Genomic DNA, 71,208 nt, shown 5'->3' with positions numbered 1-71,208 from the left:
ATTGGAATTGTCTAACACCTGACAACGGGGTTCAGCACAAAGCCATGAAGAAACTCACTGGACTGAAGAAGAGATGAACTGAAGCAACATCCAGATTTACTAAACAGGAAAGCAGAAGAAATGCAGAATTTTATAACGATTGTGAAATACAACACCAGTAATGGCTGGAATTGTCCAACACTTGACAACAAGGAGGTTCAGCACAAAGCCATGAAGAGATGAACTGAAGCAGCATTTAGATTTACTAAACAGGAAAGCAAAGGAAATGCAGAATTTAAAAATGATTGTGAAATACTATACCAGTAATGGTTGGAATTATCCGACACTTGACAACGGGGAGGTTCAGCACTAAGCCATGAAGAAAATCACTGGGACTGAAGAAATGACGAACTGAAGCAACATTCAGAATTACTAAACAAGAAAGAAGAAGAAATGCAGAATTTGAAAGCAATTATGAAATACAGTATCAGTAATGGCTGGAATTGTCCAACACCTGACAATGAGGAGGTTCAGCATGGAGGTTCTATGAAGAAGAGCTGAACTGAAGCAACATTCAGATTTAATAAACAGGAAAGCAAAGGAAATGCAGAATTTGAACAAATGTTTTCTACTTTTTCTTTCAAAGTAGTATCCTAACTTACTGAAGGAAACTCTTAAAGAATCCTAAATGATACCCAAACTTAAAATGTCTCCATTACCTTTTTCTTAATTACAGTTTCTGAGACACAGGATTTAGTAATTCAAGTTCAAGGACAAGGATAGGGAACTTCTTCCAGTAACTCCTGAGGTTGAAAATATGATCTACTTACCATAGCAATTCTGTCCCCCAGTCCATTTCATTAGATCACACATTTGGGTCTCCTCCTTAATTTCACTGCCTTGACACTCATTCCCACAAGGATTTTAGCAAGAACATAATGCTGCCTTACTATTGCAAGAAAGAACCACGAGAAGGCTTTTTTTATATTATTATTATTTTTATCTGGGTCAGAAGAACAACAACAATAGTTACTGGTTTCTTTTTAATAACCTTGATGCCAAAGGGAAAAAAAAAAAACCCCAAATTCAGATATTTGCCTAGTACACACCAACAACTTTTAAGGACAGTTATATATTTCTCCAAAATTATTTTGCTACATGCACTTAAGTGGAGCCTACTTTAGATGTTGGGAATACAAGGTAACCATGAAAACATAATCTCTAAAAGAATAACTTTGCTCCAAAAAGCTTATATTTTTTGTATTGCCTTTATACAGGCAATCACCAGGAGTCTTTTTCTTAAACCTAATTCTAAAAAAAAAAAAAAAAAAAAAATCCCCACCAAAATTCTTCCCCCAAATAACTTCCTCCTCCAAAATAATTATCTGTCAACACCCCCAAGAAAATTCCTCCCAAAACATTTCCCCTCAAAAATTCCCTAAAAAAAAAATTCTTTCCAAAAAAAAAATCCCCCCCAAATGTTTCCTTCTGGTCTTTTCCATCCAGATCTTTTTATCCTCTGAAAGAATTACACACACACAATTTCCTATCCTTTGCCAAAATCATTTCCCTTGCAAAAAAATAATTCTCCTCCAAAGGGCTTACAACACCAAGGTGGTCACTGTTTTTCCCAATTAGTACTGGGCGAACAGTCCTTTTGACTACGGAGCTATTGCTCGGATCTACGTAAGCCCTGTTCTCTGCTAGAACAAACTTACTTTTGTAAGTGCTCCCCCTGAACCTACCCTAGCCGCAGCCCAGCCGCCCTGCCTGCACCCACGCACGGCACAGCCAGTAACCGCGGCCCACGCCACGCATGCTCGCAGGGGCTGCGCACACCACCCACGGTGCTCAAGTTCCCGCCTCTCTTCCCCAGCCCTCACCTTTGGTGCACAGCAGCTCCCAGATCCCGGTCACGCAGGCGTGTGGGCACAGGTGAGCACGACCAGAAGGAACTACATCATTGCAGCACCCCACGCACTTCTCTGTAGGTCATCCACCTCCGCGGAGCTACCCTGCCAAACGAACCACAATGGGGGCTCGGGTTTTTGGTTGCTATCCACAAAGATTCTGGTGCAGCACGAGCTACCTTGCTCACGAGGCCACGTCCTCCCCCACCGCCGCCCCACCTCACACTACTCCCCTCCCTCCCCCCCACCTCCTCCGCGGCGGCGAGCGCTCGGCCCAGCTCGCCTTGGGCACGAAGCACAGCCCTCAAGGCACAGATCGGAAGAGGGCAGGTCGGCCCCGCGCTCTCCCAAACCTGGTCCCGCGGCGCTACCTCCACGCAACGCTGCCCCCGCCGGCACGACGTGGCCCGCGATCACCCCCCTCCCCACGCCGTTCCCCCACGCAGCGCGCCGCACCCGCGCACGTGCCGGCCACCGCGCATGCGCCGCACGCCACGTGGGGCCGCCCGAGTGCACTGCGCATGTGCACACACCTCGCTATTGCAGTACCTTCGTTTCGACACGCGATGGCAGCAGCGAGCCAGCCGGAGAGCGGGGCGCATGCGCATGCGCCCGCTTCCCCCCCCCCCCCCCCCCCCGCAGTGCAGTTCTTTAGGCACAGGAGGGCAGCAGGGCGTGCCGCCCAGCGCAGGGCGCATGCGCGCCGCCTCATCCGCTGCACGGCTCCCTTTTCGACACCCACGAGCTGCTGGTGCGCTTTTCAGACCCTCGAGATGTTTATTTTTTCGGGTTTGCTTTGTTTTCTGTTTCTATTTTTTTAAAACAGTGACCACAGTCTAACAGCTGGTAGTGTTTCAATAATAAGAACCTGTGCTTTGATGCTGATATGTCTGTTTCCACCACTCTTACCTGTACCGAAGCAGGCAGCTTCTTCGAGGGTGGCTACAAGAACGATGTTGCCTTCCAGTCTTAACTTGCTGTTTTTAAGAGCTTCACATGATACGTGCCGGTCTCGGGTAGCTGTCAAAACGGGCCTGCTCCTGCCCCCTTTGCTTGCAGTTCTACTTTCTAGATGCGTGAGAGCCACAGTAAAAGGGTGGGAATGTAGGGCGCGTGTGCAGCTCCTTTACTGCTGCAGTACAACCACCTACGCACGCGTGCCTGCGACCCTTGTCTGTGTGTGCATTAACGACTCAGCGGGACACAAGCGCAGCGGGGCCCAGCCCCACCGGGACGTCTCTCTCCAGCAGGGGTAGGGAGCTGGTTTTGGTTCTACAATATCCAGCTGTTTTCCCGCTCTTCAACCCCGCTCACAGCCCACCTGCCATTTCAGCCACACATTACAGTGTGAAACAAATACTCATGGTTGGGCCATGGTTGAGTAGATAAGGACCTTCAGGAGTTCGTTTGAAAATAACCACCAGTTTTTACGATGCACAGCTGCTGATACTGTCCATTTCACCAACAGCAGCCTCAAGCAAGAAGAACAGGAACAAGAGGCAGAAAGCAACTGCAAGATGGTAGAGGGAGTTCTGCTGGTAGAGTGGGCAGTGTTCATTCTAGGAAAATAAAAGAACATGCATGATTCTCTATCTCACCTGATAAAAGAGAGGGATACACTGCTGAGAACAGGAGTGTACAACTATGGAGACCCTATTGTCAGGGAACTTGAAGGTCAAATCAGAGAGGGGCTTGCAAAAAGGAAAAGCACTAAATGAAAGCACATAGACAAATTCTAAAAAGCCAAAGCCTAAGGTAGACAGAGAAATTTTGTAAATCTGTAGGCAAAATTAATTTCACGTTTACATTTCTAACACAGTAGTAAAATATCAATAGTCATGTTGCTTTGGCATTTGAGAAGGAATCACTCAGGTGTTTTCTGGTCAATCAAAGTAATAGGAAATATAAAGTGGGTTATTTTTTTTCTTCCTCAATAAAGCTATTTATGCATCCTGATTTAAGCTATTTGCGTCCACCTGAAAACCCTTCAAAGTCACTACATAAAATATGATAAGCATTACATTTTATGATTCTTACTAAGTTACGAGAGAGGAGCTCAACCTTATTCTCTTTTCTATTTAAGCTGGGTTCCAGTTCACTTCTTGTGGCCTTAAAGCTATGTATGGTATTATCACACCTCAGGTTGAAAGTGCTAACAGTGTAGTGGAAAGACCGGGTATCATTTTTATCAAATATTAAAAGACTTCCTTTATGGCAAAGAGAAATGTCATGCAGCTACTTCACATCCAGCAGAACAAGCCTGGATGGAGTCTGTGTTCACAGGCTACAGTTTAAGCCAATACTGCAGTGAGTTTTCATCAATATTAACTCAGACTTAGTTTGAAGTGGAAGGCCCAGCCTACTCTTCTGAGGATCCTTCGGGCAATGCAGAGGATGTGTTACTGCAACTGTATACACTGTGCACACTGGTACAACAATAGTTTGGATGGCAATTTTCCTAAATGTAGATGCCTGTGATGCTTGAAATATGCAAGTTTGCTGAGACATCCTCATTTTTCTGGCACCAATTCAACTTTCCCACTGAAAAAGTGGAGTTTAAAACCCCCAAATAAAGGAGAAAAAGCAAGAGATTTTCCCAAGACTGGGATCAGGATCAGGGCTGGGACCAGGGCTGGACTGAGGCCTTTCTGGAGCATCTGGAGATGTCTCACAGAGTTGCCCGTTGCCTCCTTCCACCAGGCCACCGTCTATGGGCACAGTGTTGATCGCTGCTAGGTTGGTTCTTGGCGCTCAGTCCAGGCACTGGGTTCTTTCCCTCTCAGACCTTCCTCGCTCTACATCTCCTGCCGTCCCTCCTGGGACGCAGCTGTTCTCACACGTTTCCTTACAACAGCGCTAGAGCTCTGAGTCACGGTGCCGCTGTTGGTGCAGCCCTTCCCAAGGCTTGCGGCTGCTCCCTGGCTGAAGGGTGTGATCGGAGCCTCTCTGCTCACATGAGGAGCGGGGCATGCGGAGGAAGCACACGGTGGCCAAGCCGCGGGAACACTCACCACAGCCATGGCGGGAGGGAGATCAGCCGCACAGGCCCTGCGCACACAGCGAGCACAGTGGACAGGGAGCTGAGCCTGGCCCCACTGTCCCAGGAGCCCCTCAGCCCAGGGATACCCCATAGGGAGCCTCGGGGAAGGACACAGGTCCCTGTCAGTTGCAGAGTCACAGCGGGACATGGGCACAAGTGCTTGAGCCTTGTGCACGGCTTGCTGTGGGGTACTGAGGGCAGAACCAAAGGAAAGGGGAAAGGATGGAGCAGAGATTGAGGGAGTAACAAGTGTGGGGAAACAGAGGAATGCAAGGCTGAAAGGGGCCATTGCCTGAGAATGGTCTGGTGGTCAGTGCGCTCGTCTGGCCATGCCCTGCATACCCTCCATCCCATCTCCTCAGGAAACTCAGTTTCTAACTATTTCGCTGAGGGAGAGGCTCCCTGTTCATGTGTGCACAGAAGCCTGAGTGCCAGCAGCTGAAATGGCTCCTGGCCACGGGGCTGGTGCCAACCAGGTCAGCGTGTGGGTGCTGGCCAGTACCCAGCTGGACTGACAGGCAGGGAACTCAAGCGACCAGGAAGCCTGGGGTGCGTGCGGGTGACACCCAGGGGCGGTGGCTGCTGGAGGTCCATCCACCTGCGCGGTCTGAGTGGTTGGCCGTGACCCATGCGTACATTTGTGTTGTTCACCTGTATCTGTGTGTGCACTTCTGGGGAGGCCATGCCCGTCCTTGCCCCGGGCGGAGCTGGAGGCGCAGAGCTGCGGCAGCCTGGAGACCCACAAGAGCAGACCTCAGGGAAGTAGGTGGTGAATGCGTCTCTGCGGGAGGTTGGCTACATGCACCCCACACCATGATCTGGTGTAGGAAGGGCTGCTAGGCTGCCCCAGAGATTACCCAGCAAAGAGGAGATTTGTTTGTGCTGCTGGGCAGAGCCGAGCGGCGATGCCTCAGATCGCTGGAGTCATGGATCACCACAGACGCTTTGCCCAGTGCCGTGCTGGGACAAGCAAGGAATGGGCACTTTGGTGAGGTGTTTCCAGCCTAAAAGAAGTGGTGCAGGGGCTGTGCAGGAAGCCCAGGCTGCTGTGCTGGCGAAGATGTTCCAAGGTGTCAGCGTTGCCGAGGCTCGGGCTGCGCATCAAGCTGCAGTATGTGAGCACAGCTCGGTATCTGGCGCGAGGATAAGCCCTTGCAGGTACCACATAGGGCCTGCTGTGGCACCCACGAGTGCTGGTGTGGCCCCTGCCCCCCGATACCTTGCTGCACAGGGAGAGCTGACTGTGCCCCTCCGTAACACTCCAGGACATCAGTGACCCTTCACAGGCGAGTGCTGGATATGCCTGCCGTGGCTCCAAATGCTGCAGAACAGATTTTATATCTTGCTATTTTGGGTGCCTCTCAGTGTTCAAAATAAACAACCCCCTGTCCACAACAGGCACCTGTGTAGCAGCATCCTAAATGACAGGCATTGCTATGCAGACAGATTGGTAAAAAAGTGTCTGCTTCTGTCACCGAAGCTTGGCTTATGTGTGTGGGGGAAAGGTGTCTCATTTACATTGTCTTCTATAGATGATGTACCTTATATAGATATATATATATATATATACCTTTTTTACTTTACAGTTATTACCTTTACTGGTACTGTTTCCTCCCTGTTTTTTAAGGCATTTGATTCTTTAAAGAAGGCTTTTTTTATCCCAGTGCGTTAAGTCCATGTGATGGCTTAATCATGTAGATTTTCTCTGCTTATTTTCTTTCCTTTATGGGTGTTCTGGCTCCCTGATGAAGTTCTTCAAAAACAACATATATGGAGTCTTTTAAAGCAGGAGCTTACAGGTAGCTAGTTTCCTCTAAACTTGCAGCTGTTGCAATCCTAAAGGAGAGCGGCTGTTTGGTACATTTCCATCTCTGTCTCTTGTTGCCTCTGTTAGCCCCCATGTCTTTCACATGTAAATACATAAACCACAGACACTTCACACCAAAGCATTGCATTAATCACTGGCTTTCTTCTACTGCAGTCACTCAGACCACCAGTTCTGGGCATGTTATATTATGTTCTTTAATTGGTAGGTGCAATTTTTTTTGACTTGCTTTCACCATAACCACCTTATTGTTGCGATGCAGGGGATAAGGAAAATACTATGGCTTCTGTGCATTTCTGGCTCTGCAGAACACAGCTGACCTGCTTATACAGAGCAGGCATGTCTCTATGTCCTGATTTATCCCTACAAAGAATCTTTCCCTCTTCTTTCATCCTCATTTAGTTCCCACAGGCCTTCACTATTAAGATTTCAATTCATGGCTGTTGATGTACACTCAAATCCAAATGTTTGTGCTATTCATAATGAAATGCTCATTCAGCTAAATGCTTTGTTGTGTCAGGACTCTTTTGGTCAAGCTGAATAGAAGGCTTGGCCAGGTATTCTATATAGTCCCAGGTCACCTATAGGAATTCACCAGTGCAGGCACCACGTGCAGTAATAAAATTTCCTCTGAAGTATTAACTGTAGTTGACATCCAGAAGGAAAGATCCTACCAGGGGACAGAAGGGGAGCGAAGTGTATCTAAGTCAGAAGATTCCTGTGATCTACCAGTGAAGTGTGGGCTGCACACATCACTCATCATTCTGGATGTTCAATTTTGTCCACTTTCTGGGAGGACTGTGAAGAAATTTGGCGTTGTATTTAGCTCCCATGCCCCATCTCAGCGATGGGTGTCTTAGTTGCAGGGTACTTGCTGCCTCTCAGCCTCCCCGTCCTGGCAGCCTCTGGTTCGCTCCCTGTATGGAACAGCCAGGGCTCAGCCTGCTCCAGCACCCTCATCCAAAGCCATAGAGGCTGGAGAGTGTGCGGATGGGGCAGCGGAGACCAGACAGGCCCGTGCGTGGTCCTAGGCAGAACTATCCCTTGTCCCAGCAGGCAGTGCTCAGCTTGATTTAGCCCAGTGATGTTTCCCGTGTTCTTATAGTATGGGGCAGAGCGATGTCAGACTAATGCCAAAATTTTCTGCCTTTCTGCCCTATAGTTGCCTATGTGTATCTTGACTTTCCTTGCTCTGTTCTTTCAGTATTAGCTCATCATAATAGACCCAGCTGGCTTCCCCAGCATCCCCTGCACATGCACCTTTTCCATATACAAGTAACCCTCTCAGTGCTGTGAAGCCTTTCTTGTCTATATGATTCCTTTACAGCTCTTAAAGTCTCGTTAGATCAAAAGGGGGCACTCGTGCACCACGGTCTCATCTATGAACTACATTAGTTTAATAAATACTCTCACTGCCTGGAATATAAGAGCTCTCTTCAGTTTGCCTTTATCACTGTGTATTTAATCTTCTAGTTTAACATAGTGCCTATGTTAAGAACCCTCCTTCTAAAACAGATAGCAAAGATAGGCTCCTAAGGTGTGTGTCCTTCCTCAAAGCTGCTGTCAAGTCTCCTGCTTGAGGATAAACAAGCATTTTCACCAGTGGTTAAGACACTCTCAGCCTGTCTCATCCCTCCCAACTATTCTTTCTGCTTCCTCCTATCCAGCAAAGTTGGGACACACACAGTGGGGACCATGCAGTGAACTTGATCAAGAAACTCCAAATTAAACTCATACAGGAACAGGGAATATTTTTAACATTGTTCAGTCCCCCATTTAATTCATTGCTCGGACCCACAATCAATTAAATTGCACAAAGCTGAGGAATTAATGTGCTACATCAATGCTGCATTTTTCATTGTGTGTTTTTGTTTTGTTCTCTTTCTTGAAAGTGTTTCCTTTCATCTGCTTAAGCTTCTGCCTGAGCATAAGATCATCCCTTAAGGTCACATCTGTGTGTCTTTATGCTCTGGCAAGCTAGACTTGGGATCAGTAGCCGTGCTAAGCCCAGTCGCTCTCTGCGCCATTATCTGTAGCCGCTCTTTGCCACTGCGTTCACCACACAAAACTTGCTCTTTTAACTTGTGATAACTTGTTAACCATGCGTAACAAATCTCCTGGCTGTGTTTTTGGGTGTGATACTGGCCTGGAGTCCAGGGAGCAGAAGGCTGGCTCTTCAACTGACCCGCATGTGCACAGTGTCCCGAAGCAAGGACGCTCATGTGGGAGAAAGGAAACCTGGTGTCGATTTCAGGAGAAACCTCTTGGAGAGGAGAACAAATGGCAAGTGCAGCTCCAGATCACAGCCTGGGAATCTTGTCTGCTTTTTCTGACTCTTTTCTGCATAATGCCCATCTTTCAGAAGGAAATATAGGGGTAGAGAACCATTCCTTCACCTTTCTTCCACAGAGTCATGGAGTGATGTTCATATATTGCAGAGGGGAGGAGAGATCTGAACTGGCTCTCCCACCTCCTGAGCATCTGCTGCAGTCACCCGACTCCCCCGGAGCAAGCGGAGAACACGGCTGGAGACGAGTTCGGCAGCACGCGTTATGCTGAGAGGACCTTACGGACTGCGACCCTCACATGACTTAGAGAAACACTTTTTGTTCGGACTCAGGCGCTGTATAAGCTCCCCATGCTGCTCTAGCTAGAGTGGGAGCAGGACTTTTCGGCATGTTCTTCCTGCCACACCAGACAAAGCAGGGAGCTTGTTCAGTGGTGGTTCAGCCCATCATCAGGGCTCGGAGCCGCTGGTACAGCTGGGGCAGCCTGAGAGGGCCCCGGCACTCTGCGGGCAGCGCTCACTGGCGATGCACGGGGCAGATGGGGCTGGCTGCATCAGAACTCCTTTCCCATGCTCCACAGCCTCCTCCTGTGAGTCCCTGCCTTCAGGCAGCTTTCACACCCTGTGTCCCTGTGCCCTGCAGGCAACGCACAGGCCCCTGCGCACGCACGGCTGTTGTGTGTGCTACAGTTCTCGCTCATCGTAGACACGCCACACTGGAAAAGCACACATACAAAACCAAACAAAATCACTAAAAAACACTAAGGACCACACTTAAGGGCTTTCACGTGGGTCCAGCGGAGATCCCAGGCTGAGTCGGCTCCTAGGGATGTCTAATCTGCGCTTCTTGGCCTCAAGGCAGAATGCGGCCCCAGAAAGGGGTGTCAGCCACCAGGTTCCCTGTATGGCAGTGTGGGGATGGAGCTGCCCAGGGCCCCTTGGCCTCACCTCGGCCTGCGTTGCTCTCGCTCCGCAACGGCCAGAGCCTGATGCACTGTCCCTGGCAGAGGCAGGTGCTCGGGGGCACACAGGGACAGGCTGAGAAACAATGGGACATGTTAGAATGTTACATACTTTATATAGTTATGTTGTTCAAATAAAATAGCAATGCAATAATGTAACAATTGTGTAATACGTATTGTAATATATAATGTGCTATAATGCATTATATAGTATATTATAATGAATTATAATATCATAGAATCATAGAATCACAGAATGGTTAAGGTTGGAGGGCACCTCTAGAGATGATCTAGTCCAACCCCCCTGCTCCAACAGGGACACCCAGAGCACGTGGCACAGGGTGGCATCCAGGTGGGTTTGAAGATCTCCAGAGAAGGAGACTCCACAGCCTCTCTGGGCAGCCTGTTCCAGGGCTCTGTCACCCTCACAGTAATGAAGTTCTTCCTCATGTGGAGATTAAACTTTCTATGCTTCAACTTATGCCTATTACCCCTCATCCTGTCACTGGCCACCACAGAGAAGAGCCTGGTGCCATCCTCCCTACAATCATCCCTCAGGTACTTGAACATGTAGATCGAATCTCCTCTCGGGATATGATAAATAATGACATAATAAAAGGAGGAAGAAGAGAGGCAGTTAAAGATAAAGGACCTGATTGAAGTCTGTTCTGTCGGTTGCTGGTATCAAGAGAGTTTGCAAGCAGGTATTCGCCATTGAGAGTAGGTATACTTTGTGCCACCATACTCTGTAAGCAAACAACTGATCCTAATTGTGCCTGTAAGTGAACCAAAAACCTGCCGCAGGAATTGCTTGTACCTATAAAAATGCAAATGGAATTACTGTTTTATTTAAGCACCAGAACAAAGCAATAGTTCAAGCCAGCCTTAAATTTTACACAAAAATCCTTATTAAAAATATCTACCCTAAAAATGTGTCCCTTGCATGCTCTGCCTACAGAAGGCAGAGCCCATTTTTCAGAAAGTAGGTCTGAAAAACAAAACTCTAAGGCTTCCATTTTCTTAAAGATCCTGTCACATTCTTTCCTGGAATGAAACAAGCCAGTAATCCTCATACTTACAGAAACATAGCACTTAGCTCAATTTACCAGTGTACCAACATTAAACAATTAATAGTAGAATAATGAAGGGCTTAATTCAAAATCTATGGCAGTTAATGGAAGTTCTCAGTAGCCAGGGATTAAGCTGCTCATAACCCAGGAGTGCAGAGGAAATGTTAGTGTTGCCAGGCTTTTGTCCATAGAAATGAAAGGACTGATAGACTTAGAGAGGGCAGGCTGCACTACAGCTGCCCAGTTGTGTATTTCCCATCCAGACCAAGAGCAGCCACTTCCAGATCTGCCTGACCACTATATTTGCAGGAAATAAGTTATGTATGAAGCAAAGCAGTGCAAGCAGTCTGTATTCCTGCACCATTTTGTGTGCAGAAAAGCATGGCTGTGAAAATACGTTCTTTTTTTTTTTTTTTTTTCAATGCTGCCACAGAAAAGAGACAATATCCCTTTCCCTTTCTTTTATATTTTTATGCAGTTTTATTCTGGATGAAATAATCCCCATGTCTGGAAATCACGGAGAGATCTGTGCCTGGAACATAGTGCACAATCAGGGAGGCAGGAGATGGCACGTTCAAACACAGGGTTTCATCTTGAGTGTTAAGAACCAAGTGGTTCTTGCTAAAGAAAGTCCTCCCATTCACCATACGTAGCCCAGCCTTCAGCTAAGCTCTCTATGACGGGAGAGGATTCTATGTTAGCCAAATGATGAGGTCAGCACAGGATAATGGGAAAACCTGAACTCTGCTACAGCCACATGCCATGTTGATAAATGCAACTCCATTGGTTTTTATAAACAAAATTAAGCTTAATTTGTTTCACAGTAGCTAAGGTGCCGTTAATTCAAAACCCACAAAATAACTCACTGGACACAGTTAATAGTCAGTAGACTACATAGGCCAGGCTTTGAAAGCATTTAATATTCACTGAAGTGCTGCTTGTATCCAATTATAACTCACTACTTGCCATCTTAATAATTTAAATCTGTCCACTCTTTAGAGAGAGAAAAAAAAATGCACTAATCAAAGACATGAATGCACCTTTTGCTTTTGACAGCATTAAATTAAAACTAAATGGTAGATCTTGAATGAGTTACTCTGCAAGAATAAAGGCATTAATGAGGTAATTTCATTATAGAGGCTCATCCAAGCCTATGTGAAAACAAGGGAAGTAAATGGAGAGGAAAGCTGCTGAGGAAATTAGGGTTCCTTCCACACTAATTAATGTTTGGGGGCATTTAGTACAGGCACCAAATTAACTGCTCCAAAGAACTCCATTGAAAAAAAAATACATTGTTGCCCTGCCATGTAATTAGAAGACAGTACTAGAAGAACACTTAATGAGGATAAAGGCAGCCTTTAACTTACTCTGCCCGGCCCTGAAAACATGCTATTGTGGAGGCCGGAGTTTAAGGAAGCGCCGCGCGCACAATACGGGATTGTCGGGGCCCTTCTGCCCGCTGAGCTGTAAACAGGTAGCGCGGAGCGAGCGGCTGGGACTCCGCGGAGGGCCGGCTTCCCAGCGGGGGAAAAAAAGCCTTAAATGCACCCAGAAGGGAGGGAAAAAAAGGTGAATAGGCCCGCGCGGCCACCGCGCACCGCTGTCTTAAGCGATTACACGACGCTGCGCCGCCCCCTCTCATTGAGTTATCTTTACACGGCTTTTGTCTCCTCTAATTGGAGCTGATGAGGTGCTAATTGGTCGCTTAAAGGAAAAAAAAAAAAAAAAAAGAAGAAGAAGAAGAAGAAAAAAAGCAGTACTTAAGCGCTGGCAAACAGAGGGAGACAGCATGAGAGGAGTTAATGAGGGCTGCGGGGGGGGCGGGGAGGGGAAAAGGCACCCACAGCCCCCAGCGCGCGCTGCGCCCCACGCGTGTGCGCCGGGCAGGGACACGGGAGGCGGCGGGGGCGGGGGCGGTAGCGGAGCGGCCCCGCCACGACCTCGGCCTTGCTGGAGGGCTCTGGTGGCACCTGCCACACGGGGTGGCCTGTGGTGACACCCGCCACGCAGGATGGCCTGGCCTGGCTGTCGTGACACCTGCCATGTGGATGCCCTGGCAGGGCCATGGTGACACTTAATACACGGGGTGCCCTGTCCAGCTGCACTGACACCTGTCATGCGAGGTACCCTGGCCACGCTGTGCTGACACCTGCTGCATGGAGTGGTCCTTGGTGACACCTACCATGCAGGGTGGCCCAGTCAGGCTGTGGTGACACCCAGTGTATGGATGGCCCTGCCAGGGCAGTGGAGTTGGGTGGTTGCTACCCGCAAAGCTGCCTCTGCGGTGGCTCCTGCCTCCCAGCTGTGAGGGAGCGCACGGGATGCCCGGAGGATCCGGCGGTGTGGCCTTCCCATGGGTACAGGTGCCGCTCCCTATGTGTTTATGACAGCGGGTCTGCTGTGGTTTTGTGTGCCTCATATCCTACATGCCTTTTACAGGTGCGCTGATGATGTCTGAGTGTCCCTGGTTTGGTTCTGAAGTTTCCTGCTCTTGAAAGTGCTCTGAGAGCTCAAGGAAGAAGACAAAATACTTGGTCTGTTGCTGATATTGCTGGCAGTAGGTAAAATTAATTTTGCGAGGTTCCTGAAAATGACAGTGGCAATGCAATCTTCTGCTGTATCAGAATTTCTTTATTTTGCGTGGTGCGCACAGATATGCCAAAGACCAAATGATCTTTTAGTAGCTGCAAGTCTCTAGTTTTCACAAGTGCATTTTAGCTTTGGGACTTCAAGGAAAGGATAGGCACTAGTGACAAACGTGTCATCTCTTTTTCAGGACCCGTACTGCCAGGTGATGCTCTAAGTCCTTCACAGCTTCTCACTCCTATCCCCCCAAACAGTTTCACACTGGAAAAAAAATGAGATAATGAAGGAGTTTTAACTGCAAAATATTTTCCTCACCTTCATTTTTTTTCTCCCCTTTATGTAACCACAGCAAGAGAAAAAAAAAAAAGTTTGCAAACAGCCACCTCCTTGGTTTGTGTTTATTCCCTGTAATTTGTACCCCTATTCACATTCTAAACAGGATTCCTTTCACTCCTATGTATAGGCTCTTGCTTTTCTTTTGGTTGTCATGAAAAGGAGGGATTTACTGCTAGCTGTCAGGAAGAAACTTCTTAATGAACAAAGTTACAATTAATTCCCCAAAATGTGTTCCTAGAGCCATGAACCTATAAAACAAACACCAAAGCAGACACCTTTGCTTTGAACAGTCCCAAAAGGAAAAGCTGGATTCCCTTTAACACTAATGGAGCAAGTATTTTCTTAATGATTCATATATGAAGATGTCAATGTGCTTTTCCATGCGGGTGTGATTGCACTGCAGACCTGTGCTCTGCTCACTGCAGCCTGCTAGGCTGCAGTGCTTCCACAGGCTGCTTGCGAGGGCTGCCCCTCACACTTTGCTTCCCACGGGGTTAAAACCTTCTGCTTTACTGCAAGAGAGTGTGACGTGGGCTGTCAAATCGCATGCTGTGCAGCGCTGGGCCACCACTGCACACTTTCCCAGAGCCAAGATGTAATCCTGAAGCACGTTCCATCTTCTTCCTGATTCCCCTCCCACCCGCCTGTTTCTGGCTCTGCTGCTCTTGGGAAAGGAGCTTCCAGCCCTCACCCTCCCCTCTAACGAGCAGAGTCAATTATGCACCCATTTAAACAAGAATCACCATCATTTTCTGCAGGGAAAAGTGATCCTGTGCTTAAGGCACAGAGAGGCCAGAGACCCTCTGGACTCTTCCCAGGCTCCCAGTCCTGCTGGCAGCAGCTTCGCCAGTGGGAGCTTGGTGGCACTCACCAAGTTGGGGAAGTGAAGGAGCACCCCCCAGACAGCACATTTCATCTGCTGCTGCTGCTGCTGAGAGGCCTGCACGTGCCTAAACCTCCTCTTATGCCTGGGCCTGGAAATCATCTCCCTACCCGTTGGAGACAGGAGTATCTCAGTGGCTGCATCATGCGGGGAGTAGATGTCACGTAGCAAAAGCAAAATCGTGTCTGTGTTTAACGTTGCACCTGTCAGAACAGAAGCCTCTCTCAGTTTGTGCTGGGGCTTGTCTTGGACGGTCTCACTGGGCCGGGGGCTCCTGCTGTCAACGCAGAGCCTCTCGTCTGTGACCTGGGAATGGTTTTGCCAGCTGCCTTGGCAGGAGAGGAGTAGATGAGAGCAGATCCCCAGAGCTATGGCACGGCCACGGGTGGACGATGGCTGCCAGCGCTGCCTGCCTGCCCCTGCTAATACCATTAGTGCTCACAGGAAGGCCAGCAGCAGTGAGAGATGAGTGCATCCTCCCTGCCTTCCCCATCCATCCTTCTTCCTGCCCCTCTGCCCCTTGGAGGCTGGAACTGGTTCTCCTCATGCTGATCCCCCAGGAGATGTTAGTTCAGCACAAACGCACTTGGATTATGTTAAATAATTAAGTGCTCTCAAACGGAAGTAAAGCCTGTTTTCAAAGTTCATGAGAAAGGAAAAGGCACGGAGGGTGGCAGCTCCCTGTTGCCAAAATAAATACCTCAAAGGTGCCACAGAAGGCTCATAAAACGCTATAGGTTTGGGAGGAAGCCTTCCTAGAGAAGATTGGGAAGGCTTTGCCTGGTCTCTTCAGACCTCGCTTGCATAGAGGCTTCTCAAGGTCCACATGCTGCATGCAGGCACGTGCTGTGTCTGGGACACCATGGGCATGGGGAGCAACCAGAAGAGCTTCCACAGGACGGATGGCAATGATAACGCACAGAGCTGGGCTAATGGGCTTTAAAGGAAGGCATATGAACATGGGCTGCCCAAAACCTAAACAGACTGAGCACTAAAGCAATGGTGATAAAGCGTGCAAAACAAGGAGTGCCTGATCTCAGGATCCGGCTGCTTCGGTAGCTGCCAGCCCTGCCCGGGGCTGCATCCGCCGGCGGATGGGTGCTGAGCGCTCGCTTGTGCACCAGCTGTGTTTCCTGAAGCTTGCACAGCGCAGCAGGCAGGGCTGTCAGAGACTCCTTTATTTGCCATGGCTGGAAACGAATGGACATCTGAGAACAAGGAATGTCCCTCGCCGCTCAGGGGCCTCATTCGCTGGGGACTTTCCCACTAGTATGAGTGTGGTTTCCTCCTATTTCCGCACACTTTTCCCTCTTTTGGCCCTTGAAGAATAGCTTCTGAGCTATTCTCAACAAAGCTTAATTCAATGACCACATCATTCTGTCAAAAAAAAAAAAAAAAACTCAGACCTTCTATGACCTTCTAGATTGAACTTTTCAATATGACTTTTTCACTTTCTGGATAGAGATGAGGTCAAACTTCCCTCTTTCTTTCCTGGCACTGTTTTATTTTGAATATAGGTATTGCCTGTGCACCTACAGAATAGCAAAAACAAACCAGGCTGCCCCTTTGTGGCTGGAGTTGAAGGCAGGAAGGCACCCTCTGAGCCGGTGTAAACAGCAATCCCTTCTTTGAGGCCTAACGCGTTACAACAGAGGCATGAGATCTGAAGCTCTGAAGTTCTGAAGCTCTTCACTTGGCACGTATGTGTTTAACAACTTCCTGGGATATGAGTTACTATTTGTAAAGTGACTTGAGTATAAAACAATGGCAGCAACTGATATCCTAAATGCTTATGGTGCTCCAGCTTTTCTGAAAATTGATCCTGAAACTTTTTTTTTTTTTAAATAGGTGAATGCAACAGATATATTTTCACCATAGAAAGAAAGAAAGTGAAAGATTCTGCCTTTGTAGCTAAGATGGTAGAGCTATGCTTTCAGAAAGCAGAAAGAGCATTCCCTGTAGAAAATGCAAGATTTGGCCAGCTAATCTGTTCCAGCACTTGTGATGCCCTCACCCCTTTGACAGATATTAAAATATACCTGTTATCTAATATGCAAAAATAACGTGGGGCAAGGTGTGAGTAAAATGGATTGCAAGCAAAATGAACAGCGAGCTGTAAGTAATCTCCTTTCCAAATGCTTCAGTGGCAGTGGTTACCCCCCCATGCCAGCTGTCCTCTCGAGGAGTAAGGCTGAACCTCGTGGCCTGTGTGAAACAGGGCAGAGGGAGCAGGAGCCCGAGCTACATGTGCAAGAGGCTGCAGGACAGCAGAGTGCAGGATTGCCAAGGGGTTGTGCGCACCTGTGTGTTCAGCGCGTAGCTGCCGTGTGCTGGCAGGGACACACACCTGCCTGCTGAAGGAAAGGGGGAATCAGCCAGTAAGCGCAGGGCCCTGATTGAGCACCCGGTATGTGGGTCCCTCGCCTGCCGTGCAACACCCAGTGCCCTTGTGGGGACGCAGGCTGCTGCTTGCTGACTCCTCACATCCCATAGCGCTAACGCTAGGTTAACACTAGCTGAAGTTCAGTTTCATGCTGCGCAAAATGCCTCGTGTAGCCTGGATGTGCCCTTACCTGACCTGTCTAGGATCGCACCAGACTCTCTGCTGATGCAAAGCAGCCAACTTGAGAATTTAGAGTGCCTGTCTCGAACCAAATCTTGGATCATTTGTCCTGCGAGAGGTCTCAAACCTATTGCTCCCTATTTAGCTGGCACACACATGCTGTAGGACCAAGCACTATAGCTGCACAAACAAAAGGCCCGCACCAGCTCTGTTCTGCCTTGTGGGCCTGCTGATGTTGTATTAGGGTAGTGACACGCACGGGGGATGCACAGCTATGCCGGTGATGCTGGACAGGGTGACAACAGCCTGCAACACCCGCAGTGGTGTGTATCTGCCCAGGGCTGGCGCTTGCTGGTGGAGCCGGGCACCCAGCAGCCATAGGCCGCCCCGCTGCCTCTCCAGTGGGATCCCAGTGGTCAGTTTCCCCTCCACCGGCATTGTGGCCTTGAGGCCTGGAGGACCCCGACAGGGCCATCTGCTGACACGAGGTGGCCAGGCCCCTGCGAGCTGCGGAAAAGCACAGGGCAAGTGGCTTGGTAGTACAGTGCAGGCTACGCTGAGGAGAGCGGGTGAGAGGTGAGCGAGGAAGGGAACTTCTGAAGAGAGCCTGATCTGCCCCGAAACGTGCAGGCCAAGGAGGCCTAGGCAGGAAAACGCCTGTCCCACCATCCCTCTGCTCAGTGAGATGAGCTGATGCCAAGAGTCTAAGAGAAATTGGCATGCATTTGCACAGCCTTAAAGACCGAGGTCCCTCCACGCTGGAGAAATAATGACCAAACGCTCAGTCAGGAAGACCACAGGCAAAGACGGTGCCAAGTCTGCTTAAATCTAGAGGTGCCAGGGTATATCTGTGGGGGGTGGACACAGCAGCATCTTGAGCACCTTCTTCCCCAAGTTTAAAAGAACCTTCAGTGTTTTGGAAATTATACTTTTCAGTTTCCTATGTTATTATTTCTAGAAGTACTGAGACGGAATGCTGTGCACATCAAAGCTTTCTGTGTGCACAACATGGATTGCCTATCTGCTTTCCATGGCTTCAGGAAATTAGGAATCTGTCATTTTCTGTAACATTATATGTAAAATAATTCCATATCACAGATTTTTGTTTGTACCTCCCTACAGAAGGGAATTCCTAAGCTTGCGGGAATTTTCATTTGAAGGCCTGGTTTCTGATTTAGTGAGTACCCCTGTAAAACATGCAAAATCCTCTGCTTTGGATTAGTTCACTTTGAGGCTTGGTCTTGCTTCCTTGGATGAGAAAGAAGAAAAGCATTGACATTTAAATTCCTGCATCAGCAGGAATTCGGCTGATGCTCTTGGGATCTTCGGTGCCCACGAGGCAGTTGTATTGCAGCAGGGAAGCACCAGGTATCTGAAAGCTTCTCCAGCTGCTGGGGAGGCTTGTTGTCAGCAGGCAGGTAACGTAACCCAGAAGCAGAACAAGATGACACCTGACAAGCGAAATGAGCTCCTCAGGGAGAGAGAAGAAAGCCAGCAGTGAGAAAATTGGGCAGTTCAAGTTGGGCCATGCTCAGGATCACATAAGCAGCTTCCTCCAAGGCTCTACTCAAGAAGCCAAAGTTCAAAGCCTGGGATGCTTCCTTGTTTTTCATGGTTCACTTCCAGGTCATTTACTTTAAAAGATTCTGGCTTCTACATCTTCTAATGTTCAAAGAAGATCAGATGTTTTAAAATCATTTTCGCTCATCCCTGCTTGAGGTAAACATGAAGGTGGCAGTTGTTCATTTCAATAAAATTCAACTCCACCGCAGCCATCCAGAGATGCAGACAAGGGTGTGAAGGGCAGACACCAGAAAGTAAGGCTGTTCAGCATTTAAACTACCCTGCAAAATCTGCAAGGAAATTACTGGATGTGGATGCTGTGCAGCACTAGCCTCAAGTAGAGCATGAGCAGGGAAGGGAGTAGGGCTGGGACAGAACTCGAGCTGCTGTGCAACCCTGCTTGCCCCGCGGGGACCAAAGAGCATTCCTGCACGTTCCACCCAGGTTCCAGTGCATGTTTCTGAAGGCTAAAATTACCAAAATACAAATCACTACCATTGCATTTCAGCTGCTTTAGTCCAAACTTAGATTAAAGTTTGATTTTTCAAACATGCTAAGTTCTCAGCATCTCATTTATTCAGGCACCTTTGTATCTGGCCATCTAGTTTGTGCATCTTTTTGAAATCTAGCTATGAGGCTATAGCTGATGCCTTTTATTAATTAATTAATGAGTTGGCATTATGCCTTAGCTTTAGTCCTGTTCTACAAATAATAACTAGCAAATTGTTTCTTAAAATAATAATAATAATAAAAAACTAGCTGTGATGTCTTCCCTGAACTACTGGTGAGATGGATGTGCCTTGCCTTTATCTCAAACTCAGATTATTCGGCTAACTAATCAGCGATTTCTTGTGAGAATCAAAACAAATTTGAACACAAAACTTTTTGCACAGTGAAAAGCACTTGTTTCCACTTCAACGGAATACGAGCATTCCAGTGTTTCCTTAAAAAAAAAAAAAAAAAAAAAAAAAAAGGCTGGATCATTCGATTATTCGGGAAGTCAAGAGTCTGCTGAGTACAGATGTTTGCAGTTCCCAAGTCCGCCCGCAACCCTGCTTGTGCATTTTCTACTACTTAATTGGTAGAGTATCTTGATTAATTTCAGGGTTAACTTGTTACCCTTGGTAAAACCTTGGCAGGAAAATCTGTCAAACCAAATGCTGAATGGAGACTTGCCAGGAACAAGGTTAAGTTAAATGCTCTCTTTATACCTAATTCTTTAAGTGGCGTTGAGGTTCTGAGACTGTATAAATACACTAATAAGATCTAGAGAAGATAGATACCAAAATTACTTTGCAGCCTGAGTTCTGCGAGGTCAGGAGATTATTTTTATTTGTTCCATACCCAGACAGATCCTCCCCAGAGAGCCTCGAGGCGATTCCCGTTGCTGCCGGGAGCACCCAGGAAGCAGGCTCACCCCTCAGGGGCTGCGCCTCAAGCAGCAGCGTGGACCGCAAAGTGGGTGCCGGATCCCCAGGGCTGGTGTCACCATCCAAGCGGCTGGCGCTCTTCTGCAAAGGGTGCACATAAAAGGTATGGAGAAGTTGGCATTAAAAGTTGCCCTAATCTGTATGGTCATGAGGGATATGCATTTTGGAAAGGCATGTCCCAAAGTCTGACAAACCGGTATTCCAGTGTCAAGTAGGGCCCAAGTGCTAAGACACACTTTAAGACACTAATGCCATGTGATTGTAGCAAAAGGTTGGGAATGCTTGCCTAAAGAAAGCTTTGAAAAAAAAATCCACGCAGGTCCTTCTCTCACAGGGCATAGCCCTGGTGCTGGTGAGCTGAGGAAGCATTTCATATCCAACAGGTCACTTCTACTCCCTGTACTCAGTAAGATGTCTGCGGTGCCGCTTCACAGCACAATAATCTGATTCCCAAATTTTGCATATGTTACGCAATGTCAGCATATTAATAGAAGAATTTAACTTATCTGCTTATTAAAAAAACTATTGGAAAGTTCATATATTACTTATTTTATGTAACAACTTCTATTTCTCAGCCATGAGAAAAATGGAATTCCTAAAATTGGGGCATAATTTTAAATTAGTTAAAATCTGAAAAAATCTCTGGAATGAAAAAGAAAACATTTTGTTTTCAAGGTTAAAAATACTGATTTTCTATAATGTCATTTTGATTAATACACACTGTTAAAATTCTACTACCTATACATATAGATAATATTGATATTAAAATGCAACATGTATATTTAAAATATCCCACTTTGAAATATAATAAGATTTTTTGTCTTCTAAGTAAATAAGTCAGAATATTCTTTCCATCTAGCCAAACTGTAACTCAATAAATTATTTCAAAAAATATCCATTTTTACAAAACAACATTTTTTTCCCACATAAATCCTGGCTTGAAATGCATTGATTATCTTTAATTGAAAACACTTGGCATCTCTCTCCCTGCTGCCATGTCTGCAGGTGGCCCAAGATTTCCTGCCTTGGCCACCTCTGGCGTCACGAGTCCGCATGCAGAGCGCAAGGGCAGCCTCGCGCCCAGCCGGGCGGCTGTGGGGGTTTGTGGGCCCGTCAGCTCCCTTGGGGACATGCTAGGGACCCTGGGCAACCAGTGGGAGCTGCAGCCACGTTCGTGACTCTTGCCGCTGGCTGGTGTGGGCTCCCCATGCAGATGCATGCATTGAAGGGCTCCAAGGCAGCCAAACAGAAACAAGTCATTTTCCCTGGGGACAGAAAAATGTCATCGTGGAGCTGTCATGGCCTGATGCTTATCCGGAAGAGTGGCTTGAGACTAGGTTCACAAAGCAGCAAAGCGAAGCTTAGGAGAGTCACTGAGAAAGAGAAGTCTTGTATCGAGCTCCTATTTTTCAGTAATTAACATGTTCTCACAGAGGAGCTCGTGCTTGTCGCCCCGAGGCATCCTGGCAGCTCGGCCGCTCCGCAACGCTGGCTCCGCGCCGGCCCCGCTGCATCCCCTGTGCCACGGAGGCTCCGGGCCTGCTAAGCCCACTGGGCACGGGGCGCCCGCAGAGGCGGCTGACGCAAACGCGGGCGGCCTCATGCCGAGAGGGCAGCGAGAGCCGCCCGTGGCCACGGCAGCGCTGCGGCTTAGGAGGACGGGCGTCCGGCGAGCGTCACCGCTTTGGACTTCTCCTGACCCGGGTGAGCAGAGTGCCCCGCGGCAAGCTCCATCTCACGCATTGGCCGCGGTAACTGCCTTCGCCAGCGTTTGTTTTCTGCTATCAGATCATTAAATGTAATGCCGTTGTTGTTTCCATTCCCCTGGTCCCAGTATGTTTTGCAGCCAGTGACCATTCCCAGTTCATTAACTGACTGACCTCAGCATTAACACCCCTCTGCTCGGGTTGCCGTGGAAACAAAGCTTCCTGTGCGTAATCCAAGCTTATCTAGCTCTTTATCCTACATGTGACCCTTAATTACTTGCTAAATTAGAATGGTTTTCTGAAAATCACAAGAGGAGGTTAATATGTTCTTCCAGAGCTGGTCAAGCTAAGATGACACTAAATTCACTGGGAATTCAGATTACATGATCCCTGAAGGCGTCTCTTTCAGAAGGAAGATGAACTTTCCCAGTGGGAGGCAGTGTGCCATGATAATGCCTCTGTCATTCACTTTCCTTGCCCGGCTTGTCCAGCTATGGCTTAATCCAGCGTGAACAATGCGCTAAGCAAATATCAGGTTGATTAATTATGGTGCAAGACTCAGTAACCATTTGTCTTCTATAATTAACACTGTAATTGAAATTAAGTAATATACTTCATATGCTGATTCCTTGGCTAGGAGGAGGAACAAGGGAGAGTCCTCAAGTCCAAGGGCAGGAAATTAAGAATAAAAACAAGGGGTCAGAGTAATTAAGGGGTCTCTAAAATTTTGCTGCATTTTGAGATACTCTTCAATCAAAAAGCAAAATGACTTTACAATTTCTAGGTGTCATAGATTGGAGGAGAAATTGAAACTGTTTGCAAAAATGCTTCTTAAAATTTGTGCAAATCCACCCCTTTTTCACCAGTTTCATAAAAGGGAGGCAGGAAGCAGGGAAACATGATGCTCTCTACAATGCACAATGATTTTCCTCACCATAGTTTCTAGCAGCAGGTTCCTTATGAAGCATGGCGATTTTTGTCTATGTGAGACCTGCTTTGTAGCCTGGGCTGGGAATAAAATGCTGCAGCCTAGCGTGGTTCTCAGAAGGACAAATGAACAAAAATGCAGATACACCCCCTTGTCCCAGCGAAAGAAGCCAGTATGGAGCGAGGTGTGTCCGGCTTGCAGCCTGCCCAGATCTGCCATCCGCCCTGCCGGACCGTAGCCACCGGCTCATGGCAGCAGGAGGAGCCCCTGGGGCCACAGCAGTCTGCTGTGCTTCTGTGCCCATCTTGGCGGTTCCTCTATATGCTGTAGATTTGGGTGAATGAACGATGCTTGTTCTTTCACCCCAAGTGTCTGGTGGATATACCCTTTATTTGCAGGTCATCAAGGAACAGCAGTCACATGCTGTGTCAGAAGCAGTTAGTGGCATGCTTCAGATTCACAAAGGCCACAGGAACAGCCTAATTTAATGGTGCTTTTCCATTTGACACCCATACTGCTCCCGTGCTGAGCAGTAGCACATCCGGGGCCTTGCAGAGCCATTTGCTAGTATGGAGGTCAACAAAAAGGAGTTGTGATGCAGCTTGAGGAAAAAACAAACCTGAGTCCCAGAACAAGCAGATGTCCTCTTGAGGCCCTCCAAAAATCCATATTTCTCAGTATTATCATTAGTGACAAAAATATCTGGATTGTGTTCTGGAGGTGTTGACATTGATACCATCTCTGATTTAGCAGTTTCACCAGGAGTCTTATGCCTGCTTTAGCAATTATAGGTTTCTCCTAGCTAGTCATGGTGTCTTCCCACACAGTATTTCATGCACTATGCCTATATTTAAGCATAGATAATCCAAAAATACAGTTTGCCTCAGTGTGCCCCCTTTTAACAGGAATGGCTGGATAATTTGGGTCTATTACACTTGCAGGATGCATATAAAACTGAGGGACTAACCATTGAGATGGGGAGAGGGCACAGACAGATAAGCAGGTTTCTCTTGTGTAAGACCTATTTGTATTCTGCAGTATTGGACTGGATCCGCAATATGGCAGCTGCAGCCACCTGCATTTCTGGTCAGAATTCCCAAATTTGACACAAGATACTTCAGGAGTTAGGAGCAGCTGTTAACATACTAACAACGCATGGCCCCTTAGCACCTCCATCCTCCTGTGGGATGCAGGTCACATTCATGGCTATGCTGTATGTCCGCAAGGTCCTCGATCTTCCTGTCAAGACTTCCAGAAAACATGATGGCATTTCTCAGAGAATGTTCTCAAAGAAGCCTGGGCTTTCTTGTGCAGCAAGATCTGAAACAGTTAAAGTTTCAAACTTGTTATCATCATACAGAGTTTGTCACCCCGCCGGCAGATCCCTGATGAGAAGCACTGCGTGAAGATGCACTCCTAGACGTGTGACATACACCAGTGGGCACGGGATGCTCACATAGTCTTTGGCTATGCTGAAACTTCCAGCAAATATGACACAAGCTGCTGATCAAGCAGCAATTCCTCCGGTAAATTGTTTCTCGCTGTCAGTCACTTCTAATCCAAGCAGCTTTTAAGTCTATGAGCCATTTCTCCTCTCCTTTTGCTGAACCACCGCTCCCTGGTAATGTATTTGATTTCAAAAGTAATATTCTGGACATAATTGAAGAAAATTCTTACAAATGCGATTTTTTCTTTTTGTTTGTTTGCTATTGCCAGCTCATATAGGCAAAACAGCTTGGAGAGAGAGTTCCATTTCTCAACTGCTAACTTGTGTAATTTGAGAGTCTGGATGCGTGTGTCAAGATGGATTGCAGGGCAGTGGTCTCTGCTTGGAAAGAAAGCCTGTTAAGGAGTTACCTTCCGCTTCCAAATCATTTTTTAAAAAATCCTCCATGCACAACTGTCAGAACAGCTGACAGACCACAATAAAGTCTTCGAAGCAATCCAGGTTTTTGAAGGCCTCCTAGGTGCTCATGTGAGTGCACACACGCAAATATGCAGGCATCCTTTCTCCCTCACTTAGGGCATGACACTTAAAACATTTTATCGTCACTGAAAAAAATCACCATTGACAGGGATTGGTGAATCCAGTGAGATGTGAGCTGGGGGGACTTTTCAAGCATTTTCCCCAAAGTTTTGATTTTCACAAGAGCATAGAGTTTTTTAAGACATCTGCCCCAGAAATCCACCCTTCCCTCTGTCAGTCTCTGCACTCAAGGTAGGGATAATTTCAGCTCTGGGAAACTGGGTGACTGATGCTCAGCCCCATGTCCTCTCCCCTGCAAGGCGCACAGGGAAGCAAGAGCTTCCTGGCACTGCTGCCCTCATTCCCAAATGCTTTTGAGAAGGGTCAGCACAGAAACGCGGGCGTGATCTTCAGTTCACGGTAGAAGCTCCCTGGCAATTGTAAGAAAACAGGGGAAAGAAACGGTGCTGGAGGGCCAGTGGGAAACAGAGATGCTGGGACCCGGCAGCCAGCGATGGTTCTGATGTGGACTCACTGGCGAGAAGGGACCGTTACCTTTACCTCTTAGCCTAGGGAAACGTGCAAGGGCACCAGGGATGTGACATGTCCTCTGTCCCCACTCTGTTTAAGGAAGAGAGGAGGAAGAGTAGAGAAACTTCTACGTCCAAAAACATCCTTTGCAAGCTCTGAGCCATTAGGTTGTAGCAAGCTGCAACTGACTCCCCTGACAGTTTGTTTAAACCTCGCAGAACCAGGAGGGGAAATGACATCATTACATGGAATTAATATAATCAAGTCTAAAACAAACCCCACTGATCCTAGACACTTCATATTTTTGTCCAATATTTGAGCTACTTCATCTCTGGCCCCAGTTTATTTCACTGCTTAAGTCTTTTCTTTTGATCTCTATCTTGGACCAAGATTAAAAAAAAAAAAAAAAAAAAAGGACAATAATGCCTTACAATCTGTAGTATTTTCCATTTCAGGCTCCTAACAAAATATGAGCAATGTACATCGAGCAGTTTCACACTAGGGTGCACCAGAAAAGCGGGCCACAGCAGAGCAGCTCTGCAGTCCCTTGCTGCGTGTCGTCCCCAGCGTCCTGCTCGGAGCTGCCGCATCCACGGCGGCAGGGAAAGGGCTGCGTGCCGGCCCTCCGCTGCTCCAGCCCTTCACCCAGCAGCACACCGGCCCTGTCAGCAGCTTCTCTGAGAAGTGTTGCTGCAGCTTGAGCACATCTTCCTGTGGCCAGCTCTACCTCAGGCATCATGTCCCCCCCGTGCCCACAGGGTGAGGGCATTTGCTAAGGACTTCGCTTCATGGATGAAACAGATTACAGAAGCTGGAATATTTGTTTCGTAACACATGCAACAGCAGCCCACTGCTCCCCAGTTCAAGTCACTAGCAAAAATTCCACCGTTTTTAGTGGGAACGTGGTCTCGTCAACTGTAATTTCTTATGCTGTTGCTAAGTATTGTTGTTGGAAAGTTGTAGGAGCTTTCCATCCAAAGTAGGTTAATCCTGTAATTAATGTGAAGAATCAAGTCTTGCCAGCTGTTAATCATAAGAACCATTTTCCCCTAAATTTTAAGAACTCTGCTAGCGATCTAACTGAAGCATTAGGAAGGATATGCCAGCCACAAATTGAAAGAGTCACGTCCTATTTAATCCGGGAAAAGAAAATGTAAATTGTTACTATTTAGATGGCTACATTATTTGCAATCCTGATCAGGCATTGTTTTACCAGGGGCAGGAAGGACTAACTGCTTTGTCGCCATTTTCCCAGGAGCACCCCTAGTGTGAAGGCTCCCTCCCCAGCCTGGTGATGTAGTAGTTGTCATGAAGTTGCAGAATTCCTCCACATTTATACTGCTTTTTATATTACAAAGAAACACCAAGAAACATTCGAAAGAACTATAAGTGTGTAGAGTTCTGGTTGGCACACTATTGAAACGAAAGCACATCGCATGTGCAGCTCCTCTGGTGAAAATCACAGTTAGGACATCTCTGATGTCGTTCACTGGCATAGCTGAGATCCGCTTCTTTCCTCAGTGTGTGTTTCCTTCCACCTCAGATGAATTACGTGCATGGTGGGGAGCAGAAGTAGCATATTTACCCAGGTTTAGATTGATTTGCAATCACACACAACACTCACATGGGCCAGACCAATACACAGGAACACGCTTACGAACTAGAAAAGGATCAGGACCCTAACACAGAGGTGTCCAAGCAGAAGCTCCACCTGGTGACACTGGAGATCTGTCCTGTCTCTAGATCATTCAGTGCCTGTGCGGCAGACCCTACTTGGGAAGCCAGCTCACTGGCCAGGCTCTGAGGTGGCACCTATGACAGGATGAAGAGGCAACTGAACCCTTCATATCTCGTAACTGCCTGGGGCACAGGCCTGGGGCCTAAAGAGGCTCTTCCTTGCAGAAGGCCTAATCCCAGAAGGAGGGATGCTCCCTGCTGCTCCCGCTCTGCATCAGACTGCACTGACAGCCGTGGCTCCTCACCACTTGGTGGTCTGAGGCTCTCCAGCCCCTTGCAAGATCAGATTTCCATGAAGAGTGCAGTGTTCTACTTCTCCAGATGGCTGAGTGTACATGTCTGTCAGCAGAACGAGGCTGTAAATCCATTACAATAGATTTTCCTCTAACCAATAAATCCCTATAACTTTCTATAAAGCTGCAAGGTCTGAAATATTGCTACTAGTTCTCTTAGCATAAAAGCTATGGAGGGTTGGACATACCATCATCAATCTTCCGGTCTGTCAGCAGACAGCTTTTGATTAAATTCTACTTGATAAGGATTAATCAATTCTTAAAAGAAGTTTAGGATTTATTTGATTTGTCACTCAGCAGACACAGCTGTCTTCTGGGTAAAAAACTAAGTTTCCATTCTTGGGGCTGTGCTCCCTTTACAGGCTTAAAATGAGTACTGCATTTAGGACTACTGAGCTCTGACTCTTTTATCTCCAGCTTGATTAGAGAAAGTGTAGGAAACAGACCCACTTTCTCCTTTTAGGTGTGATAGGGCTAAGAATGTAAGTAAGAGTGTGTACAGGGTAAGTAGTGAAAATTGGATTGTTTATGACACCGCATATTTTGAACATTTAAAGCCTAAGCTGTGCTGTTCTGGGTGTTGTGCAACATTGGTTATGCACATGGTTGTGCGAGCCACTGGAGTTTGCTTCTGTTCTTGGACTGGAGGGACAACATTTTTAAATCAGGAGGAAAAGAAGCCATGAGAATAAAGCTCATAGGAAAAGCAGCCTGTTTCACTTAAGCAGGATTAGCTATTACTGCTCCCTTCTAGATAACACGGGTTCTGTGTGGAGCAGAGTTGCTGGTGGAGGGGTACTTTTTTAAGGAAGAAAAAAAATAGAATACCCCCAAATTCTATTCCTAAAGCACCTCAGTAACTTTGGCTTCTAACCAACAAAACCTCCAAAGTATTTATTTATATGCGGTACAATAGCATATAAATACACCTACTCTCCATTAGTAATTACAGCCTCAGAGCTGAATGTTTCTGAGAGTTTGAAAGGATGTGAATTCTCAAGTAGCTTAAATACTTTGGGAAATAATAACTTTAATAGTAATAATAATAACATTTATTAGATCCAAGGTTTAAAGTTACTCTTCTGTGAAATTACTATCAAGAAATGTACATGCGTGTGCCTGGGAAGATTCAGCCAATCCTTGAGAAAAGCCTTCCAGTCAAAGCCTTCCCCATCTGCAAGTATTTTGCAGAACTGTGTTCTGCCTTGCAGCGCCGCAAATCCGAAGCTTGTCAGAGCACTGCTCTATCATCTGCAGTCATTGCCACAGCAACCCACGGAGTGACTGAAACATACGCACATTTTCTTCGCAGTCCTCAATTGTTTACACCTCCAACGTGAAAATGCCCTTTCTGAAAGCCAGCAAACGATTAAAGCCTGGCTACTGGACTGTCCTTGTCGGCTTGGAGGTGAACTGATGGCCAGTGTAACAGCAGAGAACTTTTTGCAAAGAGTGATTATTGCTGAGGAATGCGGAGAAAAGGAGAGCTGCAGTCACCTGTCAACCTGTTCAGTGTCAGATCCTGCTTCAATGACGGCCCTGTGACGGAAGTGTCCACCTCAAAGTTAGCTCCCTCTGTGACCCACGCAAAGAAATGGGAACTACAGTCGGTTTGAGATCTTTTAGGCTTGGCTAGGACAAGCTGAAAATTGACCTAGAAGTGGTCATTTCTCTGCACTAACTAAAGGAGCCAGGTATATATAGAGGTAATATATATACCAGGTCATATAGAGGTAATAGCTGAAGTGAAATGTATCTTTGTAACTAGAGACATGCCACTTACCACCTATCTTAGGCCAGGAATACAGCTGAAAATTGTGCCTATATTAATGACAAATGTGATGAGGTCATGTCCTCAACCAGTATTTATGCTGGCCCACATTTCTATATATGTGCATTTTTAACCTGCAAAAGTTCTTTGCTGGTTCAACAGCCAAGTTTGCGCTCTTGAAGATGGCTGACATATTGGTAAAAGAATCCTCTCTGCTGGTATAAATTGTATATGGATTTGAGCACTCTGTAAAGGTGGCGATGGGGGACTCCTTTGCAGGGTGTGATGATAAATCGGCCCATACTCACCAAATATTACACAAGGCACAGCACATACTTGTAAAGCTAGCCTGCTGAGAGACACTTCTGGCAGAGATTATATTTTCTACTTACGAGAGAAAATTTGGCTTGGTGAGATCACAGCAATCTTTACTAATGATTTTAACCATGGTGGACTTTAATGGAGGCTGTTTGTGCCCTGCACATTGCTGGGGCTTCTCAGAACAGCTGCTGTTATACACCTGAGCTTCATGTTAAGGCTTACACTACCTGGCACCCACAGGGCTGGAAGGTTAACTGTAAATGCAAACATGCACAGCTACTCTGAAGCCCAAAAAGGGAAGACTGTTGTCTACCTTTTTAAAATAAATATATCAAAGCCTGATTTCCTTCGATTTTCTGTAACTTGGCCCATGTGGGTGTCCATGAATACGCTTGCATGTGTGCATGTTTGTATGTGTGTGTATATGTAGATGTATATGTGTAAGTAGTTTGGCTACTTCATATTCCTCTCCAGCTGAGAGAAATGAGCCATCACACAGCTATTACACAAGCTAAGTGTTTTCCTTACTGACAATATGCTAATTAGGAAATAGCCTTATGGTAGTCTGGGAAATCCTTCTTCCAGAAAAACGAATGTGAGCCTGGAGACTCACATACTCTGCACCAGCTAGGAAATAACCACGAGGCATTACACAAAACACGGAGGCACTATTAATCCAGTGACAGGTGAATCGATGGCAAGAATGACATATGTAACTGCACAACAGTTCTGTTTTACTTGCTTGCAGGTTGAAACAATATTATAAAACATCATCAAGTTATAAGAGCGTCTGTGCCCTTAGTTTGGAAATTGCTTCTATACTATTGCCTCTGTGTGGTAGAATTTCAGACCCGTTTATGTTTAGCGGCGGTAAGAGACAGGCTTGCTTCAAGGCCATTGCTTTTGTTTTACCGTGCTCCAAAGTGGCTGCCAAACATGTGGTGCAGATAGGGCATCACGCTGCTCTGCCCGCCTCGCTGGCGCACGCTCCACTGCGTCCTCCTGACGTGACCTCCAGAGCTTTACCTGAAAAGTTACAATTGGATTTTTAGAGAATAGAAAAAAAGCGAAGTTTTCTGTGTCTCGTTAGCTGTCAAGAAAGACTAATAATTTCCTGAATATCTCCCACAAATACACTGTAAAAAACAAAAGTTTTTGTTATTTACAGATATTATATAGTTGTATGGAAAACATGCAAATCAAAATATTAAATACTTCTTTCTCCATATGAGCAAACATTAAGTGATCAAGAATACTTTGTTATACAAGTTCTTTTCAATTTTATCTTGGAAATATTTTGCTTGCATATCTCATCTGATCAGTATATTTGCTCAAAGCTTTGTGTAATCGAGAAAGGTAATGTATCCTTCTAAGTCAATGTGTTAAGGTCTGTACTTTGTGTGGAAAATCTCACTGTCAGGAACTGAATGTCCAAAAAGGAGACAGAGGAGTCCTAAAACTTTATTTGAATAAAGGGAGAGTCCACCGGGCATATCCCTGTGGGGTCTCTCAAATTGCTGGAGGACGCAGCCCCCCGTTTATCCTAATTTCCGGAGCTAGGGACGCCCTCTCCTTTTCCCCTTTGGGCAAGGTCCTCAGAAGCTACCGCCTTCCCGGCCGCCTACACCGAACTCCTGCCTCCTGCCATCTGTTCTCACCTAAGGCCACCCAACTCCTTTGTCCCCCCTGCTGAAGAATGTGGGGGAATTCCCCTATTTCCCTCTTTTGTAAATGCCCCCACCTCCTTGCGGATGGCTCTTTTTGTCCTACTCGCTCATGGCTCCGCTCAGTCTCCCCTCCCTTTGTCCTGCTCTTCAGCCAGACTGTGGGGAAATCCCCTTATTGATGAATACATAAATTTGAGCATTCCGCTCAACTTTAACTCCTGCCCAAGTGCGTTGTTTAAAACAAAACAAAACTTCATCTCTGCTGACCGACCCCTAGATCACCCTCGTCTTTATGAGGGCAGGGCCCGCTCGCCGCGCGGGCGGGGCGCGCGCTCTCGGGAAGGCCGCGAGGCCGCGTCAGGCCCCGCCGCGCCCCGACGGGCCGGGCGCAGACCCCACCGCGCCGGGCGCAGACCCCACCGCGCGCGCACCTGCCGGCAGGGGCGGGGCTCGCGGCAGGCCCCGCCCCGCGCGGCGCGCGCGCCCCCCGCCCCGCCCCCGGCGCGGCCAATCGGGCGGCGCCCTGTTGGCGCTGCCCGGCGGGCGCAGCACGGCCAAGATGGCGGCGCGCGCGCAGCGGGGCGGTCGCGCGGTCCTGGTCGCCGCGGCGCTGCTGCTGGCGCTCGGCTGGGCGCCGCTCGCGCTCGGCCAGGCGGAGGGCGCGGAGGGCGGCTCTCCGCACCGCCGCTTCGAGTACAAGTACAGCTTCAAGGGGCCGCACCTGGTGCAGGCGGATGGCACCGTGCCCTTCTGGGCGCACACGGGCAGTAAGTGGGGCCGGGCGGCTGCGGCGGGAGGGAGCCCTTGGGCTCTGGGTGCCGCTGGCGGCCAGGTCCAGCCCGGTCCGGCCCGGTTTCGGCTCGTCGGCGCGGCCTTCCCGGACTGGCGGTGCTCGGGGGGCCGCCAGCCCCTCCGGGCGAGCCCCCCACTGCGGGAGCGCTGAGGTGTCGGTGCCGCGCGGCCCCTGCGGCCCCGGCACCCGAGAAACCGCTGTCTTAGCAGCAGAACCTGTGGTGTGTTTAAAAGCTGCCTTTTAGTGCCATATGGCAGATGAATAAGCTCTCTAACAGTAATAATTATGCTGGTAAAAATAAGATCGAGTTCTTTTTTTTTTTTTCTATTTTAAACTGCCAAGTGTTTGAATTACCTATTATAAAGTATATATTAAAAACAACTCCGTAGCTGACGATATCAGGAATCTCTGTGGGTTTAGAGAGTTAACTAGTTGGCTGGTCAGACAATTGCCATTCCTCTTACCTTGAGTAATTTGGTTTCTCTCCTTTCTAGATGCCATACCAAGCGCAGATCAGATTCGCATCACAACCTCTCTGAAGAGCCAAAGAGGTTCCGTATGGACAAAGAACAAATCAATATTTGAGTTCTGGGAAATTGAGGTGACATTTCGAGTTACAGGAAGAGGCCGCATTGGAGCTGATGGACTGGTATGAAGAATTTGGTATAACTTAAAATTCACTCTTTTATAGCGTGCTTCTTCTTTAAGTTATGACTCTTGCTTTCTATATATAGGCAATTTGGTTTACAGAAGAACAAGGTTTGGAAGGTCCTGTTTTTGGGGCAGCTGATCAGTGGAATGGAATTGGAATCTTCTTTGATTCTTTTGACAACGATGGAAAGGTTAGTTGGAAGCAAACACTTCTTGAAAGATTGCAAATGAATTTCTTTTTTTTTTTTTTTTGTACTTGAAACTTCATGGAAAAAAAAAAAGGTGTCTTTTTTTACTCTTTTTATTCCTATCTCCTATTTAGAAAGATTAAAATATGCCATTTTACACAATTTGAACTAGGCTTCCCCCAAACTTTTTTTTAATTGATTGTTAAGTTTGGAAATTAAAGCCTAGCATGCAAATAAACATACAGTGGAGATTAACCTGTTAGGTTTGGAGGAACAATACCTTTGGTGTGTGTGCGAGCTGAAATTCAGAATGTCCATGCACAGTCTGAAATGTTAGAGCCAGAGGCTTATGCTTTGGAAGAGTTGTATTTCCACTGTGGAAATACAAATTTTCGTATCTTTTTTTTAAGGGATGCTCTCTTTCTTCAAGCAAATCTGTCTTCAGCAGTTCTATGACAAATTTTTGTGTGGGGGGTTCACTCCCCCCCCACTTTTTTCCCTTTCTCCTCTGAATCTAAAATTCAGAAACTGTGATAGATACCCACTTTGGATTTTTGATTTTCCAGCAATCTAAAATGATCATTAAACTCCTTAAATTTACCCAGGATATGTAGTTGGTTTGACTTTTTGTTTGTTTTGCCTCCTCCTTTCTGTACTGTTTTGGTTTGCTTTGGAATGTTTTGGCCATATTCTTGTTATTGATTTCCAATCCATGTCATCAATATGGACCCTGGCCAAAGATGGGGTCCGTTAAGTTGCATGTGGACAGCACTGCTTGCCAGGCTTTGACAAGGCTGGAACTCTTCATGACAAATTTAGTCACTGTGGTGTGAAACTCTTTTTCAAAAGTGATGATGTGTCACTTCTGGGCAAAACGGAAGTCAACCTCCTGCCTGTTTTATTTTTGACACGAATTCAAAACATCTCACAAGTTCCAACATTTAAATGACCTCTCGGTATTTTCTTCAGTCCTGATATGGAGAAATTCTTGCTACTATTTTCAGTGTATTCAGTGGATGATGTTTGAAGCCTCATGTGGCCCTCAACCTAATACACAGTACCCAGAGCACTTCCTCAAGTAATGCCAAGCACCCTCATGACATCATTGGTTTTAAAACTGCAGATGTTTCTTTTTCCGGTCCTGCCAAAGCTGTATGATGTACATACAACCCATGTATTGAGATGAATTCACTATATCTCTGTATTTATTTCTCTTGTGGCAGTGTGTGTGATGTGTGTGTACGCTACTTTTTTTGTTTGTTTTGTTTTTTCACCCTCTTTCTCCTTTCTGTATTCTTTTGGAAGCAAAAAAACTTGAACTCCATCTCTGCTTTGGATGGATTCCGTAGTTGCTTTCAAGATCTTCTGTATGTTTGCAGAATTCAAATCTTCCTTCCACACATGATCCACAACCGGAACTGGGCTGTCCACCGGCAATCAATATTGAATCCTTCTTGTTAATAGCAGTCTACTTCTCTCTGAGAGAGATTAGGCTTGTGTTTTGTTCATTAATGTGTTGAAATTAAACTGTTTGTACACACCTCTTGCAAAATATATGCAAGTATGCTCTGACTTAATTCGATATTGTTAAACTGAAATCAACAGTAAGAAGATGATAATATAAAGTATTAAAGGAGCACTGAGATGGTAAGACTGATACTAAAGCTGACTCTCAAGTCATGTTTAAAACATAGTAACATGGTGTATATCTGTATACCAGAATTCTGTTCTCTCATGTTGCCAAAATATATGTGATAAAGGTACACAATGTGGTGGCTGTGTTTCTCAGAGCATTAAAGCAAAAAAAGTCACCTCACACCAAACACCGTGAATTGAGAATTACATTGTTTCTTGAATTTTTTTTTAAGTCAGTCTTATTTTTCTTAAGCTCTTGCCATCTGTGCAGTGGAGCAATGTATTTCTCTGTGTGGAAGACTTGCAGGTTTTGAAGGGGGAAGGAAGTTTAGCTCTGAAAACTGGAGTTCCTGCAAAAAGCGGAGTTCATTTCCTAAATGCTTGGAGGAAACCAGATATGAATTTATATTCTATGGTTACTACTTTGTTCTCACCTTCTAGCAACTTATACAACTCGGGGTGTATTCAAAAGAGTTTTAGTTCTTCAGGGTTTTCTAAAGATTATGGTGAGGTTAGCAGAGTGCCAAAGTAACCAAAGTCAGATTAACTAACTCCAATAATTTTAAGATCTATGTCTTCACTGGATATGATTTTTTTTCCTAACTGTGGTTTTAATATCTATGTATTTCATAGATATCAATCATATCAAGTGATGGTAATTAGTAGTATATCCATGAACTTAATTAGTTTTTTTTTCACTCTTAACTATACAAGGCTTGTAGTGATTTTTTGCAAAGTACACAGTGCGACAGGTTTATTTCAGTCCTTTTACTTTACATGCATTAAGACTATATAGGACTAAGACATCTGTAGTGTTTCTGTAGCACCATGTCTTTATATGAAGGCTTTCACTGCATACGATTTAACTTCCTTTTTTTTTTTTTAAACAGAAAAACAATCCTGGTGTGATTCTTGTAGGCAACAATGGAAAACTTCTGTATGACCATCAGAAGTAAGTTTGTTTTCTGTGTTAGTTTAATGGTGGATGTTTGGTTTGGGCAGTGAAATATTATGTGAAACTCCAGATGTTCTTTGCACAAATTAATATTAATCTGTTCCATGCAGAGGAGTACCAGTATTTAGTATGTACTAATGAGAAACTGCATTCTGAAAGCATAGATTGTCTTCAAAGAAAATTTGTAATAATTCCTTAAAAAATGTTGCTGTTCATCCACATTCCTTCAGTTTGAGATTTTATTTTAATTGAAACACTGTCTTGGCAGTAGCAGCCCAGAAATGAGCAACTGATGAATATTTAAATGATTTGTGTCCTTAAGGGTAACTTGGATAAATCAAGTTACAGATTTTTGGCCTATTTATTGCTTATTGGCATCCACATGCTGCTAATTAGTATTAAGAGTGACTAGACAAAATCTGATTCTTTGTTAGCAAAATATATTCATTTAATTTTGTCTCCTGATGGTTTATTGACATGTTAATCATTTATTGAGAATTAACATCTGTGGATTCCCTGAGAAGAGATGTTCTAACTTACTGCTTTTGTTCTCAAATCTTTGGAAGAGCTCACTGCAGTTGTGGGATAGCTTTTTGCATCTAGTTGCATCTGGGCAAGGTAGCATGGTGCTTCTTGCTGAGACCGTGATGCTTGCCTTTTTTTTTTTTTGGTCTTAGGTGATAAGTTATAAGATGTAGGTTTATGCAGGTTGTTTTCTTTTGTAGTGATGGTTCCACACAAGCACTGGCATCCTGTCAGAGGGACTTTCGTAACAAGCCCTATCCTGTTAGAGCAAAGATTACATACTACCAAAAAACCTTGACTGTAAGTACTCTTTAAATAATATATAACTCAAGTTTCTCAGCTGTTTAAATGTGCGATTACTGTAACTTTCAACACCCCAAATAACCTATTAAGATAATGGCAATATTTCTGAAACGGGAGCAAAGTGCTGCAAATACTAGACTGGCTTTTATTTATACTAGTGCAACCTGTAGTTTCCTGGGCTGTTTTGGTAGGTATTGCTGTGTGTGTGTATCTTGTTACTTACAAGTCAGTGCTGCTTGTGTTCTCATATGTGCTTAGACCCTTCCTTGTTGACTGGCCTATACATGTGTCCTGAAGCCAGCATCTGTTCCTAAGTGCCCCCTGAATTAGAACGGTATTGTCATGCTGGCCTGAGTTGCTGAGTCTGTCAGCTGTGTTTTGTTGGCTTTTTGTTTCTTCTTTTTTAAGAGATTCCCAAAATGTTTTTAAAAAATGAAGCTCATTGACAATAGACTTAAATTCGGTATTTGGGGCTTCCCACCTCCAAGAAATGTCAGGGTTTTGACCACTGCAAAACACAGGAAATAGCTAGTGTATAGGAGTGCCCTGGACTTCTTAAAAATGATTTCAGTTGTGAATGCTGTCCTGAAAACCCAGCGCCATGTATTTTTCTGGCCCTAAGAGAGCTATAAAAAGAAATGTTTCTTTTCTGGCTTTTGATATCTGCTGAAAACATGCTATTCACAGCTATTAGCCAATTAAAACATGTCTGTCATTTTGTAGTAAAAGTTTCTCTAAAAGTAAACATGAGGGCATGTAAGAGAACGTGGACCTTGTACTGTGTTGTAATGGTATTGGCTGTTTGCTACTCGTGAATGAAAATAAAATTTGAGACTTTTTAAGCATATATACATTGTTCTTGGTGCTTTATCTAGGAACTTGTGACCCAAACAGTGCCATCAACCTTAGCAATTCTGTCCATATATTTGGGGGAGAAAGCAAATTTTTTTAAGCTTAGAGTCAAAGTAAGAACATTAAGAGTGACCCTACTAGATTAGACCAGATGTCTGTGTTGGCCACTATCCTGCACAAATGTACCCCTGGCAGACCAGCTTTCAGTGAGCTGTGAGTCAAGAACTTCTTGAACCGAAGTTGACAATATTAGAATTTTGTCAGTTTTCCACACCGCTCAGTTTTGCTTCTGCTTATGTCTAAAAAGAGTATCTCTGTGTGCCTTGCTGAACTTTATGTATGCGTAATATATGTCCTTAAGTGAAAAATAGAAAATGTTGAGCTTCTCCCCCTTAAACTTTTAAGGCAAGCTTATGTATTCTATTTTTTAAAAGTGCACTTTTGAAAATGAATAATTCTTGCTTTCTACCATAGTAATTAACCCAAATGGAATTATGCAGTAAAATTTATATGCCTTTCTTTTCAGGTGTTCATTAACAATGGCTTTACTCCAGATAAAGAAGACTATGAATTTTGTGCAAAAGTAGAAGATATGATATTGCCATCACAAGGATATTTTGGAATATCTGCAGCCACAGGGGGACTTGCAGGTAATGTAACTTTGCACTGAATTTTGTCTGAGTGCTGCATTAGTTACAAAACTAATGAAAGGTATTTCCATCTAAAGATTTTAGTAAAATGCCGCTTAGCAATTGATGTTAAAGTCTTGTCAGCAATATTTGATGTGGAATAATGTCCCTGGCATAAGAGCAGAAACCCGGACCACCTTGACAGTAGAAGTTTGGCACAGATAAAGTGATTTGACTGCATTTTACTACCTGACAAACAACTCTCCAAGCTATGCAGCTGTCACTGTGATGTTACTACGTGTGCTGTGTTTTGCATGTAAGCCTTAAGTCTTCTGCCTCAAAGCTCTTAAGTACCTGTGGAGATCAATTTTCTAGATGGAGGAAACATTCAGAATTGGGCCAAACTGTGTTGAGACTTACAGTGTTGCAAAAATTTTTTTTTCTGATAATGTTTGTCTGTTGTACTGTTTTTGATCCATGAGGGAGTAGCTAATCCTCACCCATTACCAGAATTATTGAGATGCTCAGGTCTTTTCCTGGACAGAGCAGAAGTGCTTTGTCCTGACAGAGACCTTGTGCAGTCTCATTCTCTACTGCATGAACTTTTAGAAGAACTTTGGGAAGATGCTATTTGCTGAAGATCTCTTGCAAGTACAGTCTTGACTTTGGAATTTGAAGGGAATGATTAGAAGTAGTGTCTTTAACTCATGGCAGTATCAATTAACAAATTATTCAATGTACTTTTTTTAATATAGATGATCATGATGTTCTTTCTTTCCTGACCTTCCAGCTGACTGAACCTGGCAAAGAAGTGGTAAGTATCTTTATATGCAATCACTAAAATATGTTATTGTGTATTTCTGCTTAGCTTTGTTCTGTGTGTGGGTGTTTGGTTGTTTATTTATCTCCATGTATCTGTACTGTCATCTATATTCTGGAAAAATAGACTAATATTTCCAGTAACATTTTAGTTATATTTTCAAGATTAGAATTATTGGAGCAACACCATGTCAACAAAGTGATTCCTGCTGTTAAACTAAAACAAAATACTTGGGAAACAAACTAAAAGGATACTTTTCTACAGTATACTTGAGAAATTAATCTGTTTTGCTATCAGCTTCTCATTCCTTTAGAACAATTATGTACTGCTAAACATCATCTATGCTTTTAAACTTCAGTTCTTTATGATCACAGAAAGTGATGCATCAGGAAAAAGCTATGAGTCTCCATGGAAACTTTTGATTCCTCAATTCAGCTTAATATTAATATGCTCCACTAATCTGATATTTCTCTTCAAATCTGAAATCTAGACAGTCTTTATGGAGAACGAGTCATATAGGAGTATTTGAGAGCTTTAATGATCGATAGTAATAAAAGTCTTTCTCTTTTTGATAACTTATTAAAGCCGGCACCGGATGCAGAAATTCCTCAAAAAGATAAGGAGAAGTATCAAGAAGAGTTTGAACACTTTCAGCAAGAATTGGATAAAAAGAAAGAGGAATTTCAGAAGGAACATCCTGATGTGCAAGGACAGCCAGGCAAGTTAATTGAGCAATTTTTCAGTTGTCAAGTAAAACTTATTCTTTCTAGGGCCTTCCAGGCTAGGGCCTGATAGTGTGAAATGCCAGTCTTGCTAAGCTCCTACTGACTTACCTTGTTTAAACTCTGGTGCAAAGTGCCTTCTAGAATACAACATGCCTTTGTAATGTCTGGAAGGAGAATGAAAAAAATGAAAAGAAACTTAGAGAATGATAAGGATCTGTATGGGACTGTAGGAGGGAGAGGTCGTGTAGCCTTTTGTAAAGGGTGATTAAGCAATTTTTTTTTGCGTGTGGGGGGGGTGTTATTTGAAGATGTTAATGGAAACGCAAATAAGATTAGCTTTTTTTTTTTTTTTTGTGGATTGAATTAGCCATACTTAAAGGCACACACATTTTTTTATGGTACCAAGCATGGACGTCCTGGCTGGGCTCAGGCGGGTGCCCCGGGCCGCCTGCTCAGCAGCAGCCGTGCGGATACCCCCGCGCAGAGAGCCCGTGCGGGGCAGCACGGGGCACCGCGAGACTCCGTGCGGAGCCCGCCAAGAGCGGGAGGCTGGTTGAAGCGTTGCGCCGAAGGCGGTTGGCACCACGTGTTCCTTCCTTGGCTCTTGAGCAGGTTTAATCAGTTTCTGATGCCTGGGTATGTTCGGCACCAATCCCCAGGCTGCTTAATGCTAATACACATATGAGGAACACAAATGTGTCCAGTCATGTCCTTATATCAAGCCACTTTTTTTTTTTTTTTTTTTTTAAATGTTTGTCACTTCATACCTACAGATCTAATCTGAGAGACAGTTAATAGGATACTAATTTATGCAAACATAGCTGTCTCCCTAATAACAACAACATTTCAACCTATCTGCCTATTAGAATAGGAACTCTGTATGGTGGAGTCTGGATTTGGATGTGTGTGGCTTTCTCTTTTCAGTCCCTATTGGTCATCTTAGCCTTGACAATGATGATAAATAGCCACTGCAGTAGTAGTGTATAAACTTGCTGGGAGAAGGTAAATCTGTGTGGAAACTTGTAAGGCAGAAGAAAAATTGTAAATTGCAACGTATGAGGAATGCATGTACATATTTTATATATATGTACACACATATAAAAAACTTCCCATTCTTTTTTCTTCATAGCGGATGATCTTTTTGAAACTGTGAGTGATCGTGAACTGAGGCAAATCTTTGAGGGACAGAATCGGATTCATCTTGAAATCAAACAGCTTAATAGGCAGTTGGATATGATTCTGGATGAGCAGAGGAGATACGTCTCTGCCGTGACAGAGGAGTTTACCAGAAGAGGAGCTGGTGTTTCAGATCAACAAGGACAGGTGAATTCCAAAATAGACCAAGATTGATAGCTCAATCTAATTTCAAAAGCCTTATCTATTGCTTTTTCCAAGATATGTTGATTTTGTTTTTTAACTACTCCCTTCCCTGTCCAGATTTCTCAGCAAGAGATCGATCAGCTTGTAAAAACTCAAGAAGAGCTCATTAGACAAGTGAATGAAATGAGGTAAACGCTTTCTAAATGTGAAGGCCTTATTTTCCATTTTGCATTTTCTACTTTTTTAATCCCACTTATTTCACTGAGTTTTGGCAGACTTGTAATGTCTGTACAGCACTTCCTTGGTGGTGCCTATCTGCATGCTTTCAAGTTTGGTATTAAAGGTCAGGGCTGGGCTGGTGTACATGTATACTATTTGTCTCATTTGTCCTCAACGTGCGACCACAGAGTCTGTAGGAACAGTCAGTGTCTGTAGAAAGAAGATGCTGAAGGGACTGGAGCATCGGTCCTAGGCTGAGGGAGCTGGGTTTGCTCAGCCTGGGGCGGTGGCACAGGGGGATCTCAGCAATGGGGGTAACTACGTGAGGGGAGAGGGTAAAGGAAACTGAGCCAGCCTCTTGTCAGTGAGGTCCAGTGACAGAATAATAGGCACAAACTGAAACACGAAGATTCCACTTAGCCATAAGAAAATCACTGTGTTATGGGAGTAACTGAACACTGGAATAGGATGCCCAGAGAGGTTGTGGAATGTCTATTCTTGAACAAACTGAAAAACCTGTCCATGGGTAAAAATGTGCTGGTTTGTTAGATGACAAGTTGTTTTATGACACTTGCACAATAAAAATATTATACGGGAAAAAGCACTCTAGTATTAAATTACTTTCATTTACTTTTTTTCTCCTTTTGTCAACCCTTTTATTTAACTTTGTCCCGATATTTTGTGGGGTAGATTAGAAATAGTAAAATGTTTCTGAACTGTACTGAAATGGAAATACTCTCCTTTCCATAAGTGTTCCATGGCCTCATTTTGCTATTAAGGATTTTTTTTTTTTGTTGTTCTAAGTTAATATTTTATAGTCTAAACTTATTTGTGAGGATTGCGTCTGTCAACAGATAAGTCAATGTTTTTGCTTCAGGTAATTGCATTAAAGGAGCTAGACAGTTACAGGCCCGATTCTTTGCCGGCATGAATTCAGTTGTGTGATGGTCTTCTTGTAGCTTGTTGGAATCTATTTGTACTAGATTAAAACCATCGTTTTTCTCTTGTTGGAGGACTTTTTGGCAATTAACTCTCAGGAAACTTCCGTATCTGTAGGGATACTCCTAAGCACTTAGACACTTACTTTTGTTTGGTTTTGTTTTTTGTTTTTTTTTTTTTTTAAGATGCAGTTATTTCAAAATGATTGTTTGAGATACTGCACCCTTTCAAATGAAGTTACTGCTTGATATACAGATCCTAACCTTGCAGGTTGTATGCTAGTAAAATGTATGAACCTCAGAAAATTCCAGTGCTTGACACAGGAATTTTTTATTCTGCTTCAAGAATGTCTTACTTTTCTTTTTACCTGAAATTTAAACAGTAGTTCAGGCATCCATTTTCTTTGGTGTAAGAAAAGGGAGGAAGAAATTCCTCTAAATTCATGTTGTAGTGTATAAGCCGTTGTCGTTTTTGTTTTTGTTCAGCATTAGTTCAAAGGCCAGCCTCTTGTGATTCATTTAAGTAGGTCAGGTTTGTGTAGACTGAAGATTAGAGTGCTTCCATTTTTTTGCACTTGTTCTTCCAGGAAAGCTCTTATATTAATATTCTTGACAAATCTTTATACCTAGCAAGCAAATTAAATTTGCTTGTTAACCTTGGCAGCCTGCCCTTTTAGTGACTACTTATTAGGTACAAGTTTGTGTAACATCATCTTAATATTTTTCTTAGATTAAAGAAACATTTTATGTATAGATAGAAATGAACAACCCGCTGTTGCCATGTTGGTCATCCCGGAGGAAAAGGACTTACTAAGTAATTTTCTTGTCAAGATTTGTGGATTTCTTAATCATCTGATTACTGGAGGATCTCGCATGCTTATACTGTGGAAACTAAAGGCATGGTATTGTTTATGTAAAAGTAACATAAATTAAATTTGATAAAACTCTGTCTATTTAGGGTTTTTTGTTGCTGTTTTTGTTTTTTAACAGCAGAAATGGATCAGTGCGGGGGAAGGCGAGCATATACAGATTTTGGTTTGTTTCGTCGCAGGTGGTATTGGGAGGGAGAAGTACAAAATCAATTTCTCATAATTGTGCTCTTGTGCTGAAAACTGTGGGGGGAAAAATAAACAATGTGATGGATGTAGAGGGCCGTAATTACCATCAGCATTTTATTAGACCATGATCCTGATGGCTGGACATGGATGGTATGTTTTTTGTTTCTTTGTTTGTTTGTTTAAAAAAAAAAAAAAAAAACCTCTTAGTGAATACTTGCTTCTAACATAGGTTATTACAACCCAAATTCAAAGTGCAGGTCAATATTAGGCAAATGACTTCAAGTAATCTATACAATGACAACAATAAATTAAAAATCTGGGATGAGGGGTATGTTAAGTCAGCAGAGTTGTGGGTTTTGGCTGGAGGAGGGGGTGGTTTTTCTTGTGTGTATGTATGTGTGCAAAAGAGTAGGGTTTTTGTATGTGTTTTATGTATAAATGCTGCTGATCCAAAAATTGAACTGTAGGATGAGATAAGGCAGAGCTGCTTTGGATTTCGTTTGCAGTGGCCTGCACAACTTTCCACGCTTACATTTCCACTAATTACAGATAGTGTACTGGGATGTAGGCCAGACAGTGATGAATTTATGCAAAAAAAATCGGTGTTTTAAGCTCATTAAGTTCATTTTAATTCATAAGAAAAAACAAAAAAACCCACATCCCCCAAAGACTTACTTTCTACACTTGCAGAGAAGAAAACAGTTGACCTCCTAATATATTCTAGGAATAGGGTTGAGGTTTCATAAACATGAAAGGAAAAGGGGTGTTCCTTGATCATTTTGCTCTGAAAATGAGGAGAGCTTTCTTTTATGTGGGGAAATATACAGCGTAGTGGAAGTGTAGCATGTTAAACTGATTTGTGTGTCTGTGGTGTTAGTTTATTTTTTCCATAAGGAAAAATGGAGATCATCAGGACAAGTTAATTGTGAATCCAACATTTAGCAGGGAATGCAGTTATTGCGTTTGAGGTGCTGTGTCTGCAGCCTGACGGACTGGTGAAGCCCAGACCAGCCTGGTTTGGTGTGAAGCTGTCCCGATGATCACGAACGTGCTGTGGAGCTGTCATGTGGGAGACGGCTGTCGTGAAACTCATCTAGCAACAGCCTCTACTTGCAGTCTTTACTGCTACTGCTTTTTAATGCATATCAGACCTTTATAGTTTGTGTGTTTTTTTGTTTGTTTGTTTGTTTGTTTTTTTCCATGTTTTTTATTCTCCTAACTGGAAGTGAATTGAAATCTAGTGAAGAGCATGAAGAGCAACTGATGCAAAGCTTATAGATGGATGCACCTTTATGATTTGTTAACATCTAAGCTTTGATGCTTAACTGGCAGTTTGCACAATGAATATGAGCCTGTTAAAAATTCAGTAATATAATTTTATATTGCTTAATAATTGGGTTATGTATTGCTGTTCCAGTGGCCCAAAAAGCTGTGTTCAAGCTAGGCTACCTTTGTTTAAGGGGAAGTTAAATTGCCGATCAACAAGGCCCTTACTTGAAAGTATCAAAGTAAGCTCTCCTCTGAACAAAATGTGAAGTTTTGAGTAAATTAAAAAGAAATCCCAAGATGTATGTTTTGATTGTTCTGTTTATAACAAAGAGATTAAGATTCATATGATATTTTTAGCTGTACTGTAATCCTCTTTCCAAATGAAGAGTCATCACGGGAACAAAAAAATTATATAAACATATTGATTAGAGATTAAATGTTTTCCTTCATTGATTAGTTTAGCTTGAGCAAAACTAGTTATGGAGCCTTAACTTTTTGTGGATTTAATTTGATTTGTTGTAACAGCAAAATGAATACAATGAATACATTATGAATACATAATACATAATATTAAGTATTATGACAATGCAAAAGGGAAATGAGTTTCTCATAAATGGTAATCATCATGACATAAGGATGTAGCTAAATCTTTTCTTATCCCTAAAGCCTTTTCTTTATTTCTTACATGACTTTTTTTTTTTTTTTAAGTTTTCTTGAAAGATTGCAATATATTGTGTTTATCCTAATGCCTTGGCCAAAGCCATTCCGATCACTTGTTTCCGACTTCAGCAGTCGGACAAAGCAGTTGTCTATTGTCTAGTAACAGAATACCGGCCAGTTCTTGCTTTTAGCATGACTTTGTAGTATGGTGCACTGACCTCTGTGTGGAATGATTTTTTTTTTTTTTTTTTTTTTTTTTTTTAAAAAAGAAACAAACCAAGAAAAAATTGTTTCGTTAAGGAAGTGTTTCTTGGAAGATAAAAATGTCTTACCTAGCTGCATACTTCAAATGAATGCTAAAATGTGTTCAGCATAAATACTCAGTATAAACATGTGAGAAATTGTCCTTTGCTGAAAGATGGCTTGTTGTGTTTCAGAAATTCTGTGTCCGAGACGCTGAGTTTGGTCAGTGTACCTCAACATCCTGGCTCTGCTGCAGGAGTCTATGAAACAACTCAGCACTTCAACGACATCAAAGAACATCTTCACGTAGTAAAGAGGGACATTGAGCATTTAGTGCAACGAAATATGGTAATTTATACTCTGTTAGTGTGAAGTGACTGAAGTACTATTTTGTGTGTGAATAGTAAACAGTAAAAAGTTGAGATAAGCCAGCATGCAGTTTATTGAGCTATTAATCCTTCATTAAGCTGCTTTAGTAAAACTGTTCTGTCTAACCTAACATCATGATCTGTCTTGATGGGACGTTTTGTATGAAGAGTATGATTTCTACTTCTGTGAAAATGAGGTCAAGCAGCTGGGCTTTCTAGGTGTTATTTTAAGCTTGTCCTGCTACCTAGCAGTTCATGAACGTGTTGGACAGTTGTTACAACAAGTTGAAGAAATGTAGGGTTTCTATTATAATACATTTTGTAAAAATAAGTAGTTATGGAGCACAATCCTGCTTAATGAATGAAAAGCTGCAGCGTAAATCAACTTATATTGGATGAAAAGAAATCTTTAGAGGAGACTCTCTAAGCATCTGTGCAGAAAGGAAAGCTTTGAATGGGGGAACCCAGCCTGTGCTGAGGGTCTGCGGGGTATGAATACATTCATATTCATTAGCATTTTAGCTTAACATAAACAACTTCACTTTGTGTTACTTACAATGATCGCATACAAGCACTTTTAATTTCTGGGGTAATTTAGCAGACATTTATTGTTTTCACTATGGCCCCTGGATTAACACCAGTCAATTTATGTGATAAACATAAAGGTGAAAGGGGGAAGTGAATCAGGTAGTTATATCGTGACTTTTTAACAAAGTATTCTTTTTTTTTTTCTCTACAATTTTCTGCTTGTGTTTGATCCTAAATCATGCTGCAAAAATCTTATTTCTTAACTGGGCGTCTTTTTGACATGTGTTCTGCTCTTAAATACTGTGAGCGTGTTTGCTTTTTTTTTCCTAGCCATCGAATGAGAAACCAAAGTGTCCTGAATTGCCACCATTTCCATCATGTTTATCTACAACACACTTCTTCATATTTGTAGCAGTGCAAACAGTATTATTCATTGGCTATATCATGTATAGGTAAGTGTGCTTTACTTTGAAAATGATGGGATAAATTATATTGGAAGTTCTGACTTGATATGCAGTAGAAGTGGTGTGATTATGATAAGGTTCTTTAAGAAAAACCTTCCTCTAAGCTGCAAGGTACTTAGGTTGGAATACAGACCACCCATCTTCTCAAGGCAGGGTCAACACCATAATCGGACCAAGTTGCTTAAGGCTTATGATAGTCTGGAAAACCTCCAGGGATGGAGAGTCTACCACCTTTCTGCACCCTTCTTGTGATTTTTGTTTTTGTATATGCGTTGTGTTCTTTTTTTTTTTTTTTAATTAAAGATTTTCCTGAATGTCAGTAGGAATCTGTTTCACTGGATGTACACTGTTCTGCTTGCCTGTTGTCTCTCACTTTTGTGATACGCATCTCTGTAAAAAGATGGCATCTGCCTTCTCAATGACCTTCATGTGGGTATTGGAAAGCTGCTCTTAGGTGTTTTTTTTTTTTTTTTTTTTTTTGTTGTTGTTGTTGTTTCGTTTTTTGGGGGGAAGGAAGGACACAAAAACCTCTTCTTGTCCAGATCCCTCGTCCTCTTCTTTAGGGTTATACTTTGTCCCTTACTATCCTTGTGGTCTCCTGCTAGACTTGAAGTTTACTAACAGGTTAACAATCTGATGTAATCTGGGATTTGAGATTTTTTGCTGTATGTAGTTACACACTATCTCATCTGACCAGACAAATATGAATCTTCTGAACTCTTCATATGATACACACCTGGTGTTTCCAAGCTGCATTCTAGGTTCAGACCCTGTGGAAATAAGCTAATGGATATTTTGAGGAAAGCAGATGAACTCTCCCAATGTCAGGATTTTTCTAAAAAGCCACATTGTGTAGCAGAGAGGTGAAGTTTTAATACTAGTGTCTAAGTGTTTTTTTTTTTTTAATCAAATTTAAAAATATATATATTCACCAGTTTGAATAGTGGCTATATTCTCTTCCTCCTTGTTATTTCATTATGTTCAAATTAGCTGTGTGGTGGTGGGGAACTCTTAAGGATTAATAGCTGCTTGTTTGGTGATCTTCCTTTCCCCTTGCTCTCCAACAGAATAAGGAGTAGGGACCAAAACAGCTTCAGAAAGCAGTAAGAACTGCAGTGCTCTATCGGGAAAACACCATTGCTTGTGTCAAAGGATAAGCAGCATGAACTTGAGGACAGTTGCTGGTAGCACTGACTGATGATGATTTCCAAGATAACTGAAAGGGACTGGATCCTCATTTATTTCTGGTGCTCTTGTCATTCTAGCATTTTTGCATGGTTGAGCCATGGTATCAGTTAAGAAAGAATCATAGAATGCTGAAGGTTGGAAGGGACCTCTAGAGATCATCTAGTCCAACCCCCTGCACACGCAGGGTCACCTAGAGCACGTGGCACAGGGCTGCGTCCAGGCGGGTTTTGAAGATCTCCAGAGAAGGAGACTCCACAACCTCTCTGGGCAGCCTGTTCCAGGGCTCTGTCACCCTCACTGTCAAGAAATTTTTCCTTAAGTTCCTGTGGAACTTTTGATGCTTTAGTTTCCGGCCATTTCCTCTAGTTCTGTTGGTGGCCACCAGTGAAAAGAGGCCAGCACCATCCTCCCCACTGCCTCCCTTGAGGTACTTATAGACACTGACCAGGCTGAACAGGCCCAGCTCTTTCAGTCTTTCCTTGTAAACTTCTTTGAAGCAAGTCCAATTTGACAGATTATGCACTCCCGTTGCATAGTCTATTCACAAATTTATTTCAGTTAAACGTGCTACACTGATTTGCATGAAGTGTTCTCTGACAAAGAGAAAAGATAATCCCATTTCCAAGCAACTTCAACTGCTTAACTGCGTATGTTTCTTTTTCATGTGATCTTTGGGCAAATCAGATGCTGAGAAGCTGCTTTTTTTTTTTTTTTTTTTTTTTAAAAAAAAAAAAAAAACTCCTTCAGTTTCTGGTATCTCTCTGGAATGTTTTGTTTCCCTTTGTCTAATGCAAAGTTGGAACTGTAGTCATGCTTCCAGGGATCTTGTTAATGGCGAATACAATATATCTTTTTTGACATTATTTTTTTTTTATTTGGATTCTTTAAGTCGCTGTGGAAAAGGAGCAGAATCTTGTATTTCAAGATATATATATATGTGTGTGTGTGTGTGTGTATTTCATTACTTAAACTAGTTTGCTATTTTTCTACTTCAAGTACTTCATGAATTCTCTTCTGCTTTTTCTTTCAGGAGTCAACAAGAAGCAGCAGCCAAAAAGTTCTTTTGATGACTTGTTCCTTTTGTGTGTACATATCAGAAGTATGTATGCACAGAAAATTTTACAATTCTGTAAATGAGGGAAATTTTAGTGTTTGGTATACTTCAATATTGTAAATTATTGCATTTTTTTTTTTTTTAAAAAAAAAAAAGGAGTTACTGTTTAAACCATTAATACTAAAGTTTAAAACAAACTGAGGAGCAGTGCAGCAAATACTAGGTAGGGGAAGGCTGTAAACCTTATCTAGGTCTATGTTTTCAGCTAAACTTCTGATAAATACTGGAAGATAAACATGGCATTTGTCTGGGTTGGTTAAGATTCAAGAAGAGGGAATTAAAACAAGGATTTGGTGGCTGTCAATAATAAAAATTGCAAACTGATGATGTGTGCAGAACCTACCGCTAAATATCCTGGCCTATCAGTCATTGTTTTTCTTTTTTGTAATGAACTACACTGCTGTTTGGAGGGAAAAGTTGTTATGAATGTTTCATCTCCTTGCCATTTGGATTTAATGGTTTTAGATTGGTTTAGTAAATTCCAACTCTTATTGAAATGTGTGTCTACAAGCAATTTCTAATATGTGAACACACATGCAGGCTTTTAGTAGGCAGACCGTTGGTATCTGATATAGTAAGCAAACAATGCAGAATAAGCAAACAAGGCATATCTTCCTGTTTTGGGTTTTACTTTTAAGCAGTGAGGGAACGTCCAAGTAGTTTCTTTGGGTGTATCGTAGGGTTGATTTTTTTTTTTTTTTAAATAATTTCAAGTCTGTCTCTAACTTTGTTTAGAGATTTGTAGAAACATTTCAGCAAAGATAACATTAGTTTACACCTCTTCAGATCTGATTTTGTTAAGGGCATATTTAATCTGGGAATGTGCTTTACTTTTATGAAGCTGTCTTTTGTCTTTCTTGAATCACATATGGATGCTATGATTTTAAATCCTGAAGCAGTAAGTGTTCTGAACTACAAATACTGTGTTACCTGTCTCTTCAGAAGCTGTTGCCTCAGATGTGCTTTCTTAATCCAGTAGCTATTGCAGAGCCAGGATGTTGCCTCAACTCCTGGTTTAATACCAAGGGCATAAAACTGAACAGTTGGTTTTGATATTGCTTATCATGTGAAATTTGCTTCAGGAAAGAAACAAAGCAGATAGCTCAAATTGGGCATGTGGAAGGGATTTATTTTTTCTTTTTTGCCTTGCTTACATATCTGTGGTAACTTTGTCCTTGAGCTGCTTGTGTGTAGAGTTCAGAATTTTTTAATTTTATAAATGCACAAAAACATCAGAATATTTTGTTTGTAATTACAAGTCTCTCTGTGTGAAAACCTGCAAAAACTATCTCGAATCTGACATACAGTTTCTCCTTTGGAGTGCAATACATGTTGCCAAATTCACTGTAATGAAGAACATTTCAGTATTGTGCCTGACAATTCGGAGAAACGATAAATCTATGCAATACATTTTGTTACTGAAATTACAGAATGTCCAGAAAGTGGGTGTCTGTGCTATACCAGTAGGATGATAGCTACGGTATATAGTACACTGTATAATGGTATAGTTAATAAACTCATTTCTGAATTTTAGAAGATTTTATTTGCTGTACTAATTGGAGAAACTACTGCCTCAAGCTAATCTTGCTGAGTAAATAAGGTAAATCAATAGAAGAACCTTTCAGACAGCCACAGTAGTATACAGGAACTTAATCAGTTCTTCTGACACCAGCAAATATTTACATGTGCCTTGAATCTAAGCTGTTGCAACCTGGCCTCTCTTCACTAAATTTAATATACTGTCCTAAATTGCTGTGAAAATGTACAATGTTCTTTTTAATCCCTAGCTTTCCTGCATCAGTGCAACACCTAAACAGAACCCCTATCTCACAGTAGGCTTTGCAGGACCTTCTGCATGGAAAGGCTGGAGATTGTCCTGAGAAGTAGGTCTGTGTGTCTGGCACAGTGAGGAGCAGCTCTTGGTATGTGTTGGAGGAAGCATGTGTTTCTCTTTGCTGTGAATTTCTCCAACTTGGTTCTAAAAAGCTGAAGCAGACCATGTTGTTCCCTCTTGTGTGAGGAAGAAAGAGGCTGGGGGTGGTGTTTAGGGACAAACCTGCACCTCCACTCCTGTTCTCGGTAGGGCTCTCAACTGCAATGTTAATGCTGCTATTAGAGCCCTTCTCTCCCATGAACCCGGGAAAATCTGCATTAGGGAGCAGAAGGTCTGAAGTGTGGCATCTTAAAAGTGATGCTTTGCTTCATCCTAGTCTAGGTCCCAGTAATCCCTCCTTGGATGTTCCGTAATTGCTTTGTTCACTGGAGCAAATTAAAACACCTAATTATTTAGCCCAAACTTTGTCCTGTCTGTTCTTGAAGTGATTGCAACAGATTTGAACCTAGGGACTATTTATCAAAGTAGTCTCTATTTATGGCTACTACATTTCTTTCAGTGCTGTTTCACTTTGTCAGCATGTTTCATTTTGTCAAGCAAAATTTCAGAACTGGAAGGAGAAGACATCTTGGAATCCACTTCCTCCATAGGGAGGAGAACAAGTCTAGCAGTATTGAACTCTGCATGCAAAGTAGCAAATACTATTTGGCAATAAGAGAATCTCATTGTACCAGCAGTCAGAGTATGCTAAGTAAATTGTCATATCTGAATCTTTTGAGCAAAATCCATGATCATGTTTGTAAGTTCCTGGCTTCTTGTTTGGGGAGAATTTGACTTGAATCAATGCATCAAATACTGTAATGACCAGGACTCTGTCTATGGCGTTAAAAACCAAACAGATAACATTTCCATTTGTTTGTTTCTGACTAATGTAACTTGACAATTAGAGTTCAAAGATAACCTTATTTGAATAAAGATACATATTTTTAATTTTTTTCTTTTAAATTTTTCTTTTATTTTGAACATGTCAGTGAAGTCCTTGTGCTTCAAGCATGCTTTACCTTTTGTTCAGCGAGTTTGGATGTTTTTGAGATCTGGGTTCAGTCCTGCTTGCTGCTAACCCGTGTTACAAGCTGGATGAATGTCCTTGGAAATGAGCTGTGTTGGTTTCTCCTGTGCGAAGGGCTGGTGGCCCCTTTATGTGGGAGAGCAGAGGTTTAAGAGAGTAGCTTGAGCCAAAGAGTAACGGATTCATTCAAAGCTTAGGTTAAGAGTATTGGACTTGCCTTGAGTATCAGACATTTAGGGCCATGTTTAAAGTAAAATGCGAACTTCTAAGCCTCTTAAGAGCAAATTATGTAGTCAAAGCAGGTAAGAGGCAATTCAAAGTATTTTTTTCCCTTTTTTTTTTTTTTTTTTTTCCTCTTCTCCTCTCTGAGCTGAAGATAGACATGTAGGCAATGGTTCATTTTTCAAATTCTCCTAACTGCCCTCATCTGTATGTCTGTGTGCTTGGGCCCTGTTTCCTCTCTAGGTTGTGCTTAGCCAAAGCAGTGCAGCCTGTGCCTCCTGTGTGTAACTGTGTGCGCTCACGGGAAGAGCAAAGGACCCTCGATGGCCATCGCATGTCCCAGGAGGGAAGGGCCCATCTAACTGCCTCCCTTCAGGCAGAGGAGGGCCCCAAACGCCTGTCCTCTCTGCACAGTGGTGTAGTCATGAGATCACTACGTACAAGGTAGCATCGTCTCCCAGAAGAAGGGATAGGGGAGGGTCTCGATCCTTTTGAAGAACACTTGAAGATGCCGCTGAGATAAATGGTTGGAGTTGCCTCAGCTGTGATTCTTTTGGGAATATCACTTGTAGGGGAGGCTGGGAACTTGAGTGCTCTACTACTTATGGCATTTTTATGTTCCCCCCCATCCCCGGGTCTTTTTAGATTGCTCCTTGTGGCTTGTTTATTTGGGGGCTTTGAACTGCATTCGCAGCTTAGAGATGCCCGTGTTCTTTGGCTGCAGAACTCAGGGTTGGTTGGTTTATTGTTGTTTTGTTTTTTTCTCCCATGTTCCACAATGTCATTAGATATGAAAATATGAATTGTGCATTTATTTTTTGGCTTCATTTAAGTTACAGGGAGATGATGCTGGTTTAAAGCAAAGGAGGTGGTACCACCACAGCTTACTAAGCAGCCTCTCGTGTATTCTCATTAGTCTATGATCCCCATAAACAACAGCAACAACAAAAGGCAGTGTTGGTAACTAACATAAAGAGTAGTTAAAGTACAGAAACTGGAATTATTCTGGAGGTAATGTCCTTGTTGGCATCCCAAGTAGGTGCTTAAAACTGGATACTCTTTGCAATTGGCTCTTTGTCAGTTTGAGTCTTCTTGATTTGCATGTACAGATTTGTGGTAAATATTTGAACCCACAGTGAGGTGAGCAATTCGCTTTCTGGCTACATAGTGTTGTCCAAAGTTTCATAAATAGTTTCTTAATTTGTGTTTCTTGGCAGTTTCCAGTGCAGACAGCAATGCAGTAAAAGCACTTTAGCCGCCTTTGTTTCCGAGTCTGGGTTCTGCCCTTTGCTGTTAGGGAGATTCCTGAAACCCGTCTCCTGCTTCAAGGGCAGGATCTTTCACTTTTCAAGCTTTGTGCCAGTTCTCGGCTTTCTCAGACCTTCTTAGTCTTCTGTGAAGGTATCTACTGAGGCTTCCCCTACTTTCTCGTTTAAGTGGAAGGTTGTGTTAGCAAAAATGTCAATAGTGGTAAGTGTACAGTCAAGACTTGCCTCCCAAGGATAGGTACTTCTCAATAAAGACCAATAGTTCAAAGACTAACAGGCAGTTTCCATTTACTTCAAGAAAAGACCACGAGACATAGTACTGGGAAAACTAGCCCTGCCTCTCTTATTCACAGTCTGAGGCACAGTCATAGCACTGTGCCTGGTCAAAATTTTCAATAAAGATGAACCAACTAGTGCAAGAAGACTCAAGATGCAGATGCCACCAAGTGGTGATGCTGTTGAGGGATGACGTTAGGGGATTTAGTTGGGTGGCTCTCAGCTGAGACAAAATGTAATCAAAAGTTAGTATTTTTCTAATTTGAAATTTCTCTCACAGCATGTCTTTCAGTGCTGCTGAGCTAATGTGCATCTTAGGAACAGTGCATATCCAGTGCGAAGATATTGCTTTAGCCTGTCTGCTCAGTGGCTTTTGCCAAGCTGCTGAAAACCTTTCTATGAGTTATACATGGCTCATGCACTATTTCTTGTCTCCTCCAGTGCTAGTTATTTGGGGGAGATACACCTTTGCTGGAGCTGACATGGATTAAGATGATCCTCCAGCCTCTCTTGCTGCCCACATTGCTAGTTTCTTTTGCTAGCTTTGTGTAAGCAGTGGGTGGAAAGGTGGGCAGGGCTGAAGTTTATACCCAGAGCTGTGATGCCCCTCTTCTCTAGGGACACCCAAAGTGGCCAAATGCCTTCTCCCCTCACTAAGGATTTTATATCTCCTGCTCTTGAGAGATCCATTGTGCTCTGAGCAGCTTGGGCTTCTGCCTCTAAATCAGGTTATAGTTCAGACAATAGACATTATTCATTTATTAACTGGAATTTGGTGGAAATTTTCATTTCTAGCAATCTCACAGAAATTACTCTGTTGTTGGTTTTTGGGGTTTTTTTGTTTGTTTGTTTTTTTGGGGGGGCGGGGAGGGGGTTGTTTGATTTTTGTTGTTGTTCTTCCTTCTTTTAAAAGGAGGAGGGGGGGGTCATGGTTTTGTTGTTGAACATGGGACTGTCACTACTGCCCAGTAGTCAGAGCACTCTCCAAAAGATGGACCTTTTGTGACAGATGTGGGATGGAGCCAGTTTGCCAAGTTCTCAAGTGCTAACAAAAGTGAGCAAGGTTTTGGTTCAGCAGAAGGCGGAGGGGTTGCAGTGGAGAGCTAGCACTGCTTGCCCGTGCTGTCTCCGGCAGGTTACTTCATGACCTGCTCCTGCTTACGCCGTCTTCCCAGAACCGGGCTCACGGGGCAGAGGTAGGGGCTGCAGAGCGATGTGTCGCAGTCTGCTGGACCAAGCTGGCCGCAGTGTGCCGGGGCACCTGCTGCGGCCCCATGGCACTACCAGTGTGTTAGCTCTGTACAGGCAGTGTCCTCTGAAACCTGGAAGCGTGGGAAATACAGGACGTGGTCAGCCACTTGTCCCTGTGCATCCTCGGAGAAGCGGCAAACTGTGCTGGGGAAATCTTTGGGCAAAGCCCAAAAATCAGAATGACTATTTTCAGGTCTGCGCTGAAGCTCTTTCCGAGTTAGGAGCTGTGATACCTCATCAGCACGTGCGTATACACTAATTGCTTTGTTTTTCGTGTACGCTGCCTGTTTTCCTGCTGCCAGGAGATCACAGGTTTTGTTTTGTACACGTGGCTTTGGAGCGAGGCATGTTCGTATTTAGTGTTCTCCACTCAAAGTGGGATTAGCCATCTGACCTGTATGATCCCAGTCCTCTCTGTGCTGGGCTGCTGGACTTTTGGTTATCAAGGTCCAAGTTAGTCAAATGCAAAAGATTTATTCTTCTCCCCAAATTCTTGCTTTTTATATATAGTTATGATAATGCACAGTGAAATCAATAATCACTTTTTTGTTTTCTTAAAAGTGCTTTCTAGGTACTTGTAGTCTATCAAAATAATTTTGTTGTGATTAGAAGTTCTTGCTTCAAGTGATATTTGTTCTACTTCAAAAGGAAATTGGAAGTTTCTTGTTTAATCTTGTAATCCAGGATTACAGAACATCCTGAACTTTTTTTTTATATATGTATATATAGTAACAGGTCTGCTTTAATTAGAAAGGTTCTAATACTGATTAAGGCATTAGCCAAACTGGAATCCTCCCATCTCTCAATGAAATTATGAGAGTACTGGGAGAACTATTTAGATAATCGCAGTTACAGAATATTTCATTAAACCACGCACGGTCAGCCTTAATATGATAAATGCTCAATACACAAAATCCTGACCTTTTGAGACCCAGCAGATGATTTCCTTTCCCCAAGCAGCATGTGATCTGTGTAGCAGATCCTGCAAATCCTCACCTGAGCAGACCTGAACTGATGAGGTTAATAGTGTGAATAAAGAGTGGAAGATGAAGACCCGTGCAGGGCACAAAACGAGCCTGGATTATAGCTTCATCAGATGCATTCTATTTAATGTCAGTTAAGATTAAAAGCACCAGTTGCTGCATGCAGTGCCAGTCAAAGTGATGATCTAGGTGGAGGGAGCCTGAGGAAAAGCAAAATACAGAAATGAAAAGGGAGAAGATGTGATTTGCTCCCTTGAAAGAAAGAAAGAAAAAAAAAAGCCCCAGTTAACTGTAAGATAAATTAACCAAATCAGATAAAGGAAAAAAAAATACAATGTCTGTCCAAAGTGATAAAATATTAATGGATAAAAATGATTTTTTCCACTTTATGAAGAATGACAGTTTTCAAATCCTGTGCTGTGTACATTGAAAAAGATTTTCTGCTCAGTAGCTCAGATTTTACAATTTTACTGTGGCCATTTAATCAACTAGGTCTTTAATTTGTATGTGTTGTGTTTCTGGAAATGTTTTGGACTCCAAAATAGCGAATTTCCACATTAAAAACTTAAAAGATGTGGGTTTTCTTTGTGTGTGTACAATTAGCTTAAGGTATTAATAAAAAAAAAAAAAAAAAAAAAAAAGTAGGTAGCTGCATCTAATGATTTTTTTTTTTGAGTAATCTGAACCATCTGCCTCTAGATATTAAGGAGTTCACTACTTTAATCCAGATTATGGCTGACAAACTGGTTTTGGCATTCACGTTTCACTAGCATTGTGCCCTTGAAGAGCTGCTGTGGCTGTAGTAACTCCCTTACTTTTAATTGTGGGTTTTGAAAGCGTTTCTGATTCACTTTGGCATTGCTGTGGCCCTTTGCTCGTAGCTTTTTTTTTCTTTTCTTTTCCTTCTTTCTTTCTCTTCTTTTTTTTTTTTTTCCTTGCAAAGAAGATGGCCTTCCTAATGAAAAGTATGTTGAGCAATCAGGTAAAGAATTTGGGGCTTGGAGGTGGAGGGGAAGAAAACAAAGAAGAAAGCACGCCATCCGACCCAGCCGCGGCCGCAGGGATGACCAGGGAAGAGTATGAGGAATACCAAAAGCAAGTGGTTGAGGAGAAGTGAGTACCTGTTCCTTATTGTCAATATTGGGCTGATTTCCTCGTGACTTTGTTCAGATAAGAATAAATCAGAAAGAGCCAAACATCCTCCTCTCTTCCCCCTTTTTAAACATAAGAGAGTAAGACAAGAGAGTGCTTTTGCTAACAAGATTTTCAAAGATAAATGTGCACAAATGGAGAAACAAAATATTATGTTTTCCCCCTTTCCCCTCTTCTTCCAACCCTTCTACACACCTTGACATACTGGATTAATTGTTACTTCGGTTTGCCATGCCTCTTTTTTTCTTTTTTTTTTTTTTTTTCCTCCATAGATACCAGGCTGGCAATATAGCAATAGCTAATGCTAAAATGTATGTACTTTTTTTTTCCTCCTACAACTCTGCTGAGGATACTTCAAATATATATATTTTTTGTCCATAGTTATATGGCAGAAACAAAGAAGTAATGACCATTATTTTAAAAAGGTGATATTTATCTGAAGAAATTTTTCTTATGATGGTTAATATTTTTGTAGTTGCACTCTCAGATTTTTTCCCAAAATCTGCTAAATAAAGCACAACTTTAAACTGTTTGATTAAACCTCAGGTATTTTATTTCGTCTATAACTATGATCATTAACCGTTCCCTGTGTTTAAATATCAGAACAGAGATAAAATAAAGATTTTTTTTAACATGCAGGAGTTTAAATCATGTGTAATTATAATGAAAGCAATTGATTTTTAAATCTCAGATGCATCTGTCCCTCTAATGATCAATTACATAATGGTTGTGCAAATCCTTCATTTAAGATGATTAGAGGTGAAAGGTTAATGACCGGCGGTACTTATGAGGTATCCAGATTTGTATTTAGCAGTAGTCATTTTTGTCACAAAAACCTTGAATAAGTATCACTTGTTTGGGGGGAAAAAAAGTATGGAATGTTTAGTTACAATTTTTCCAAGGGATGTTTAAAAGACAAATAGTGCCCTGCCCGCAGGAAGGTGAGAGCCGTAAGCAGAGCCCTGGCCAGGGCTCGCCCTTTGGCACGTGGCCATGGGCCGCCCTGGCCCTGCACTTTGCAGATGCACAACTTAAACATATAACCTAATCAGGAATTGTGTGGCAGCATTCTTAAATCGTGAATAAGTGCTTTTCCTAAAACTGTCTGTGGAACTCATTTCCACAGGTTATTTTAGAAGAATGAGTGGGTTCAGAGAGACTGGACAAATCCGTAGATGACAGAGGCCATCTTGACCTATAAAGCTAATGAAGTAGAGCCAATTTCCAGCTCAAGTAGTCCCTAAATCACAGACTGAGGAGCTGGGCAGCTATGGCACAGGATACTTACCCTATTCTTGAATTCCCCCTCCAAGTGTCTATTACTGCTTACTGCTGGGTATTGCTGTCAAATAGTTGAACTTTTTGTTCAGAAAGACCAAAAAGAGGCAGGCCCAGAATGCCCATTCTGGCAGTATGTTGTGTTTCTATACACTATGGAGCACGTTGTGTCTGTAGAATGGGAGTGCTGGAGGGTTCTGCAAGGGCCTGGCAGAATAAGCAAGAAATGGACCTAACTTCTGTGCGTAACACTGGGATCGCTCCTGATAGAGTGCAGTGTGAGCTAGCATGGGGCTGCCTCTAGGTGAGCCATGCTGGCTTCTCTTCTTTTTTTGCATGACTTGCAGGAGATGCTCTAGGGTCAAGCTTGTGATCCACGAAGTCCAACACTTGTGATATTACTTTAATAGCAACTCATTTTGTGTCTTTAGAGAAGCTATGTAACTTTGGGAATAGCTGCTGCATATGGCTTCCTGCAGCTGAGGGATTGGTTCAAAGTAGAAGATGGCATTTTGTTGTTAGTGTTTTATTGGTATTCTGAAGACACCTCTCTCTCTCTTTTCCAGGATGGAAAGAGATGCAGCATTTGCACAAAAAAAGGCAGAGCGAGCATGTCTGAGGGTTCACCTGAGAGAAAAGTACAGGCTCCCTAAGGTAAGCCATAGTCCATGGTCCATCTGGGTTAATGATGGATGTTGAAGCAGCTCAGCTCTGAATGCAACAAAGCACCTTTGGGGTTTCTGCTGCGGCTCGGGAAAAACAGATCAGACCGGAGCTCTGTTTTTCACTAGGACTGCAACCCCTTTCTTACCACTTGGTAGATAAATCTCCTGGAAAGATCTTTGCAACCCTCCTTGCTGTGGTCAGCTCCAAGGCAGGAGACCAGGCAAGATGAACCTCTGGTCTGATCCCTTCTGACAATGAATGTGCACGCTCTTAACTCATCAGTCTGTAACTGTTAAATAAAATAATTAAAAGCAAATAAAAAAAACCTGGAAACTTCTTCCACAAGCTTTAGCTGGTATTAGCAGAACAGCCTGAGCTTTGATTCTGCAACAGCAAAGTTGAGCTTGAAGCTGATCTTAGTGTGGCTGTGGAACACCCCAAATTTCTGGGCAGAGTCCCTGGACATTGCTAGCAGGATGCCCTCAGCTGCAGAAATGAAGGGACGATGTGCAAGATGCTTCTGCTGAGGGATAAAGGTGCAGGAGGGATCTGCCCTCTTGATCCTGCTGAGAGGACAGTGGCTGGCAGAACATCTGGGTGGTCCTTCAGCTGGCTGTGCTTGGCAGATACTGCAGAGTGCTGCCAGCCCCCTGACGGCAGAGCCTGGGAAGGCCCTGAAGGCTGGTGAAAGCAGGAGATTGCAGAGCTGAGGGCTGCCTGGGCAGACGTCCGTGCTGCCTTCGTGTATGTCCCAGGGGTTGTGTGATTCTGGGAACAGGGGACAGCTTAAGACCTGTCCCTGCCGTGGCAGGTGGAGGATGAGTTTGTGCCCTGCAGTGGGAGCCTTCACTTTTGCTAGAACCTGGGCACCATCGGTCCTGCTCCTGCCATGTGTACATGGACAGCAAAAAGGTTTATTTCTGAAAAGACTTTAAAGACTCAGGTTTGGGCAGGCTCCTTGTTCAGTTTGTTTAAATATCATGCAAGTTATCACAGGAATTACTAAAATTTGAATAGTCGTAATATATATGCTATTAAACAGCCATTAGCTTTGTCAGCCCTCCACTTCTGATTAAAGACTCCTGAAGAGACTTACTCTTCCAGCTTAGTTGAGGTGCCCTTTGGGTATAGTTATGTCACAGGACATCATGTTATGACCATGTCATCGGTGCTTCCTCGGCATTTTCAATTTTCAATTCTAGCACCTGCAAAGGAAGGTGCTTTACTGAAATGAGGAAGAAAACATGAAGGGTTACACAGGTAGCATAAGTCAGGATAACGTCAGCGACAGGGCCTGTGACAGGGCCTATGCCCTTCACTGGGCATCAGTTACCTGGAACAAAATTTTATCTGTTCTTCCTCTTCCCAGAATACTGATTTTACTTCTGTGAAATGGCTTCTGCTCTAAAGGCCAGTCCACAGTCCAAAATTACCAATCGGAGTCATTGAATACAAGGAAAATAGCTGTGCAAGCATTTCCTTTTGATGTATATCATACAACTGGGTTTAAAGGGAATGTCTTTTTCTTTGATTTTTTAGGAAGTTGTTCATGATACTTTTAATGAAAAAATTATAACAATTTGCAGTTTAACAAAATTTTGAGATTTCTCCAACAGTGTTCTTTTCTGGAAAGAAAGTTTCCTACAGTCATTGTAAAAGATATACATAATTCTAAATTGGTGATGGGTTTTGATGTTCTGGAAATTTTGATGTGGCAAAATACCACACAGATGTTTTCCTACAGAAATACTTGTTTGTGGGGGAAAAAAATCTGACAAACCCAATTAGAAATATTAGACCTCTTTGCAAAATGACTTTTTTCTTGCCTTTTTTAGCACAATGAAAAATTTAACTTGGCCAGAGTTATTAAAATACTGAATATATTTGCTATCCTGCCTGCTCTTTGACCCTAATAAAAAGTGTGGAAAAATTAGTCGACATTTCTTAGCAAATTGGTCTCTGTGGTTTTTTGTTTGCTTTTTCAAAGTTACCCTATCAAAGATTGGTCCTGGGAGTTTGTCTTTTAGTGGAACTCAAGTCAATGGGATTCAGCTCAAAAGGATTTCCTTCATGTTAAGATGATCTACCCTGTTTTCTTGTACCTAATCTGTATTTTATATGAACCAAAAAAAAAAAAAATCTGTTTGAGATTGAATTTTGAAACTGGGAGCAAGAGCCCAGAGCAAATGAATCAAAGCAGAAATCCTAGTATAAGTTGCCAGCAGAGAAAGTTTCATAGCATTCCTAGTATCTCAAAGACCTCATATCTCTGCTACCTTCTCTCACAGCAATTAATCTTTCCAAATTTCTTCTCCGCTTGTCACTTGTCATGTTCCATAAAAGAAGCTCGTGAATGAAGAGGGGTCCTTCCACTCACTCCTGTCTGCATCTGCAGGGCTCTTGTTTTGGTTGTCTGTCCATGGGCAGAGGGCTTAATGGCACCACTTACTCCCTTCCTGCATCTAAAGGGAGTGCGGGGAGAGGATGGGGCCAGATTCTGCTCAGTGGTGCCCAGCAATAGGATGAGAGGCAACAGACTGAAACACAGGAAATTTGTCTGAACATGAGGAAAACCTTCTTGTCTGTGAGGATGGCACAGCCGTGGAACAATTGCCCAGAGAAGTGGTGTCTCCATCCTTGGAGACATTCAAAACGCATCTGCAGGCCATCCTGTGCCAGATGCTCCAGGTGACCTTGAGCAGGCAGTTGAACTAGGTCATTTCCAGAGGATCCTGATAGCCTGTTGAGCTGCCCATTGAAGCATCAGAAATGGCAGAAGTAAAGGACTAGTAGATGCACAATTAAAAATTGGAAGACAAAGCTGCGAAAGCTCAGAAAGTGCTTATATTATGTAAATATGGGTTATGGATGGTGTGATTTTTCTGTGGAGCTGTAGGTTCTGATGCTAAACCTGAGCCGTCAAAGGCCCTCTAGTGCCAGTTTCATAAAATTACAGTGCCATTATGTGAAAAACACCTTTCTTTGCTTGAATCTACCTTGTGGTTTAAGGTAAAATTATGCTATCTGCATTTAAAAAAATGACAGACCTAATTCCTAATTGAGGATTAAAATACTTTTGTCTAGTTTTGATTTTTTTTTTGTAATGATACCCTTGCAAACTGTCTTTCAACCAGAGAGAAGTGTGTATATAGAGAGTATTGTAGAATCTTTTGAGACAGGAACTATGAGGGGAAGAAAAAAAAAAAAGGCGGCAATAGAAAAATTGGAGAAAGCCTCGTTTAAGTTACGTCACCTAGTCCTTCCCCTCAGTGTATGTGTTAAATGAAACTTTTGTAAGCAAATCTGCAGTTTTATGTAATATTGCAGATGAACAACTCTCCTTCAGATTATTTAAAATACAAACGACCTTAACTTGTACAATTTTTAATCTTCCAAAAAGAAGCACTGTTGCTAACCTACAGCTTCTACTTTGACTGGAAGGAATATACCCCCTGTCCCATCCGTGGTTTATTGTAGGTTGTCAGCAAGGCCCCACGCTTGCTTGTATTTAACCTTTGCTGTCCTTATGACTGCTCAGAAGTGCTGTTATCGCTCTGACCCCTTTGCAGCAGTTCGCGCTACAGGCCCGAGCAAAGCAGATGAACTGTGTGTCTTGTCTGGGCACAGCACGTCGCCAGCCGTGGTGGAAGTGCAATACCGGTTCCGTGCGTGAAGTGGCTTTTGTCCCTGCAGCTGGTGTGCTAAGGGGTAGACACTCGCCAAGCTATGGTTTGGTTCCATGAGGTCTAGATAGGTGCAGTCCCTCCCCAGCTTGCCTCAGGACACTGTCCATCTAGAGAAGGGCATGCGGGACCAGCGCAGATGTGTGTGAGCTCTGAACACGGCCAGGGTCTCTATCGGAAAATGGGAAAAGGGGAAACAGTCCACCCTGCCCTTCAGGCACTAGCTGTGGTTCACTACTAGTAGTGGGTGCTTAGCACGGTGACAAGGGAAGAAAGAGGCAAACATACCCTGAGGGCACATTTAATTACAGAAAGATTAGTTATGCAAAAAAAAAATGAAGTACAAGATTTTAAGTGGTTGATTGGATTATAGGTCTAAATCTCTAAATGCTAGTATTTTACTTAGCAGATGGGTAGGAAGATCATCAGACTTTTTCCCTAGGCCTTGTTTTCCCTATGGAGGCACACATTGAGCCAGCTACTGCACAGCATTTCCCTGCGGCACGAGCACCTCCTGTGAGCTCCGGCTTTATGTCCAAAAGGGGCAAGTTTTAAAGGCTTAAGAGCAGTCAGATGCTCAGCTCCGAGCTGCGAGTCAGTGCGTCTCCCACCAGCAGCACTTTGATCCTGCGATGGCATCAGGAGCTCTAGCCACCCTCAAGTGACCTCTCACAAATGCGCTGCTACCTTGGAGTGCCCCAGAAGTTGCAGTGGTGATTGGCTTTGTCTCCAGTGGGATTTTGACTCCAGAATACAGAAATGGCTACTTGGGGCCAAGCTTACAGTGCCAGCAGAGCTTGATCCTAGGTAGGACTCTAGGGAGGGAGGGACTCCAGGCTCACAGAGACACTAAGTGAATGCTTTGCTGTGCTGATTTGCAGCAGAAGCAAGTACATTTTGCAGGATATGTGTACGTTCTTTTGCATTTGTGTTTCTACTTACAGAGAATTTCTTGTCTGAAAGTCTGCTTTCTCTTCTTTCTCCATAAAAACGTTATATCAAGAAAAAAGCAAATTATTGCATACACACTAAATGGCTGTAAAAACTGCAGTTCTCTATGATATAACATTACAGCAACAAAATGCTCTCAAATCTGTAATTACGTAGCCCAGCTGCATTAATTATTTTGAAAAGAGGCTAGTTCCAGGTGGGACAGGAACTCTGAATACGACCAGTTTCGTTTCCTATCACAAGTGGTAAATGGAAACATGAAATCCAGACTAAGCAGGGCCCCTTTTCAGTGCAAAATCTAAAGCTCTGTGGTATCTAGGCCAGATTTATAAGAGAAAGCAGAACCTTAATGAACCTTAATCCTATTAACAGAATTGTCAACTTGAGTTTGTCATGAGAAAGATGATTTTATCCGTGAGACATTTGGATAACTTTTATTGGATGACTTTTGCCTCCCCAGTGTATTTAGTGCATCACCTCCATACAATGCTCACTGCGTCATTACTGCCTGTTTTGCACTTTAATTTTTGTTCCACGCTGCAAGCTGCTTTCGTCCATCTGGCCAGCTTGTGTGCGAGTTGTTCTTCTGCTAACAGTGCAGGGCAAAGTGGGCTCCTGATACCTAAGATAAGGTGAAAAGAGATGTTGTATCATAAGTTGTCCTGCAAAAGCTAGTCCTTGGAGTCAACTCTGGGTCCAGTTAAGTAAAGGCTTTCATCTGATCTACCAGTGACTCCAATAGCTATGCTGTTACCTTGAGAAGCTTCATGTCTAAAATCAAGAATGTCAGTAATAATAAGTAAATGTAGGAGGGAAAGTCAGCAAGGAAACGAGGTGTCCTGGTGACTGCATCTTTATGCCACATCAATCAAAAGGAAGCTGGAAGCCACTTATTTGGGAGACGGGGCCGTTCCTGCAGCAGAGCTGTGTGCGTGGTCAGCAGATGTTACAAGCACACGTGGGGTCCAGCTGTGTAGGGAAACGGAGCAGCCGCGTGGCCGTAGGGAGCAGCACGGCGGGTGCCCACGCTGGCCGTGCCCTGGCCAGGGGATGCGGAGCTGCCGCCTCGGGCCGCAGGGGGCAGGGCCCGGCCCCCCATGGGCCCAGCGCTGCTGTTGGGCGGCAAGGGCCACGGTCCCTCCTGAAGAGTCCACGGAGCACGCGGCTGTCTGCCCCTCTCCTGAGGGATGTGCCCTGGATGCGGCTCTTCTCCCCCTTGTCTCCATCACTTCTGCGTCCGCGTTGGGGCCACAGGGAGCTCAGACCCTGCCCTCACTTGCCATGAGGACCGTCGGACACGGTGCGTGTCTAGCACGGCAGCCCTGCCCCGGGCTGCCTACAGGGAGTGCTCAGAGCTGGGAAAGGTCACCTGCATTTTCATGTAAACACCAAAGCAACAGGAGAGGAGCTGATAATTCTCAGAAGCAGGAGGAGCAGCTGCATGCATCCTGCGTGCTCCTTGGCTGGCTCCTGAGAGCCTGCCCTGTTGAAGCTCACTCTAGGCCTCCTCGAGGCCAGGCTGAAGGCCCCTGCGAGGAGGACATGGGTGGGATTGCAGCGACCTTAGCAGAACTGTTCTGGTGTAGAGCACGTCTGAGCGTCCTCCTCTTGGTCAGAGATCACTTTGAGCCTCAAACTGCTGTGTACCATGTCTCGAACTCCAGTGTGGGGGGAGCTTCAGTGTAGCACTGTCCAAACATCCTCCTTCATGTCTCAGAGCAGTCTTGTGTGTGCCATATGCCATTGCTCCAGTGCACAGTAGTGTGCAGTGAGGGTGTCCCAAGGGTGGGGAATGTTCCACTGGCTGCTTGACAGGACGGTTTGGGCAATTAACACAGTAGCTTTTACCATCATCTTCACTGCTGCTGGGAGGGTCTCAAAACGGTTGACTCCTCTGAGAGCCAGGGCTGGGTGATTGGAAGCTTAATGTGTTGCTCCTGCAACACAGTTAATGACCAATCCTTGTACTGGTTGTGATGCTGCTTCCAGGTCCCAAAACCTGGTGGTGACAACCCAGAGCTGAGGGACTAAAAGGTGGCCTTGCTCCTTTAAGCACATAGCAGTAATGGTCATGGTGCACTGCTCCATATCCTTCGTGAGAGATATGGGGGGAAATCGTGTTAAAGGGAAACACAGTTATCACAAACATAGTGCTGTACAAACACATATGAGTGTTCTGCCATCAAACGGCATGGTCTGCAACTCCTTGCTACAGCCTGGGCCTCTGCAGCCATTGCTTGAGCATGCGCTTCCATTCATCCCAACATTCGTTCATTCATCCATTCGTGCAGACTCGGGACCCCTACTCACTCCCAAAAACACCTCCTGCTGACAGCATCGCTGCTTATTCATATCAGGCCTTTGCTGCTGTCATGCTTCATTTTAGAGATGTAATGAGGCATTAATGCTTATCTTTGATGTGTGAACTGTGTCAAAATATGCCGTTCTTATGCACACTGGATCCATCAGAATCCACTGCAAAATGTGAACAAAATCGCCATTGTTTGGAAAATTGACCCAGCCGCACTGATGAAGCATTGGAGGCTGTCAGGAAGCGGCGCTTGCTGTCTCGCAGCCCTTTAATTGCTCAGCCAGGTCCTTCTCTTGCCCCGGTGCTTTCTCAGACCCACTCGTGCTCTGTCCTCTTTTGTTGTTCAGGTCTCCTACTGCCCCACTTAGCACTGCAGCAGCGCGCTGGTTATGTGCCAGCCTGCCCTGGCTCTTCCTCTTGCCCTGGAGATGCCAACCAAATACCTAGATAGGGCTCAGACTCATGGAAGACGGAGACATTTTTTCCATTAATTCTTTTCTGCGTTCCTTTGCACTGCAGGTTTGTTTTATGGGAAGCTCTAGATAAGAGGGACTTCATGCAAAGTCCCGGGCTGGTGAGGAGTTTCTTCAGGGTTCACAGGGGCGCTGGACAGCTTTTTGGATGAGAGTGGGTCCAAAATCCTTCTTCATGTCTAGCTGCTAAAATGCTCAGTCTCCGAGCTGGAATGTTGTTTTAATATGAAATGTTGTTTTGTTTGGGTGTTCTCTTTTTGACTTGCTTTGAAATCAAGAGTATATGAAAAGTAAAAGCAGTAATAAGACCTTCCATGATGAAATTCAAAAGAAGGGTAGAAGGAAGAGTGCCTAGAATGAAACTGGAACGTCTAGCAGAATGCTGGTAGTGCACAAGAGCTGTGGGATCTGTGACGGACTCTGACACACTTGGCCTCCTCAGGTCCATGCAGAGATGAGTGTGACACCGACCTGCACGTTCAGCCACTAGTGCCAAAGCAGGCTACAAAACTGATAAATAAAACTCAGGGGCTCCTGGGCTTGTGTTAGAGATAGGGCTACACTTCACATTAAGCAAAATATATGTAATTTAGTAGCTCAGATTCACAACTTGCTAGCTACTATTTATTTTGTCTTCCTGACTGTCACAAAAATGGCAATGTGAAGGCACACTGCATGCTTGCTTTGATGTAATAAAATACTGAATGTCCTCGGTGGGTTGAATGACAGGAACCCAGCAGTAGCCTGCACAGAAATGGCAGATGTGGGTGATTTTCTAAAGGTACTGCAGGGACGGGCATGGGAACAGGACAAGGACAAGGGACAGGACGTGGCATTTCATGTTGTGCCACAACATGGCCGGGGGCAGCCTTGCCAAGGATGCAGCTCTGGGCCACATCACAGAGCAGGCTGGTGCACCGGCAGGCCAGGGCCAAGCATTAAAATAACGTGCGGTGGGATCATGGCAAAGATTTCTAGAAATGGCAGGGGATGCTGCAGGCATCAGTGTTAGCCCTACTGAAACCATTCAAGGAAATGCAGCTGGCACTTCTTTTGAAAAAGGTTACCACTGGGATGGATCCCAAGCGACCCATGGTTGATGTTCACTGAGCCCCTGAATCCAGGAGTCATGTGTAAAAGCTCTGACTGAACAATCTGTGTATTTGATTTGATGCACAGCCCCCTCCATCCCCATGCAACCCAAAAAACCCGCAGTGGTAGCTGCTTTGGGTCTAGCAGAAACAGAGTACTGCCAAATAGTCATGCATGGTTCCTATTTCCCGTATCTGTGTTTGTGTCAGAGCGAACTAGATGAGAACCAAATACAGATGGCAGGAGATGACGTGGGTTTGCCAGAAGACCTTCAGAAAATGGTGGCAGAAGACCAGGTGGAGGAAGAGGACAAGGACTCTATCCTGGGGCAGTTGCAGAGCCTCCAGAACATGGACATGGACGCCATCAAGGAAAAGGCTCAAGCAACCTTCACGGAGATGAAGCAGGCGGCCGAGCAGAAATGCTGCGTGATGTAGAGGAGGTGCCGGCTCGGCGGGGCCCATGGCCCCTGCCTGGCCGAGGTGCCACTGCAGGGAGGGATGTGAGCGCCACGGCAAAGGGGACGAGGGGAGAGAGAGAGAGACACGGTGAAACTTTGGGGGCAAAAATTAGGTCCCGCTATAACATAGTGCTGAGCTAGAACTTAGAACTGATCTCCCTCCCTCCCTCCCTCCCTTTGTTTTCCTTCCTTCCTTTGTTTTCCTTCCTTCGTTCGTTCCTTCCTTTGTCTTCCTTCGTCTTCCTTCCTTCCTTCCTTCTTTGTCTTCCTTCCTTCCTTCCTTCCTTCCTTCCTTCCTTCCTTCCTTCCTTCCTTCCTTCCTTCCTTCCTTCCTTCCTTCTTTCCTTCCTTCCTTCCTCCCTCCCTCCCTCCCTCCCTCCGTTTCTCCCTCCCTTCCTGCTTCCTTCTTTCCTCCTTCCTTCCCTCCTCCCTGCCTCTGTCCCAAGGAAAAAAAAAGGCTTTATAAGCAATTATTTGGGAAAAAAAAAATGTGCCTTTTTCCATTTTTCAAAAAGTTCTCAGAAATGCTACTCAATTTATTTTTTAACTGAAACTGTGCTTCTGATGCATAACATATCTGTAATCACCCCTTAATACAGTTTTCGGAGAACACACACACACATATATATATATAAATAAATACACTAAAGCTAGTATTCAAATATTGAAGTGTTCTGCAAGCATTGTTTTTGATGTTCTGTTACGCTTTGCTGTCTCTGCATTGAGTGCAGCGTAGGGCGGCACATTGGGCACGTGGGAGCTGCAGGGCCCACAGGCAGCAGGGCTGGGGGCTCCCGGCCAGGGCACTGAGCGCGAGGAACCCCCTGGGTCTGCCTCACATGAGCTCGGACCTTGTGTGACAGCGGCTGCCCCCTGCTTTGCCACTATTTGTGCCAAATTCTGGGGCTTCTGGTGCCAGCAAACAACTGGCACAGGCTAGGTGCATTTATTCCTTGGGTCCTGCCGGGCTCCTCATCCCGAAGGGAAGATCACGGCTCCTCCAGCCTTCAGGCTGTCTGGGTCCATGGAGCAGCTGGTTCAGGTTGAGCCCAATTAAAGTTTTCTTTACCGATGTTCACGTTTTTCCTGGGGGAAAATCCAGGTGCTCAGACCTGCACAAAGAGCTGTGCACAGAGCTGCGCGCAGCACCACGCACCTGGCCCTGCTCCCAGGCCTGGGTCTCCCACACGGTGAAGGCACGGGCAGGTCCCCAGGAATCTGGATGTGAACGACACTAGGAAATGAGCACAGGTAGCACCGGCCCACCAGACTCTGAAACACTCTCTCTCTCTCTCGATCGCTTTTGCTCTCTTGCTGTTTCCACCCAACCAAGTTAATATATTCATTTAAAATGAATAAATGCAATAAATATGGTTTGTCTTGGTCTTTCTTTCTTTCTTTTTCTTTCTTTCTTCTCTTTCTCTCTTCCTGCTCTGTGCTGTCACTTGTCTGCACAGGGCTGCGTCCCAGCAACCTGTCCCATGTCTCCTGAGCACCTTATTGCCCATGTCAGTCCTGCTCAGGGGTCTCTTGGGGACTCTGGTTCTGCTCGCCCTGGGAGAACATGGCTGTCTCATCAGCTGCCACCACTATCATCTTGCACTGCTGCAGGTGGCAGAGGCTCCGGCCTCAGTGGCAGCTCCAGGTGGGATGGCTCTGGGCTGGATGGATGGTGGCTCTAGGTGAGATGGCTCCAGGTGGAATAGTGGCTCCAGCCTGGATGGCAGCTCTGGGCTGGATGGCAGCTCCGGGCTGGATGGTAGTTCTGGGCTAGATGCATGGTGGCTCCAAGCCCAACAGTGGCTCTGGGCTGGTGGCTTCGGGCACTCCCGGGCAGAGGCCATGCTGCCTGGAGACATCTTGCTGGTACACGCACAGGGTCACGCTGGTCCCTGTCACCCCCAGGCCTGGGCAGCACTGGGAGTGACACACACTTGCCCCAGACACCTCTGTGGTGGCTCCTGCTCACCTGGCCGGTCGCCCAGGACACAGGAAGGACCGAAATCCCCATGCTGGGGAGAGCTCCAGCCCTGCAGTGCCTCTCCTGGATCTCCGCCAAGCCTGAGCAGGGTCCTCGCGCACAGGGGCCATGGGCAGGTCCATGTTTCCCCTCCGGCCTTCCCAGCACATCCTGGTGTCTCTGGGAATTGCCCCTCCCCAGCCCAGGTGGCTGCCCCAGTGGAAATGGACTTTAGCCGTGGCAGCTCCTGCTCCAGCTCCTGGCCCTGTGTCACTTCCAGGACACCCTCCTGTGCCGCCATCACTAGAGCAGCTGCTGCTGGGACGGGTTACACGGGATGTGCAGGAACCCTGCAGGCAGCAGTGCCAGAGCGTGAGGACGGATCCATCTCCCTCATCTGGGGCTGGCAGAGCACACTGCAGCCGAGCCTCCTCATCCACAAACTGCAGGGAACACAGCCGGGGCTTTCACCCTCCGAGTTAAAGTGTGCCTAGGACAGCCTGGAAATCTTATTGAAAGCATCTGTGGGTTTAAAGGAGCTAATTAAATTCGTCAGTGCATATAGGATCAGCATTTTCATGGTTTAAAGGGTCAAAGGAGAAAGTACAACCAGAGTCACCAAACAACTGATTAATGAGAGCCCACGAATACTGGGGAGGGCATGGGGCTGCAGTGGGTCCCGCGGGCAGGAGTTGAGCTCTGACGTCTGCCTCCGCTATGGCACCCGCAGGGCGGCACCTGCCACAGGAGCGTGGCCCTGCGACGCTCCTTAGCTCCTTCACTGAACACCCGTGTGCCGAAGGAGTCTGGACCACCGAGCCAGCACTGGGCATGCGTGGGGGTGTGTGTGTGCATGCCTGTGTGCACCTGTACATGTGCATATACGTGTGTGCATGTAAGGTCTATCTGTGCGTGTGCGTTTGTACACATGTGTGTGTGGCACAGCCAAGGAGCAGATTAAAGGCGCTGGGTCACGTGGGAGCTGCTGCTAGGGGGAACCTACCTGGGATTTGGGTTCTTACAGCTAATAGGATCGCTAGAGCTCAAAGTCGTCATCCCATCAAGATAAACGTCTCTGGTGCCCAATTTTAAGCAATCCGAATTCAATTAGGCTAATTGGAAAACAAGTAAAGAAGGATTGTGTTAATATAGCCTTACAGCATGAACCCCTGCCCCCTCCCGGCCACCCTCCCTCCAGGGCCAGCTGAGCGCTGGGAGCCCAAGCCCAGGCCCTCGGCTGCCAGGACACGCGATGCCCCCATGGGCAGCAGCGCCAGTGTGCTGAACCCGGGCTGATGATGCACTGTGCTGCAAGGCACTGTGCTGAATTACATCGTGTTGCATTGCACTGTGCTGCATTGCACGGTGCGGGACTGCACTGCAGGGCACAGCACTGGCCTGCACAGCTCTCATGGGGTCCCTGTGAGCCATAGAGCTCCTCCGAGGTGCTGGAGCTCTCCTCTGGCCAGAGGAAGCCAAT

General features: G+C 44.5%; 1 protein-coding gene across 3 annotated transcripts; it reads left to right on the top strand.

The window, feature by feature from the left end:
- The first annotated feature begins 31,913 nt into the window (after nt 1–31,913).
- LMAN1 (lectin, mannose binding 1) lies at nt 31,914–67,787 on the top strand. Of its 3 annotated transcripts, XM_088527872.1 has the most exons (14): nt 31,914–32,121; nt 32,642–32,796; nt 32,882–32,989; nt 35,512–35,573; nt 36,302–36,401; nt 37,783–37,906; nt 38,641–38,699; nt 39,291–39,423; nt 40,560–40,753; nt 40,868–40,938; nt 45,332–45,485; nt 56,649–56,815; nt 58,699–58,786; nt 67,518–67,787. In XM_088527872.1, exons 1-14 carry the CDS (start codon nt 31,914–31,916, stop codon nt 67,743–67,745), a joined length of 1,851 nt encoding a protein of 616 aa, XP_088383998.1. In that variant the 3' UTR covers nt 67,746–67,787. The 3 variants fall into 3 exon arrangements, with proteins under 3 accessions (XP_088383998.1, XP_088383996.1, XP_088383997.1); XM_088527870.1 differs by lacking the exons at nt 56,649–56,815; nt 58,699–58,786; nt 67,518–67,787 and adding exons at nt 46,364–46,485; nt 48,716–48,877; XM_088527871.1 differs by lacking the exons at nt 56,649–56,815; nt 58,699–58,786; nt 67,518–67,787 and adding an exon at nt 48,716–49,137.
- Nucleotides 67,788–71,208: the final 3,421 nt, after the last annotated feature.

Source organism: Tinamus guttatus, unplaced genomic scaffold (assembly GCF_059628265.1).
Source record: "Tinamus guttatus ecotype Peru unplaced genomic scaffold, ASM5962826v1 Tinamus_guttatus_pri_ptg000293l, whole genome shotgun sequence".
NCBI classification, from domain to species: domain Eukaryota; kingdom Metazoa; phylum Chordata; class Aves; order Tinamiformes; family Tinamidae; genus Tinamus; species Tinamus guttatus.
This window is presented reverse-complemented; position numbering and strand designations above follow the sequence as displayed.

Excerpts from the sequence above, each read along its gene's own strand:
- LMAN1 (XM_088527872.1), top strand. The coding sequence starts at position 31,914 with ATGGCGGCGCGCGCGCAGCGGGGCGGTCGCGCGGTCCTGGTCGCCGCG. Across the intron at positions 35,574-36,301 it reads CTTCTGTATGACCATCAGAA|TGATGGTTCCACACAAGCAC; the intron begins GTAAGTTTGTTT and ends TTTCTTTTGTAG. Across the intron at positions 37,907-38,640 it reads AGCCACAGGGGGACTTGCAG|ATGATCATGATGTTCTTTCT; the intron begins GTAATGTAACTT and ends TTTTTAATATAG.